Source organism: Danio aesculapii, chromosome 16 (assembly GCF_903798145.1).
Source record: "Danio aesculapii chromosome 16, fDanAes4.1, whole genome shotgun sequence".
NCBI classification, from domain to species: Eukaryota; Metazoa; Chordata; class Actinopteri; order Cypriniformes; family Danionidae; genus Danio; species Danio aesculapii.
In genome coordinates this window covers 32,408,972-32,461,453 of record NC_079450.1, presented here as the reverse complement: position 1 = coordinate 32,461,453, position 52,482 = coordinate 32,408,972, and the positions used below count along the sequence as shown (strand labels likewise).

Genomic DNA, 52,482 nt, shown 5'->3' with positions numbered 1-52,482 from the left:
TTTTACACATCTTTCGAGTGCCTTGGACTGATTTTTGCTGTTTCTGCCTAATGTCAATTGGTACATTATTCCAATGGTGGTGGATGAGGAGATTCCCCCCTACATGTGTAAAGCGCTTTGAGAGAAAATATACATTTTTAATCAACATGATAAAACAATAGTATCTGGATGCAGACTTGCACATGCACACTTGGACACAGAGACATTCAATCTCATCAGTTTGACAATCCAAGTAAATGTCTCCATCTTGTGGTCGCCCTCATTGTTACACTGATGCTTTTGTCATAAAGATTGAACTTTATCTTAGTGAGATTTTTAAGAGTGAATGAATTTAATCAATTTAGAACATTCATATGTTTTATCCATTTGAATTTCAGGTCACTCGCTGTATTTGCGCACTTGTTTAAACCAAACAGAATCCCAACTTGGTTTTAAAGAACATTCTCTGCACAGTTGCCTAAAAACTAGTTAAACTTTGTAGGGAGGGTCACATTTTCCACATATTTCTCTCAGTCATTATAAAAGATTTTGCAATACATTTTTAAAACAGCTTTAAACACTGAATAACTTTAATAAACCTTACAGACACCTTGATAAACAAACAACTAATGACACATCAGCTGTTCATTAGGTGAAAATGAAAACAACAAGAACTCAAATACTATTAAAGGCAGAAGAGAATCCACCAGTCAGGGACGAACACCTCCTCAGGACACAACAATTAGGTGTACATTTTGGTCCTGTTTTATATTATACACCATTAACCCAGTCCATGGTTCTCAACTGATTTGACCATTGGCATTTTTATATGGTTATTAAGATATGATCAAATTCCTATATCAATTTAAAGAATTGCATTAATACTGATGAATAAACTATATAAGGTTAGTATATTAAACAGCAGCCCCAAACTAGTTTTTGCCAATAGAGTAAAATTAGTACATTATTTATGAGACAAAAAAATAAATAAATAAATAAAATACTACCCAGTGACGGCAACATAGTACTAATTACTCAACATGACGAAACTATAGAAATTGTTCCTGATTAAAAGAATCTAAAAAACATAATACCTGCATGCAAACCATTCCCACATAGATTATTATTAGTCCTTTTTAGTAATTTCTTGACTTACTAACTGACAGTGTAACTGCAAAGTTGCATCCAAGCATATAATGTTCCTCTAACAGTCTTAATATGGTTCTAATTTGGGACACTCTACCAGAAACATACATTTTCACTTACAATTAATGTGACATTTTAAGCTTGTCGTCCTCAAGAAATTATACAAAACATGCATAAAATCATAAAATTTTGTGATAGAACGCATCCTTGATCACTGTCAGCTTCTCCTCCATTATGGAATAAAATCACTGTCATAAAATTTTCTTGCGTAAATAAAATTCAGGCATCCGTAATTATAAAATCGTAAAGGAAAACGGAGCTTACTCGTAATTTTACGAGGGTACAATTTCGAAATCTGCGATTAGAACAGACACAGATACGACATTTTCTTTGTCTGTTTGTATACGACTGATAAATTTACGATGGGTGTACTTTACACACACAAATTACAGTTTTTTTTAAAGAAAGCAGTCAAAAGACATATTATTTTATTTATTTTTAAATATCTTTTTTTGGGTGCACAAGATTAAGCAGAACGAAAAGAAGGCTTATGATTTATATGAACTAGGATAACGTTTTTCTCTCACGCTTGAATCACAGATCTGACAGATTATAACAGTTTCAAAAGTTGTGTGTCACAAATACATGGGAAGTGGCAGGAAGAACAGCCGAGGTTACAGTCTGTATGCACATAATTCGCGGTTATCACAGGTAATCCATAATAGACACAGTGGAGAAAACTCACACAGGCACGCTCGTGTCAGGATCCACAAGTATCACTTTAACAGCCAAGAGGAAAGTAAAGGTTACCTCACAAACACCCCAGCAGGTCAAATGTCCAAAGTGAGAGAGAGAGAGAGGTAAAGATGGAGTTTTACAGCATTTCTCCATAGAAGTGAAATAGCGGCTCGTGTGTTGTGCCGCCTTCATTGTCAATGAAAGACTGTCCAGCAAACTCACTAGCAGTTGAATTGTGCACAATTATCTACCTTTTAAGTAGTAAGAGCGTTATTTACTCGCCCTCACCTCCTTCACCATAGTATTCTCCTGCAACATTGTGCATAGGAGATAAATGATGTCAGTACGTAATAACCGGTTATGATTATTACTGAACCGATATCAATAATTTTGACACCCCTAGCAACGAGCAATGATGCAGCACATAAAAAATCTATTGGACTAAAAGTATTAAACTCATTGAAAATATGTACTGAAGTAAAAGTGGAAGTAGGAGAAAACACAATACTCCAGTAGAGTACAGATACAGCCTTTTAGTACTTAATTACAGTAGTGAAGTAGTTCTACTTCGTTACTATACATCTCTGCTGATAACAACTTAAACTTGCTATTTCTGAAGTTTAAGCTTTTAGCATATTAAAACTATTAAAGCTGTAGGTTCAGTTGAGCCGAGGACAAGGACAATGACAGGGTTTGTACGTTTGTAAAGTGTTTTTTTTTTTTTTTAATAAAGAACAAAAATCTGAAAACCAAATGAACGACATATTCATTTGCAGAACTCACAGAAATCAACCATAAGTCCATTTTAGAAATTGTTGAGATGAAATGCTTTTATTCACTGTATTTATGTTTTTATTTCAGGGAAAGATGATGTACATTTCTAGTAGAATGCCCCATTTGGTTATTATTATTATTATTTTTGATAATAAAAATAAGAACATTCTGGGAAGGTTTTCAAGCAAAATCCTTCCCAGAACATTGCAGGTTTTTTGTAACAACTTAAAGAGAATCTAAAGGAGAATGTAGTAGTAATGTTCTCGAAAGTCTTTTAAAAGATCAATTCAAAACATTTTTATTGCATATAGGCATCGTTCAGAAGACCCAGTGAGCCTTAAATATGGTTTCCATTATTGGTAGACTAGTTCTTAACATGCCGATGTGTGTTCAGGTATCCTATACATTTTTTCCTTCTTATTTGATTGATACTTTTAGTATTGGTATTTGCTAAGGTTTGATCATTTTCTTTTTGTTGTAACAATATAAAGACAACCTAAATGAGAATACAGAAACATTCCACTTGAAGCTACGTTGTATATGAATAAAATAATAATAATTAAAAAAAACTTATTCACTAACCAACTAGGATGGTGATAACAGACTAAACTTTTAAACAGCGTGTTTAGACAACGTTAGCATCTACACCATTGTATTTATTTACGTTATTTTATAAAATATTAAATTTACTGCTCTAACGTTACATCTTCATTAATTCCAACAACCATTTACACGTTACAGTGATTTCTACCTAAGTTATTGTCGTCTTGTTTCGTTGTGGATTCATCTTGTTCTGTTTTAGATATGCTTCCGCACTACATGTCCCATGCTGCACTGCTTTGTTATTACGTGACAGAAGTAACTTTCAAGGCACGCAAATGCAGCAGTGTCTCGTGATGGGGGCGGCTTGGCGTCAGTTTTTCCCGTCTGGAGTCTGACGCACTCCGCCAGCCAATAAGCTCATGTAGCACTTCGGCGCCCGTGCCCGCTGTGGAGGCAGGATTTCTTTAAATAAAAATGGCAGATGTTGTCGAAGGAGACGGCACTCGCTCCGCTACCCCTTCCGCGCTTCATTCGGCGGCTCGCAACGGATCCGGCATGAGCGCGGGGACCTGCGCCGGGGGCCTCGTCGCGACCACGGTCACCTCCGGGCCGCGGCTGGTCCGCATCGTCAAGTCGGACTCGGGCTACGGATTCAACGTCCGCGGGCAAGTCAGCGAAGGAGGGCAACTGAGGAGCATCAACGGCGAACTTTACGCCCCGTTGCAGCACGTTAGCGCCGTGTTACCTGGCGGCGCAGCAGACCGAGCCGGGATCTCAAAGGGCGATCGTATTCTTGAAGTGTAAGTTTATATATAACGTAAATAATCTGTGTAGACGCGCTGTCCACATCCACCATCACCCCGTGTTAGACAGACAGGGTCCAAATGTGTTCCCGAACACCTTAAGTGAAAGCCAACATTGTTTCTGAGACGCTGGAATGCTTCTGGAAAGAGAAATATCGCTGTAATCCAGTACAACTGCTAACGTGGCTAATAAGTGGGTTGATGTATATTGGAGTGAGCAGCTGAAAGTTAGCCAGCCATGTCACTGCAGCACTATATTTCATCTCCTCTGTCTTTAAACATGCAGTGTGTACAAAATACATTGTTTTTATGAGGCATACAAATGTGTTATGTGCATACAAACCCTCTCTGAAAACGTCCAGGCTCTACACCTTTCTAATGTAGCATCCTAAATGCTTTACATTTAGCCAAATATCATCACAGTCACCTGCTTCCAGACAGAATTGGGTTTGTTTGTTTTCAGTGCAGTCCTCCAACATTCATATCCTATATATGACTTATTTCCATTCAATTGAATGGGAAGAGATGCGCTGAAAGTGAATGTTAGCTCTCATGTCTTTTATTATTATGTTTCTCCAAGGAAAGTAAGTCATATGGGTTTGAAACAACATGAGGGCGAGTAAATGATGACACACATTTGGTTTCAGCCTTTGCGCACTGTGTCTCTGCCTGTCATATGCATCGGTGTATGTCTCTGCGTGAATGGCTGCTTCATTTCCACCAGATAAAGGAGGTTTGTGTTTGGACGCGTTTGTCTTCATTGTAGATTCAGGTCACATACAGCACCGTGAACAGACAAGCTCTCTCATTCCTTCTCATCTCGCTGTAGCTGACTGTGCAGTGTTCGGAGCGACACTGGGTCAAAATCTGCAAGAACTAAACCACACTGGACAATTAGACAAGGCGAAGCTTTTATTCGCACAGTCATTTTAGTGACTGGCACATGCTTATATCCGTGGTGAACTCAAACATTTGCAGCACGATTATGTAACGACAGTCTTGTTGTCTCTGGACTACATTAGAGGATGTATATTAGGTGGAACGTCTGGTTTGTTCTGTTTGGTTGCGATTTATTGTTTGTTGATGCTGTTGAGTCTCGATTCTGCACTGGAATGGTTCCGGATGCATGTTAATATGCACAAGGCACCTCATTGATGCTGGCATTGGTTGTCATGGTGACAAGTGGTTTCCGTGGCGGTGAAGGCGACAGAGCTCAGCATCAGTTAGTGTAAACTCAGGACAGAGACGGGGGCAAAGCACTGCTCATTAACTCTTTCTGTCTTTGGTTTACGAATGTTTTAATATCGTATTTAAAATGCACATTTGAAACAAAATATTCTGACGAAACTGGAAAGATTTTGCAAAGCATCCACAGAAACAAGAATTTTTACATTTAATATCAGCAGAGCAGTGTGTGTTTCTTTCATATACCATTTTCACACTTTCTAGACTTAATTTCAATGGTTAAAATGCACGTAATTAACCAAAGGCAGGTCCAATAAGTATTTTCATAAATGCTTTCATCATTATGACTCTGAGAAGTACATTCTACTGTACAATAATAATATACTTTGTCAAGTTCTTTAGTTTAAACTTTGATTAAACTTTTTGTTATTTGAATCCTCTTTAGTAGTTATTTTTTGTTGTTCTTCTAAGTCACTCTTTGAGAAAAGTTAAGGTGTGAGTGCAGTTTGCATTGTAGAGCACAATGTTAAAGCATCGTCAGGTCAAGTTATGTTTACCACAGACTTTCTTTATATGAAACCGAAGGATGTGATGAGTAAAGCTGTGGTCACGCTAGAGTTTGTTTGTGCGAAATTCTGCGCTGCGAAAAGGGGCGGGATTAAACAAGATGATTTAGACATTTTAAAAAAAGCGAGCGATTGCTCAACATTTTTAATTTCTGTCCAGAGAGGTCGTGTTTTAATCCTCGATTGGTCTCACGCAGTCAAGTGATGCGATTTCGCAGGTCAGAGTTCACCAAGCTTGAACTTGAACGACACGCGAAACTTGACGCATGACCTTGCGTTTCCGGTCTGACGCATTCACGTGCGTATGAATAGAAGTCTATGGGAGGAAAAGCCCAGTGTGACCGCAGCTTAATGCCTCAATTTTTTAAATGTCTTTACTGAGGGGGTCACGTTATAATGTTCTATTGGTCTCACTTATTGATCACGATGTGAATTCACAGGTCAGATTTTACCAGTTGAAATTTCTTTGCACAGGCTTGTATATCTGCTTTGATGCATTCGGATTTGTATGAATGGAAGTAGGGCTGTATGATTTGGAGAAAATAGCCAATTGTGTTTTTTTTTTTTGTCAGATATTGCGATTTTGATGTGTGATTTCATTTTGTAGTCAAGCTTTAGGTCAATAACCTGTATCGTAGCATCTTAGTGCTAAAATGCAGTGAGTGTTAGTTAAAAAAAGGAACTGAAAAGATATTAACTTAAACATTTATTCAAAATTATTTTTAAATATTTAGAAATGAAACGCAATGAGCAAACAGTAAACACAAATAAAATGACCTTACATTTATGTAAACAAGTTGAACTCAAATTAGGGAGATAGTGTAGCTTATTATAAAAGCAAAAAATAATAATAACTATAAAAAACACAGAACACTCCGCAAACTAACATGGCTGAAACAACTCTGAAATTGTACTTTGCTGTTGCTTGCTATTAGATTGAGTGTCACTGGCAATACTTCGTTGACTTTAGACACTCAATTGTGCTCATACAGTTGGCTAGTAAGACTATCACACATAGATGGCAGTCATGCATTTGCTCAGGGCAGTGGAAATTAAATAATACAAATATATTTCATATTGCAGACTCTTGCGATTAGCTAATCGCAACGTTTTTAATTGCGATTGCGATTCAATTTCGATTAATTGCACATCCCTAAATGAAAGTCAATGAAACAAACTGTGACTGTGGCTTTATTTCTGGGTTTGGATGCCATCCCTGCAGTGCTGTATATACACTACCTGACTATAGGCATGGGCCAATATAAGATTTTGACGCTATGATAACCTTGAATAAAAATACCACGGTTTCATGGTATTGTGCTCTAAAATATATTCTTTTGAAATGTCTGGGTAAAAAAACAACTTTTTTTTCCACTTTGAAAACAATATATTTTATTTTTTGAAATATTTCTAATATTTTGGAGCAGTAAACATGCAGGCTAAATAATTCAAATGATCATTGACTTCTGCTGTCTTCATTAGTGACAAAAACACAGATTTCTTTACTATTTAAAACAGCATCTTTTGATATTTTTTTTTGCTGGAGATACTGTTGTCGTCCTAAAAAACAAACAAAAAAATGTAAATTAAAAATCTTACACATACCTTAGAAATGGTATTACAGAAAATTTTGGTGGTTTTAAAACCTTGACTTTTCCAAACCACGTTTACCTCAAAAACGGTTATCACCGGCCCTCCAGGACCGAGCTTGGACATGCCTGTACTACACAAATCTAATGTGTTCTGAACTGTGGTTCCTGCTAAACCATAATAGCATCTCAACATTGGACATCCTGTGATGTGACTAAAGTGAATGCACACACTGCGATATTGATACTGGAATATTACTGCGTTGATGTTATAAACATGCACATTTAAAGTTGAATGTCATGTCAAATAGGGCTGCATAATATTGGAAAAATCTTTATTTTGAAATAATATTTAATATTTTGGTTTTCTGCGATTATATATTGGAATATGAATAAATTGCACAGGATTTGGAAATAATTCAGAGTTTTACATTGTTTGGGATGATTTTGTAGGGAAGGGCACCTGCATAAAATGTAAAAAAAAATATATATATATATATATCGAAAAGGTAAAACTGCATTGAAAACAATAAGGAAAGTTTATATAGCGCATCACATACACAATGGTTATTCAAAGTGCTTTACATATACAAGAATAAAAGAAACAAGATAAAAATGATTGGAGCAAAGATAAAAAAAAGTAATAATCAGAGCATTATGGTTTTTGGTTGAGTCTAACAGGATTGAGGTGCAGAATTTCAATAATCAAATGTAAAATAACATGGTGTAGTGTTCTTTGTGCAAATAACTCAAATAATCTTAAATAGTGTTCATTTTTGAATTTTGTGTGTGCAAATGGTTTAAATTCACTTGCGATGTGACTATAGCAGATTTGCACATTGCTATATCAATGCTGAAATGATATACAGTATTGTTCAGCTTTCAGATGTGGAAGCGCATTTGGACTGAGGCAGTTTGGGATCAGTTCATCCTGCTTTCCTGTATTTCATGAAGTGTCAAAGTGAAGAGGAACGTAGGCTGGGTTGGAGACAGTTGAAATGCTTCCATGGGAAACAAATAAAATGTTTCACGTACTTTTATTCACAGTAAAGGGAAAGAGTGAGGATGCGGTTGATTCAGCCTTTCTGAGAGTATCTGATCGAGAGCATCTTTGAGTGTCTGTGAGAAACACAAGATTGCATGTTAATGCACTGATGATTGCGGCCGAGTAATTCTTGAACACTTTGTTTGTACCATTGATCTTACTGCATTGTATTTGCTGGAAACTCCTTTTTTTGGACAGCATGTTTGCTTTTGAGGTCATTCTCAGGTTATCAGGGTAGAAGACTTTTGATTAAGCTCTTCTCAGAGAACTTTGGCAGTAATGAAACCTGATTTTTAGCAGAACTGATAAATAAAAAAAGAAGATAAATTGTGTGTAATATATATTCATTCATTCATTTTTTTCAGCTGAGTCCTTTATTAATCAGGGGTTGCCACAGTGGATTGAACTGCCAACTTATCCAAACTTATATGTTTTAGACAGTGGATGGCTTTCCAGCTGCAACCCAACACTGGGAAACACCCATACACTCTTGCATTCACACACACACACACACACACACACAAACGCACACACACACACACACACACACACACACACACACACACACACACACACACACACACACACTAAGGCCAGTTTAGCTTATTCAATTCACCTATTCCACATATATACATACACACATTTTATAAATTTTTTGTTATTATCCATCTCTGCTAAAAAGCAGGTTCCATTACTGCCCAGCTGTTATGAGAACTCGAGACTCACACGCACAAATGTATTTAAATGGGAAGAAAAAGTATTTCTGACTCGGCTAAGAATATTTTGGTGATAAAACATTTTTATAGAATGCATGTTTTAAATGATATTAGAGACATTTTTGATTCAGAATATCTTTTAAGAAAAACGTGTGGAAAGGTGTCTTCTGGAGGACTTTTAGAATTGTATCATTGATCAAACTGACACCATTTGAATCAGGTTTGTTGTTAATTTATTTTTTATTTTTACATTTTTATGATTGTAAACAATATATTAAGTATTTAGTATAACTGTTGCCATGAATATAGCCAATACTGCTGATATGGCAGTAAAATATATGTGTATATATAAGGTGCAGTGGGTAGCACGATCGCTTCACAGCAAGAAGTTCGCTGGTTTTAGCCTCGGCTGGGTCAGTTGGCAATTCTGTGTGGAGTTTGCATGTTCTCCCCGTGTTCATGTGGGTTTCCTCCGGGTGCTCCGGTTTCCCCCACAAGTCCAAAGACATGTGGTATAGGTGAATTGGGCAGGCTAAATTGTCTGTAGTGTATGTGTGTGGATGAGTTTGTATGGATATTTCCCAGTGATGGGTTGTGGCTGGAAGGGCATCCGCTGCATAAAATACAGGATAAGTTGGCGGTTCATTCCGCTGTGGCGACTCCAGAATAATAAAGGGACTAAGCTGAAAAGAAAATGAATGAATGAATGAAAAAAAAAAAAATTATTTATTTATTTATATATATATATATATATATATATATATATATATATATATATATATATATATATATATATATATATATATATATATATATATATTAATTAATTAATTAATTAAAAAGTTCTCATGAGAAGATGGAGAAGGTCTTAATCAAAGTTTAATCACTCATTACTTTTCATTATTACAAATACTTGTAACATTGTTTTGGCAGTCAAGAGTTAACTTTTTTTTCATTAATGTTGAACAACAGTTGTACTGCTTAATTTTTTTTCTGTACATTTTCATTTTGTTAACAATGCAAGTGCATTAGCATTTTTTTTCTGAATACGTTCTTTTTGTTATTTTATATTTAATTTTTTTATGTTTATATATGTTCTTTGTTTTATATTAGTTTTAATGAGTAATGTTTTTAGGGGGAAAAACAAGTTGGAAATTATAGCTAATTATCTAACTCCATATTCATTCATAATTTAGTTTTTTGAATGAAAAGGACATTTGATACAAATGTGTATAATAGTTTATAACTCTTCTGCTTTCAAGGTTACATTCCCAAAGTTTTCTTTTAAAAAGGGTACAAAACAAACATTTCAGGGGAATCACAGCACAAGAGTAAAAGAGTAGGCAGTTCTGTCAACTCTCCTGAAACTCTTGTGCTGGCAGCTTGCCGTCTTCATTATTGAGCTCTGAAAAGATTAGAGCAGGAAAAAAGAGATCCAGGAACCTCACCTTAATAGTAGTTCAGGATTAGGAGACATCTGATCTGAACCTAACTCTCTGAAAGTTCCCGGAAAGCCAGGATTTCTAGCATTAACCATTTAACATCACGTTCATAGGTGTTGGCTGAGAGCACAAGCTTAATTCTGTAACCAGATCCTTCTTTTGGTCCACAGAAATGGGGTGAATGTGGAAGGGGCCACTCATAAGCAGGTGGTGGATCTCATTCGAGCGGGAGAGAAGGAGTTGGTCCTGGCCGTCCTGTCGGTTCCGCAGCCAGAAACAGACAGTCTTGATCCTGGAGACGATGGCTCATCACAGTCCTGCTATGACTACAGCGACAAGCAGGCCGTGCCTATCTCTGTGCCCACTTACAAACACGTGGAGCAGAGTGGGGAGAAGTTTGTTGTGAGTGCTGTGCCTTCTTATACCACAATTAAGTCTGATATTTTCCCCTGATAATTTTAAGATTATTTTTAAACTCATTGTGTTTGTCAGGTCTACAACGTGTACATGGCAGGCAGGCAGTTATGCTCGAAGCGCTATCGGGAGTTTGCCATCTTGCATCAGAATCTGAAGAGGGAATTTGCCAACTTTGCGTTTCCTAAGCTGCCAGGGAAATGGCCTTTCTCCCTGTCTGAGCAACAGCTAGACGCTCGCAGACGAGGCCTGGAGGAATACTTGGAGAAAGGTAAGAGAAGATGGCACAGGAAGGGGATGTAAGATGAAAATCTGGAATATAATTGATAACTAATGTTTCCAACATGTTTATCCCACCAGTATGCTCTGTTCGGGTAATCGGGGAGAGCGACATCATGCAGGAGTTTCTGTCGGAGTCTGATGAGGTAAGCCATTTTGTGTATTGTAAAAATAACCTTAATTTCAACTGTGACAACTGTTGAAGCAGTTTTAATTTACCAGAACGTCATGTTAAGCTGCTTTGACACAATCTAAATTGGTGCAGCATTAAAAAAGATGCTTAGGTGAAACTGTTCTGGGTTATTAATAAAGTTCAAGTGACAAAAATGATACCTGTGGCTCTTGGTGATACATTGATGTCTTATGAAGTCAGTCTTTTTTTTGTTTTAAATTAACATTGTTTACAAATTTATTAGCTTTAGGGGCCAGGACACACCAAGCCAAAGAAAACAACTGACACTAGCGATACCCAACAGTGTTGTTGGATTACATTGGATAGCATCTGGACCAAAAAGCTGTGCGTGAACACACCAAATGGACAAAGGCTGACTGAAATGAGAGCCACTGTAAAAGGAGTCTGTAAAATAGCAGTCTGTTTTCTCATTTCGCAAAGGGAAACCAGACATCAAACACACACAGACAACACGTACACAAAGTAGCTTTTAGTACTATTGTCACAGTAATTGTCCCTCACCAAAGAGGGATAAGCTCGTCCAAATATGTCTGATAATTTAATAATCCACATTGTTTGCAAATATTTAACGGGCACCTATTGTACCCCTTTTACAAGATGTAAGATAAGCTTATGGTTTCTCCAGAATATGTCTGTAAAGTTTCAGCTCAAAACACCCATCAGATAATTTATTTTAGCCTCAGAATCTGCTAATGTTGATGTCTGAATACACTTTAGCTGTTTTTGTAGCCTGTGGCTTTAAATATAAATGAGCTGCTTCTCCCCACCCACTGTTCCCACATGCGTGTCTTCTTATGTGTTATGTCAGATAAACAGCACAGTGACAGACAGACTCGGATAAAGCTAAAATACAGCTCATTATTCCAAAATACCAAGCAAGTTTATTTGATGTATTTGTGGTGGAGTCTATTCAAGCCTTTCTGAAACGATGAGTCTCACACAAATGCTGTTTGCAGTACACACACTCACACATATTAGCGTTTACTGACACCATGCAGCTGTGGTGATTATAGCAGTTAAGAATTACATAGCATTTTACTGTCTTTATGACGAACATGCTCAAAGTTATATAAATGTTTCAAAATTATACAAATTATAAAAATGACGTAGTTTAAACATATTTGAATCCCAGCTAATTTGCAAAAATCATGTTCTGTAGGCTTGTGCATAGATGTTATTATAGAAACATGGCGCCTGTCAATCAATTTGGTGGCCGGGGAAACCGCACCCCTACATCATGTTGCGGTGGGCCTCAAAATCACTTGGATTTGGGTCCTGTTTTAACATCAGGAATTAAAAAAAAAAGAGACTGGGTTTATATTACTCCAATATGACAGTGGACACACTATACATGCAGACAGTTCTGTCCAAACAGCTTCCAGAAGTTGATTTTTATCATAGGTGTCCTTTTAAGAAATGTCGCAAAATTACTGCTGGCCTCTTTGTGACTCTACTTGGCTTGAATTGTTTACTTGTTTGTGCTCTGATTCGTTGCTGAATAACCAGTCAGAGTGCTCTCTTCGGCCCAACACCAATTCCACACATTAAATCAGGAATGATTGCCAATGAGCTCCGACGTTAACCTGATGAGAGACAAAGTGTGGAACACACCGCATGAAATAGCTAGATAGACGAAGCCCAACAGCCAACCATCGGCCTTTGTGTGTCCTGGCCCTAATCTGCACCCTTTGCAAAAACTACGCTGACAACAGTCTGTAGCACTACCTTCATGGATATAGCAGATGCTGTTTGTTTGGATGCTGAAACCAATTTAAAAAACAAATATTGTGAGCTCACAGGCAGTTTTGTGCCGGCATTATCAGTGTACTAAAAGAGCTTGCTGCTAAATGGAATGTTTACAGATGGAGGTGTCTAAATGACCTTCCTGTGTCTGAATATTTCTACTTGCATTTAAGCAGTAGGTGATAAACAGTACGTGAGCCCAGAAGGATATCAGAATTCATAGCATTTGTAAAACAAGTAATCGAAAGTTCTCAGATGACCTACAACTTTCAGTGATATTCTCACGATCACTCACTAGTCCATCAGGCCACAGCAGAGGACTTATGAATGGCAGTGAAGCAGCTGATGTGGTAGGACAGTGACAACAGGGCATGTAGTATGTGCGGATTCTATGCAAACTTTTTATTTTCCGTTAAATGTTTGCGAAGCTAATTTCAATCCTATACCTTCAAAATAGTAAGTATAGGGTTGTCATGGTGACAACTTTCCAATTTGGATGATTCAATAGCATGATTTATATGGTATTACCACCAAACATCCCCTCATATAAAGTTTGCACTCTGCATAAACCGCTATGGTGTCAAATTTATTATGCATCATATTGTAAATGACACATTTCATAAAACATTTGTTTTTAACCTATTATTAAATCCCGGACAAAACGATTGAACAGAAATTAAATATCATTATTTGATTAGCCTACATACATTTTAGATTTTCATTTTAAGTTTGTTTCAATATATTATTATTATTATTATAAATTAGTAATATAGTAATAGGCCTAGTATTTGTGTTTATATAAATAAATGAATAAATAAATAAATAGCATAGCCATTAAAGTTTATTGCTACTCTATAACACAACATACTAATCTACATAAAACACACAAACGCACATATACACAAGCAGTTTGAGGAGAGTTATGACGGAGAAAGAGTAAGGATTCAACTTCTAGCATTTGCTAAGTTCTTAGCATTGTAACCTGAGAGAAACCATACAAGCAGAGAATTTGGCTATTCTTTACTACTTCAATATAATTCATTCCAGTTTCGGTAATGGATATTGTTTGTGTTACTTGCGTTCTGATGGAATTTTGGTTTGCTCGACTGGTCCAACGGGAAATCCCGGTGAAACTGATTGGTCAGCGTAGCAACACCAATGACGTGCTGGAATTCCCTCATCGGTGAAGAGGGGATTCCTTACTTTCAGGGAAGCTTGGAGTTGGTTGCTAGGTATACGGATGATGGACGAGGTGGCATTGTAGGTGAAGTTCTTCCTGGGGTTTCTGTAGTTATGAGTTCTGATGAGTTGATTCGATGGCTTGTTGTTGAAGCGGTTGCACAAGCAGATTGGGGGTCGAGCCAGCTGCGTGTCTCGTGTGCACATGAACGGTTAGCGCTCGTGTGAACAGATGCGCAGTTGTACAAATCTACATTTGTTAACAGACAGTTTGGGCTACTTATCAGAATAATGGGAATTGTCGGCCCAACAATATTTATATAAAACATTTTTTTTAGCCTTACCCAGAATATAAAAATACATTTAGATCATTTACTTTTATTGTTACTAACGGAATGCGAAGATACTTTCAACCAGTGCAACAAAAAATATTTCTTAAAACAATCACCTACTGCACCTTTAATCTCTGATTTTTTTAAATAAATTAAAAATAACTGTCTAGCCACCTTTTTAAAATATATTCTTATTAAATGAGAAATGCAATGAATAGTATATAAATTTTTACTTATTTTAATATCTTTTTCAATTGAAATGACTTTGTCTACACATCTTGTAGTACATGAAACTGATAGGTGGCGATTGTGCTTTTGCCAGATTTCCTTTACTAGATAGAGAGCGTAAAATCGGTCGAAACATCGTTTTTTGTTTTTAAATTACTTTCACAGCTGTATTTGACAGATTCTGCAAAGACTTTAGCTACTCCTAACTATCAGCTAGTACCAGCCTCAGTTGTCCTTTTTGAGGTTGCTCCATGATTTGCTTGTGCTTGTTGGGCAGCTGTGCTTCAATGGCTGGATGATGGCGAGATGAGACCTCAGATCTGATGTATTGCTGTGTGTCACAGAGACCTTTCTGCTGCAAAATTTGCATATTGGCTCATCTAAATTGGCTTTTTGCTCGGTTGAAAGACGAAATATTGCCAAACTAATGATGTAACTTTTGGTTTTGGGACAAGAGAGTCTATTGTTGCTTCAAAAACCGGATACAAACAGTTGGCAGGGGGGTAAAATCACATTCAAAACACTCTCGCATGCATTATTAATTTAACATTCAGTGTACAATTATTAAGTGTGAAAAAGAAATGCATAGCATGAGAAAAAATAATTATCACAGGACAAGTTGCTTTCATTTTTTTTGGTGGTTGGAGTTTAAAAAGTGCAGTATTCCAAAATCGCTACTGCCTTGAGTATGTCCCTACTTTACATTACAGCTGAATGGATTTGGTGTGTTTTGGTTTTCCTCATTTGGTAAATAAAATGGATAAATGGGATGAAACGGCACCCTTGGGCAATAGAGAGTTAAAGAAAAATATGTTGATTGAATCACAACAATGACTGAAATGGTTACCTGCTGTAGCCCCCCAAATATGTAATCACTAAGCAACAGTAGAGACTATGGCTAAATAAGGTATTTAGTCAATTGCTGAAGTTACAGAAATCATGGTTGTTTTTAGACTTTGTCACCCTAAACAAGATTACTCAAGATAACTGTGTGTGCATGTGTGTGTGTGTGTGTGTGTGTGTGTGTATTAGCCAACAGTCAATTTTTTTTCCAAAATTGACCAGAAACACTAGAAGGTTTTAAACCACTTCACTATATACACCAAAATTGACAGAACTGAAAATAAAGTATCCTACTTGTAGGGTGTCAACGTTTAAATGAGCTCTTAGGGAAATAAAGATTAGTTTAAAGGGAACTTCAAAATAATCAACTCTTTAGATTCAAACAAATGAATCGTACAGCAGTCGTTCGAACCAACAGTTGACTCCAACTACAGATATGGCTATCCAAAATATTGTTAAGACCCTTTTAAGTTGGGTGTTTATGTTTAAGCAGGGTAACAAGATCTAAGTTTAAGAGTTTGAGAGTGTGTAACGATGTAAAAACCTTGGATTAATAAGACCTAACCAAGCGAACCAAAAGTCATCATTTTAACCCTTCTTTGGTTTCTTTAGGGTTACATATAATTTATACCAGTATAGTCTGGAAGTGTTACTTGCATTCCTTTTGCGATGTGAAGAACTCCCTCTGTTGAGTTCTCTGCTGGTGGGTTCTTTTGTACTTGTGAGGCTTGGAGTGGAGTCTGGAGTTTCAAGTTTGAGGCTGCAAAAAGCTGTAGTCGTACTGACTTCTGGTTTTGTGGGGACACTAAACTTAAATAGACTTTAGACGGAAAGAAAAGGAAGAAAAGTAACAGAGATAGGAACGTTTGGCTGTGGTGATATCCCATCTTTCCAAGGTCTGAATGATTAGAACTAGGCTAATGCGCGCAGCACCGTCAAGTGCGCGAAAGCAGAGGTAGCTAGTGCCCGAGGGAGCGAGTGCCAGAGAGAGCGAGTGCATGTGATGCCTAGATTGCTCGGAGAGAGGCCTCAGTCGTATCTCCGCAGTCTGCCACCGATGGCTGATCTCGCTTCTCCATGGCATTTTGACACAAAAATACGCATCCACATTTAGGGGTGCCAGAGGGGGGGCCAAGCTTGTTGACACAGGGACTGGTGGAAGAGTGCTCTTTTAATGGAATTTGATACCGCACGTTAAATGGAAAGAAAAAACCCCTCCACATTTCACGACGCAGGTGTCTGTGGCCCTTTTAAGGTCATCAAAATCACTGTTTACATGGTAGTCTAGACTCTAAATCAGAGTATTGTGTTAATCATATTAAAAAAGGAGCATTAGTGTCCACGTACGTACTCATTAAGAGTGCCAGCTGATGTCAGAGACAGTGCATTCCTCTGCCTTTGAGCCCTCAAATGTGTCATGAAGCTTGAGGTGTTTCCCCCTTACATGCAACTTTTGTAAAGCATCTGCTTCACGTTGCTGTGTCAGAATCCTTGCTTGTAAAATATGCTTTAAAAATTTTATGAACGCGATCATGAGTGTTAATCTGAAGATAGTCGCTCTCGCTCACCGAATGCGCTGTACTGCGTGTGTCTGTTCCCTAAGCAACAAGAACAAATGCCTGACATCGCCTGTCCGTATTCCTCAAAGTTCCTCAAAGAATTAAATGCTTAGAGATAGTGTGACAACGTGTACCTAGTATGATGCTTCTTACGTCCTTGTCGCAGCACCAGTGGCACCGAAATAGGCACCGAAAGTCATATGCTGATTTGATCCGGTACATACCGGTTACAAAGGGACCGGTGCTATAATGGCACCGAGTTTCGGTACCCAACCCTACTTAACAATATAATTTAGAGAAGTGGTCACCAACTCTGTTCATGAAGAGCTACCTTCCTGCAGAATTCAGTTCCAACCCTGGTCAAACACACCTGAACCAATTAATTAGGACTGAAGCAGCACTTGATAATTACAGACAGGTGTGTTTGATATGGATTGCAACTGAAACTGCAGGAAGGTAGCTCTCCAGGAACAGGGTTGGTGAGCCCTGGTTTAGAGTATAAATTTATACTGTTAATACAATACATTTTACACATGATTGATTAAAATCATAGATGAAAGATAAAAGGAAGAGAAAGGTTTTCAACATTTATTTATCTCACATATGACAAAACAAGATGTAATCTCATGCTTGTGCATGATTAATGCATTGTAAAACATTTACAGTTTCAAGTGTATTACAGGAGCCTTGTAGTTAAATTAAAAGTCTGCTAACATCATTTTGACGATAATCTGTTGGTTTTTAATAAACGAGTTTCAGAGATTATTTACTCCTATCTGGATGAAAAGTTAGCGTTAACCATTTGTTCTGGAGTTAACTTGGATGTTGACTGGGTTGTGTTGTGATACCGTTGATACACTAAATTGATACACTGTGTGAAGTGATGCACTGAAGAGCAACAAAGGTGATCCGTCATCCTTGTAGACTCTGTAGTGACGTCATGCCCCCCAGGGCTTCTGCCTCCTGCAGATTTGGGCTATTTGGTGTTGATTCGGTGTTGTGATCCAAGGGACTCGTAGTGTTGACTCTTTTACCAAATGTCTGCATTAAGCTACTACTGCAGTTTATCAGTTCACAATAGTTAATACTGGCTACATTATGATGTAGCATCCATTAACAATGAGTTGTAATTACTATAATATACAGTTGAGGTCAGAATTATTATTATTTTTTTCTTTAAATAATTTCCAAATGATGTTTAACATAGCAAGGAAATTTTCACAGTATGTCTGATAATATTTTTTCTTCTGGAGAAAGTCTTATTTATTTTATTTCGGCCAGAATAAAAGCAGTTTTTAATTTTTTTAAAAACCATTTTAAGGTCAAAATTTCTAGCCCCTTTAAGTAATGTTTTTTTTTTTCGATAGTCGACAGAACAAACCGTCATTATACAATAACTTGCCTAATTACCCTAACTTGCCTAGTTAACCTTATTAACCTAGTTAAGCCTTTAAATGTCACTTTAAGCTGTATAGAAGTGCCTTGAAAAATATCTAGTCAAATATTATTTAATGTCATCATGTCAAAGATAAAATAAATCAGTTATTAGAAATGAGTTATTAAAAATATTATTTTAATAAATGTGTTGAAAAAAATCTCTCTGTTAAACAGAAATTGGGGAGAAAAATAAACAGGGGGGCTAATAATTCTGACCTCCACTGTGTAATAAACATTTGCTATAGTGCGGTTCTAAAAACACTATGGTATCTGAGGGTTGTCCCTCTTAAAACATGATTAAAAACCACCCTGCATATTGTAAATAGCAATGTGTTATACTTTAAATAATTGTGTAAGGAATAAAACAACACAAACAAGGTAAGATGTTTTTAACATTGATAAACATCTTGAAACGCCTCCTTTATGTTTGTCTTATGACAACAGATTGAATAGTTGTACAACTCAAGGACTTGACAGAAATCATTTAAGAGAAGAGCTGCTTCTGGAATTTAATGATGTTTTACTGTGACCAAAAAACTTATATCATAAGTGTTAGTAGATGAGCTGTTCTTCTGCAGTAGACGGTAACAGTACAGCATCATGAAACATCTCACATGTTCAATAGCAGAATGCCATTGCTGTTCCATCAGCAGCTGCTAGCTCAAAGTCCCTATTGACTACAGCCTCATTAATCACATGACCACTCTGTCTGAACATGCAGGGTTTGTTCTCTGGGGCTGCGAGGCCAGGACTGATTTTAAGCATCTTAGGATGATAAAAATGTTTCATGTCCCAATTTTATTCCATTCCGTTTATTCTATAACTGACTAACAAATGGATCTCTACAGTGGTGATGTTTTTTTTAGTATGCCAGCACAGAAATCAGCATCACCCCACTTTCAATATTTCATTAGTTTTAAAATAATTTCAGAATATAAGCCCTGTCTTCCACACTTCGTTTAACATGATGATGTACTACACTATTGAAAACGATTTGTCACAAATTTTGAAGCCTAAATGCATTGTATTGGATTTAGGGCTGCGCGATATTGGAAAAATCTGACATGCGATATTTTGTTGTGCTGCAATATGAATATAATTTCACCAAATAATAATAATTATAATTGAATTAATTTAATGATTGAATAGTTCAGATGATTTGAATAACTATATTTGGAAAGATTTCATTTATTTAGATTGAATGAGATTATCAAATTTTTTTCAACGCAGTGCATCTGCCTAAATTATAATAAATTACAAGCAAAAAGTTTGGTTATGTTTTAAGGTTTTCAACAGCATTCAAGTGCAGAAAATAAACAATCGAACATCAGATATTGTATAAATAATGTAAAAAATTATAATATTTAATAATATTCTTTAATCTAAATTGCAAGAACACCGAGCCCTGAAATATATGATGAATTCCATGAAGTTATATATATTTATGATAAAAAGGCAGCATTTGTGGTCATGTTGTTATTTGTGCACACATTTGCATGTTTGGTCTTGTGGTTGTGAGTGTGTTTCTGTACCTTGTCGGCACACAGTGTACAAGTGGCCTACAGCGCTGCTCTGTCTGTCTGTTTGGACTGTATTTTTAGGTCTCTGCCTCTCTCAATTTTCCTAGAACTATAATGGCGTTTCGGATGTGGAGCTAAGGATAGCCATGCCAGACAAAACTACAGTTACGGTCCGAGTGCGAAAGAATTGCACAACAGACCAAGTCTACCAGGTACCAGGTTTACAACATTACACTTTACAGCAAATGCTTCAGTTTCCAAATCCACACATTTCATTCTTCCTCACGGTTTCTTTTCTCAGGCGGTAGTAACAAAGATTGGGATGGACAGCATTACTGCAAGTTATTTTGCTCTGTTTGAAGTCATTAACCACACTTTTGGTAAGAGTTCATCTTTATGTTTTGTCCTGTTATACAGTTTTACCAGAAGTATTTGCACTATTTTGGTAGTCATTATTACTCACCCTGTTTTGTTGCAATGCGGTGTAGGATATCAGTGTTTATAGTATTCGTAAAACAATACTACACAAATTTGCACATCAGAGTATTCAAACATGATACAAATTCATATTTTAATACATAGATTAGCTTTGAATATGATTTACAAGCAATTGTGCGTTTGTGGACACAAGATATTGTTTTTTTGTGTATACAATCTCTTTTTTTTAAGGGTACCATTTTAAAAACATTTTCTGTTTTAATATTTTCAAATATAATTTAGTCCTGAGACATTGCTTCATTCTTTATTTTCGAAAAAAATTTAATTCTAATGCGTATCCATAAATATTGGGACATCGACACAATTCTAACATTTTGGCTCTATAGACCAACACAATGGATTTGAAATTAAATGAACCTGTCAGCTTTAATCTGAGGGTATTTACATCTAAATCAGGTGAACGGTTTAGAAATTACAACAATTTGCATATGTGCCTCCCACTTGTTACGGGACCAAAAGTAATGGTACAATTGGATTATCAGCTGTTCCATGGCCAGGTGTGTGTTATCCCCTCATTATCTCAATTACAACAAGCAGATTAAAGGTCCAGAGTTGATTTCAAGTGATTTCAAGTACAGACCAAAAGTTTGGACACAGCTTCTCATTCAAAGAGTTTTCTTTATTTTCATGACTATGAAAATTGTAGATTCACACTGAAGGCATCAAAACTATGAATTAACATATGTGGAATTATATACATAACAAAAAAGTGTGAAACAACTGAAAATATGCCATATTATAGGTTCTTCAAAGTAGCCACTTTTTGCTTTGATTACTGCTTTGCACACTCTTGGCATTCTCTTGATGAGCTTCAAGAGGTAGTCTCCTGAAATGGTCTTTCAACAGTCTTGAAGGAGTTCCCAGAGATGCTTAGCACTTGTTGGCCCTTTTGCCTTCACTCTGCGGTCCAGCTCACCGCAAACCATCTCGATTGGGTTCAGGTCCGTTGACTGTGGAGGCCAGGTCATCTCATCACTCTCCTTCTTGGTCAAATAGCCCTTACACAGCCTGGAGGTGTGTTTGGGGTCATTGTCCTGTTGAAAAATAAATGATGGTCCAACTAAATGCAAACCGAATGGAATAGCATGCCGCAAGATGCTGTGGTAGCCTTGCTGGTTCAGTATGCCTTCAGTTTTGTATAAATCCCCAACAGTGTCACCAGCCAAGCCCCCCCAAACCATTACACCTCCTCCTCCATGCTTCACGGTGGGAACCAGGCATGTAGAGTCCATCCGTTCACCTTTTCTGCGTCGCACAAAGACACGGTGGTTGGAACCAAGGATCACAAATTTAGACTCATCAGACCAAAGCACAGATTTCCACTGGTCTATTGTCCATTCCTTGTGTTCTTTAGCCCAAACAAGTCTCTGCTGCTTTTTGCCTGACCTTAGCAGTGGTTTCCTAGCAGATATTCTACCATGAAGGCCTGATTCATACAGTCTCCTCTTAACAGTTGTTCTAGAGATGTGTCTGCTGCTAGAACTCTGTGTGGCATTGACCTGGTCTCTAATCTAAGCTGCTGTTGACCTACGATTTCTGAGGCTGATGACTCGGATGAACTTATCCTCCACAGCAGAGGTGACTCTTGGTCATCCTTTCCTGTGGGCGGTTTTTGTGATTGCACTTGGTGACACTTTCAAAGTTTTCCCAATTTTTCGGACTGACTGACCTTCATTTCTTAAAGTAATGACCACTCGTTTTTCTTTACTTGGCTGCTTTTTTCTTGCCGTAATACAAATTCTAACAGTCTGTTCAGTAGGACTATCAGCTGTGGATCCACCTGACTTCTGCACAACACAACTGCTGGTCCCAACCCCATTTATAGGGCAAGGAATCCCACTTATTAAACCTGACAGGGTACACATGTGAAGTGAAAACCATTTCAGGTGACTACCTCTTGAAGCTCATCAAGAGAAGGCGAAGAGTGTGCAAAGCAGTAATCAAAGCAAAAGGTGGCTACTTTTGAAGAACCTAGAATATGGCATATTTTTAGTTGTTTCACACTTTTTCACACCCAATCCCTCTTTATCCAAATATAAAACATACATTTATTTTTGTATTGAAATGACACAAGGGATAGATCTGTGTTACAAAATAATAAAGTTTTGAACTTTCTTTTATAATTCTTCAAATACTCTTGACTCTTGGTCTTTCAGCACGCAAACTGGCTCCAAACGAGTTTCCCCATAAGCTGTATGTGCAGAACTACACGTCTGCTGTCCCAGGCACCTGTCTAACACTCCGCAAGTGGCTTTTCACCACAGAAGAAGAGATTCTGCTCAACGACAATGAGCTGGCCATAAACTACTGCTTTCATCAGGTCTGTCTTTATGTGTGTGTGTGTGTGTGTGTGTATGCGTTTAAGCAAATGTAGGTTTGTGAGTGTGCATTTTTAGTTTATGCTGATGTTTTAGGGCTGCAGAATATATCGCTTCAGCATCGATATCGCAATGTACACATCAACAATAGTTACATCGTAGCAGGCACAATAGTTTGTCATTGCAAAGTTTATTCATAATGTAGTGAAAGTTGATCATTGGCTTGTTTTTAGACCTGTGATGATGATTAAGTATTCAAGTAGGATCGCGATTTGAAACGTTTCAATTAGCTAATCGCAAGATACTGCATAATATATATATATATATTATTTGATTTTTTTCTACCCAGAGCAAATGCGTGACCAATAGCCAATTGAGTGAGCACACTTTCGTTCTGCCCGATCAGAATTGCGCAACCAAACTATGCAGAACGCCCACAATAAAGCGAACGAATGGGATGATGGCATATGCTGCTTCAGAAGCAATAATAGACTAATTAATATCAAAGAAAAACAGCTCGTCACTAATATGGGAGTATCTTTGTTTCAAAGTCACAGTCACCAAACAAAACCAGGTAATTTGTAAGAGCTGCCGCAGAATTGTTGCCACAGCATGAGGAAATTCAAACACACCTAAAAAAGCACCACAGATGGCTATATGAGGAACGTCTTGCTAAAAAGTCAACTAAAAGTATTGCCTGTGACACTTAATGTAGTAGCAAGCTACAGCAAGCACAATTTCACAGTTGTTTGCTAAAGTTAATATCTTTTAAGTTCCTTTTTTTTAACTAACACTCACTGAATTTTAGCAGTAAGAAGCTACAATACAGATTATTGAGCTGAAGTTTATCAACAAAAAATAAATTGCAAATCAAATCAAAATCACAACATCTGTCAAAAAAAAAATTGCGATTGGATATTTTCCTCAAATCGCACAACCCTTATTTCAAGAGACTTAAAAACACCAGAAATTCTAATGTTTACAGCTTTAAATTACAAAGAATATTTACATTTTTTTATTATTATTATTATTATTATTATTATTATTGTATAAATACACTATACAGTGATATTTTGCATTTAATTATTAAAGTTTTGTGCCTGAATACTATACAACTTCTTGGAAAATCAGAAAAGCACTGTTTATTTCAATTGCATTTTTGCTCTTTTGTATTTATCTATGCTTGTAATTTGGTTAGTATGTGTTGTGAAGAATAATCGTAAAAATAGCAATTCTTCCCTATTGAGCTATTTAAGTTATCTAGTAAAATTGTATTTATAGCAAAATATATTGCAGAAAAACAATATATTGCAATATTATTATTATTTTTTTAAGATATCGTGCAGCCTTAGTATGTTTACACTCGTCTTCTCTGTCAGGCTTTGGATGATGTGAAAAAGGGATTCATCAAAGTGGGAGAGAAATCCTACCAACTCCAAAAGCTCACTGAACAGAGGAAAATGACCATGGTGAGTCTTCAGACAATGCAGATGTACAGTTAGTGGAAGTAGTTTATAGTCATTTCCATTATATTACATTTCTATTGATTTAACGCTTACTATACAGTATATTATGAGCAATTCCATGCGAGTGCCACTCTTGCTATAAAGTTGATCAAAATAGCGAAAGATACCGTTCTATGTTATTTGTGTAGGCTTGTATTTTACAGTTCTGTAAAACTATTCAAAAATGTCTCGTTATCAAACTTTTTTATTTGATTTACCAAAATCAGTGGCGATTTCACATTACATCCATAACTGAGAGATGTCTCATCCATAACAAAGCTTTTTCCTCATGGATGCAAAATAAAATCAATAAGTTTCTTCTATTGAATACAGATTGATATTTTACTGATCGCTTAACTCTGGTTAGTTGTTTTGAAAAATATAAATCCTGTTAACATAAACAATCTCTGTGAATTTATGTGTCAAGTTTTTAGTGCAGATCTCACATTTATAACACTGGAATTGCTCATATGCATATTTACATTTGATTGGACAATATAATATTTTTATTCAGCATATGCTCATTAAATTAAACATGATTATTAACATTTTATTTGAATAATGCAGTTATAATATTTAATTAATAAACCATATTTGGTTATATTCTGCAACACTGATGATAAATTATTCAAATTTGTGCAGCAAATTAGCATATTAGAAACAATTTAATAGATCAAGACAGGCGTAATGTATTCAGCATTCAGAAATATTCAGCTTTGCCTTCACAAGAATACATTGTTTTATAATACATTTTGATAGAGAACCAATATATTAAGTTCCGTTAATATTAGCATAATTAATGTTTTTGTTTTGTACTTTGAGCATGAGAAAAACATTTTACCCAACTTCCTAAAACAGATGTGTATTAATTAATCAAATGCATTGGTAACCATCATAACATGTCATGTTGTATCATATGAGCATAATTGTAATCTTAAAGAGCCCCTATTGTGAATTATATAGGTCATATTTTGGTTTTGGGGGTCTCCAACAACAGGCTGATATGCATGCAAGGTCATAAAACACTTTCATTGTCTTATAATATGCATTTATTTTTACTTACTTTATCCCAACAACACCCATAAGATTTGTTCAGTGATTCATTTGTTCCCAAATCCCTCCTTAGCGCGATGCTAATCTGCACTGATTGGTTCGATAACCCAGTCTGTTGCGATTGGTCGACTGCGTTCAGCGCAAGACAGAGAGAAATGGCCTCCACGTCTTATCAACAATTTTGAAGTAGTCAGAGTGCAGAGTGTATGTGTGAGCCCAATGCAGGGGTGCATTAAAGCACTGTAGTTTAACATCAGTATATTGCTCTATTCTTAACCATAGCTAAAAACAGCAGCACACATTCAGTATTAATCCACACAGTGAACTTGACCACCGCACATGTGTAGGAACAGCTGACGGTGACCATAGCAATGACAAACGGCAGACGATCGCAAGCTCATAAACGCATATAAATCGGTAAAGATATCGGCACATGCTGCGTATTCAACATGGTTTAAGACGCAAATATAAAGAGTTAACCAGATACAGTACAAGCCGCGTTGAGCTGTTACAAGTAACAAAACACAATTAAATAAACATTTTGCAAGTTAGAGGAGGCAACCATTTTAATCGTCCTTACTTACACTTGTGAAATGGAGAAAGAAACTGATTCATGAACTGTGTACTGTAAAGTTCCTCTCAAGCTCTGACAAAGTCCCATACATCAATAGTCTTTTCTGGTCCTACAAACGGCTGACGAATCCCCCGTTGCAGGGTAGATTATTGCATTAATCACCAGAATGTTCACTCATTAATGTTCACTCATCTTCAGTCATGATCAGTCACACACCCGCACTCTGCTAGCCTTTTAATGGAAAGGCTCGTTCACGTTTTACCGGATCCAGCAGTTCATATTTGGTATTGTTGGTAATATTTGTCATATTTGGTAACAATCCAGACGAACAACGAATCATTTAAACGACTCTGAGTCAAATCTTTTATTAAAGAATCAATATTTTTAAACAAGGCGCACTTTCAGATTTAAACATTAGCTGGATGTTTTCATTCACTTAGAGTTGTGCTGCACACTGCACGGAAGCTCGTTTTCAAAAATCCATAATAGGGGCTCTTTAATGCATCCCAAACTGAAAAGTGACAAAATCACAATGCAAGTTCTTCCTGTGCCTTCTGCCTCTGCAGTATTTAAGTATTCTGAGGACCTGTGAAGGCTACAATGAGATCACTTTTCCACACTGCTCCTGTGACTCTCGCAGGAAAGGTCATGTGATCACAGCGATAAGCATCCACCACTTTAAACTTCACGCCTGCACAGAAGACGGCACTCTAGAGGTAAACGTGTGCTTGGAAGGAGTGAAAGTAAACTGTTGAATTCACAAAACAATTGATCTTAGCACTCCAAAATGGCAGTAATGGTTTTTAGCTAAGAGTTTTCTCTTAAAGCTAGTCACAAAGCTGCTGAGACAAACTTTTACTTAGGAATAGGGCAAAGCCTTAAGCTAGGGTGGACTTTGTTGCTGTGGATGATGTCATAATGCTTATTAACTATGATTGGCTGAAGTCTTTGATTTTGGTGTGAACATGACATTAGAGCAGAAGAGTCTTAAATTTAGGACTGATACGCCTATAATTTTTTACGATTTTTTTGTTATTAATGGCCCAGGTCAGCCTTTTATATTTCTTTATCATTTGTTATTCAGAATCAGGTGATTGCGTTCGATTGGTCCGAGATGCAGAGATGGGACACGGATGAAGAGGGAATGGCTTTTTGTTTTGAGTATGCAAGAGGAGAGAAGAAGCCACGTTGGGTCAAAATCTTCACTCCATATGTAAGTGCTGTATGTCCAGTCAGTGTAATTTTGCATCGTGCATTTATTTTTGTCAGGTTGTTATTATTGCTACCATATTTTCTCATGCCTTTTCATACATTTAATAAGCCAGGTAAGGTACGTTTTATTAGGTCAAAGTAGCGTTGCTGTGTAGTGTAATTCAAATACAATCAGTGTAGTGTGTAGTGTAATTCAAATACAATCAGTTAAACAGACTTTGGCATTCATTTAGTTGCTCAAGTATAAAACGAGACAAAAAGCCGTTTACTCGCACGCGCCTGTCAGAATCGGCAGGCTAGTGCAGAAGCTCCATTGAATATACTGGGGTAAAATAAATGCTCATATTATAAAGACATGGCGGGGAAAATTTTTTATTTAATGCAGTGCTTCTTGTGCAATCTGAGACCCACTTTATATCGGATATCACTCAGCCAGTGAAGATCGCTGATTTTTAAAGAAAACAGACCTTAAACTCACCATATTTGCATTGGCATACACTTCACCGGAAACAATAAACGCAGGTTCACTTTAAACTTGATTTGTTGTAAGCATCACGTCTGAATGAATTTATTTTCAATATAGTAGTGGCACACAAAAAATTAGACAGATACACTCGTCTCTCACATTCAACATGAATTCACATGTGGCATTTAAAAAAACTACTGTGTACTAATTATTTGAAACTGTGTGTACATATATCATACTTGCATTGTGCTTGTATTTAGCAATATCTGCAATTACACTTTATTGTAAAATACACTTTATTTTAAAATACTTAGTGCATTTACTATTATTATTTATAGGACATGAGTTACAACACAATAAAATTCTGTTAGTTAACGTAATTACTAACATGAACAAACAAGGAACAGTACATTTATTACAGTATTTATTCATATTAAAATAGTTAATGAAAATACAGTCATCCATTGTTTGTTTGTTTGACTTTGATGCTATTTTTTTTTTTTTTTAAGAATTTTGTAAAACAACAAAAAAAACTGATTTCTGATGAATGATTTTCAGTGTGTAGGAGCTGAAATATGAACAAACAAAAATGTATTTAAGGTATAAAAATGTGAAATCAATCTTTAAGAACAACTTGAGTTTGAGAACATGAACATGAGTTACTTTCCTCAGGCCATCTACCTCATGAACAGTTAATTTAGTTGCAGTTTGTGCAATACTTTCCTCATACGCACTTGTACTCAGCACCTTATAACTTGTATATTTATAACAAATCTGTACATACAGTTCAACATCTAGAGCTTTTGTCTAATTGCATCTCTGTTGAATGTTTGTCGTTTTTTTTCTCATTTTTTTTCTTGTTGTCTCTTGTCACTTTATGTAGACTGGAAGTTTCTGTTGCCAAAACAAATTCCTTGTGTGTGTAAAGCACACTTGGCAATAAAACTGATTCTGATTGTTTGACACACAAAGCTGTGGTAGGACTCTTATCGAATAATACATCAACTAAAGGAAATAGGAAAAAATACTTTAAAAATTGTAGATAAATTATCTAAACGTTTGATGATGATAAAAAAGATTAAATTATATATATTTGCATGATTCAGCCAAACACACAAGCGTTCTTTTTTTGGCAGCATTTAAATGTAGTTCAAAACTAGCCTAGAACACCATCTGCTGTAAAAGAAAAAAGAAAAACTAGCCTGCTAAATAAAATAACTATCTGCTGTTAAAAACTAAGCTTAGAATCTATTCAATAAAGAATATTGATGCAATTTGGAAGTTTTTCTCATAGTCGATGCAGAATAGTTTCACATCATTCATTATCGATAATTATTGAATATTTTTACAACCCATTTAGGAATATTAGGATTTTTTATTTAACCTCCTTATTTTAATGTACCAACATAACTATGGCAAATAGTTTTAGTTGTAAAAAACAAACAAAAATATCCCGTCTCTTATGTTTTATAATAAAATAAACATAAGTGTTAAGAGATAATACGAGACTCTTCACCTTGATAAATAAAATGTTACAAAGTGTGTGCAATGGTAAAGCGGAAATGCTGAACAATTAAAGCAAACTTAAAGATAGATCAACATCTGTAGGATGTAAATAATAATAATACAGTAATCCTCTAACAAATTATGATAATCAAATATGGGCTTTCAAGTAAAGGAACCAACCATCATTATTCAAATACATATTGAACATTACAAATTGTGAAGTTAAATGACTTTATTAACCCCCATGCTAATACATCTTTCAGGTGGGGTGCTAGTGGCTGGGATGCACAAGAAAAGAAACCAAATCGCCACTCTGGCAACACCCTTACATCCTTTTTTATTTACAGTCTCCTCACTGCTGCTTGTCACAGCACTGTGTTGTTATTCTGACCTGAGTTTTTGATTACGCAACCCAACCAGAGTCCCATACACATATCCCATCTAAAAGCATGTGAAAACTGTGTAGCGATTCCTGCACCATTCTCAATGTGCTTTGCACTTGCGCTCCCCTGGAATCTGTGGTAACTAGGTGACCATCAACCGTTTTTTCAGAGGATGACAAGTGGACAAACCATTACTGCAGTTCCAATACAAGCTTTATTTATGGAGAAAATCAAACGGCAGTGCAGTGTTTGGGTGGTAATTTGGGTGCAGTGCAATGTTGAGATAATTAGTCTACCATTACTACTGAAATGTGTATATTCCATACAAAGTGTGAAGCAGATTGGTTAGTTCTAGTTAAATTAATAGCAGTGCGCTTTTGGCATTCAACTACGTGTGCCTGGAAAATGTGAGCGCGCCAGGTGGGCCACTTGCACACCATGTAATGTAAATGTAATGTGTGTATTCATATAGCAAATTTATTGTGTTTGGCCATGCACACAAAGCTGTTCACAATCATGAAGGGGGGCCTCTCTACACCACCACCAGTGTGCAGCATCCACATGGATGATGCGACTGCAGCCACAGGACAACGGTGCCAGTGCAATAGAGCCAATTCGGTAGATGGCGATGATTGAGAGGCCGTGATGGTTAAGGGCCAAGAGGAAATTTAGCCAGGACACCAGAGTTACACTCCTACTCTTACGAGAAGTGCCATGGGATGACCACAAAGAGTCAGGACCTCGGTTTATTGTCTCATCCGAAAGACGTTACCCACTGACAGTATAGTGTCCCCTTCACTATACTGGGGCATTACGGCTCACACAGACCGCAGGTTGAGCGTCCCCTGCTGGCCTTTCTAACACCACTTCCAACAGCAACCTCGTTTTCCCATGTGGTCTCTCATCCAGGTACTGACCATGCTCTGCCCTGCTTGGCTCAAGTGAGTAACCAGTCTTGGGCTGCAGGGTGATATGGCTGTGGCGCTATGCTCCTTATTTGGCACGCAAGTCATGCCCCTCGATTAGAAAGAACCATAATCATATTGGCATTCCTTCCAAGGCACACGTTCAGCAACTACTTTTAAATAAACCTATAGCGCTTCAAACCTAACTTTATTTCCGTTATTGACAATGGGGTTTGGTCAATATATACCAAAACCGTTTTATCAGCCCAGATCTAATCTAAAAACATACAAGCAAGTGTGTTACAATGCATTTTCAACCATATTTCCTAGCCCTAATTTTATTTCATCATTGTCCTGTAAACACACTCAATCTGCTGATTCGCGTGCACTGAAGATGTCTTTTCATTCCTAGTTCAACTACATGCACGAGTGCTTCGAGAGAGTCTTCTGCGAGCTCAAATGGAGAAAAGAGGTGAGCACTTCAGTTCTATTAAGCATCAGCTTGCTCTTCTGCATTATTACATGATTGCTTTATTTTCCAGGTTGAAGAGGAGGCCACAGACAAGGACAACAAGAACTGCAGTAAAGATGGTATGTGCGGTAAGGTAAGGCTCTGCCTGCCTCCGTCTCCAATCACAAACATTAATGCCAGCCCATAATGTGTGGTCTTAAAAAAGCCGTCTCTGTTTGACAGAATATCTTCCAGCTGTTGAGACACAGAAGGGATGGAGGCACATGAACGAAGAGATCATCTCCTCCTCCTGATTTTCTCAAGTACATGCACACCAACACTAAACGCAGAGACATTTCAGGAAAACATTTCAGCCCCTTACACTTACACACACACACACATACTGAAATATGAAGCAGGATATGTCAACCACAGTGCAACCATGAACATAAGAAACTACAAGAGACTTTTATAGACTTGCGCCGTTGTTTGATTTCATTGGACTTGACAGGAAAAGCGATTGACGTGGACATCACCTGTCATGTGACTGGTCTTCAGATGCAGCAAACTGAGGAGCCGCCCAGACATGTGCGCCTCTCAGAATGTATCCATTTACAAAAACAAATGAACATGCGAAGATGAAAAAAAAGCAAAAACCATTGCTACATTTTCCACTCGGACAATCAGAGTGAGAGAGGGAAAGAGAAAAGGAGCCAGTAGAAACGAGATCAATACTTTCCATGCTTTTCCCCACACTAGTTTGTCTCTTACCTCACTATTGCCACTGTGTTGGTGGTAGGTTTGTACAGATTTTTCAGCCCTTTGGCTGAACTGAGGTTTTTAATTTAATTTTGGTTTCGTTTATTTTATTATTTTTTTTGGGATGATCTCATCCTTCTCTTATTCTCCAAAGCAGTATTTGATTATATTAGCAACCGCCAGGCCCAGATGCAGTTTCTGCATAAAACTTAATGGACATTTATTTGTCCATGTGTAATGTGTGGGTCAATAACATGACACTCCTTTTTTATTATTATTTATTTTCAATATGGTAAAAATGCAATGTTCATGTGGACAGACATTTAATACAGCTCTTTATGATGAAGAAAAATGAAATCCGACATTATTATTCTGCCTTTATGTACTATTAAAAATCATAATATCCTTTTAAAATATGAAGTCGTGATTATGATGCTCGTCATATTCAAGATCTTTGCTGTCAGAATGTATAAAGTTCAGCATTGATTGACGGCTATATTAACACTAACCCCATTGGACAGTCAATGTGCTGATCATTCTGGAATTTTTATTGAATATGTGATCATTTCAATGTTTATGAAACCACAAATATGCTTTAAGTGCACTACATTTTGATAAGACAGGATGTAGCCATCTTGTCATTCTTGAATAAAGAAAAATGTTGGTTCAGCAGTCGTTCGCTGAACTGTAAATGGTGAATGTTGGGCTTCAGAATTATCTCCCAGTTGACAAATATCATTTCAGAGGCTGTCCTTGACCTATATACATATTCATATATGTGTACATGTGTATATTATATAGAAACTGGGGGAATAAATACAATAAATTAACCGCACTTTTGTCATTACAGAATTTTCTAGAACCACATATACTTTAATAAACAGTTATTGTGAAGGAAAAAATGCTAATCTTTTGTTGTTGTTGTTTTTTTTTACTATATAATTTCCATAATTGAAAGGAATTTAAGTCATCCTGTGGTCCCACAGTGGCCTAGGCACTGTCACAAATTTGACCAAAGCCATCTGAAACCAATATGAAAAAATTCTTCCCTCGTGGAGATTCTTGCATGTCATTGACCCAAAAGAGAGAACTTTTAAGCCGTAACAAAATGGTCAGTTTCAGTTATTGTGTGTGGGTCTGGCTTTGTGTGTGTGTGTGTGTGTGTGTGTTGGAGTTTGCTCAAATCATTTCTGATTGAGTTGTATTAACAGTGTTATAAATGTGAAGCACCGATTTGGAAAGCCACCAGTGTTAGTTTTTTTCAGTTAATGTTTTTGACTTTAAGGATGTCATGCCTTCATCCAGCAGCAGGGGGCTCTGAACGCACATCAGTTTTTTTTCTTTACCATCTTTCTTATTGTTGCGCAGGCGCATACAAAGCTGTCACTCCAGAGCTGTCTGGATATGTTTTGCACTTTTTAAAATGGGGTGTGTGTGTGTGTGTGTGAGAGAGACAGCATGTTGTTTCTGTCCTGTATTTTTCCATAACATTTATGTCATTCACTCATACTTCAGAGAAATATTCCAGGTTCAATACAAATTGCCCAAACATTCAGAGTGAGACTCTGAAACTCAAATGATTTTTGTTGCTTGTTTAAAATACTTGTATAAAATTCGCTGAAACAACACAACTCCTAAGTTTGTTGGGATAACTTAAGCGTTTTTACAAATTTAAGTGGATTGAACAAAATAATCAATTTGTGTTAAGACAGCAATGTCAGAATTGTGTGGAGCCCTGCATTTTTTACAGTACATCATGTTCATTACTGTACCATAAAGAAAAAAAAGAACTGGTCGAGTCTGTAAACCTTAAAATACTGGCATTTATTAAGTCTCTTAGTGTTTTTGAGAAACCAGTGTAGCTTATTTAAGTTGAAATGTATTTATTTTTTTCACTTTAGTTTTTGTTTTGTTTTTTATAATGTCTAGTTCTTATTAATTGAAAAATTGACGTTTTAATTGTCATTTAAATCAGGGTAAACTACATGTTAATAAGAAATATGTCTTAAAAATATGTGATCTGCAACTACACTGAAAAAAATTATTCAAAGATGATTCCTTGGATTTACTCAATTTTTTTTTACGTTAAGTGGTTGTAAACAATTTATTTGGGCTGAATTTAAACAAACAAATTAAGTTGAACATTATTACATTTAATATGTTTGTTTAAATTCAACACAAATAAATAGTTTGCAACAGTTTTGCATGCAACACTTTTTTCAGTGTAGTTGAAATAAAAAAAATTGTGAAACTATGATTATTATCATTATTTGTATTGTTACTATTATTAAAGTTTTAGGTTGTGTAATTTTTTTTTTTTATTGTTTAGAAAATTTATTTAGTAAAGCACGTTGAACTAAATGAAAATCAGAAACATGACAAATAATGATAATGTGATTTTTTTTTTTTTTTTTTTTTTTTTTTTTTTTTTTTTTTTTTTTTTTTCCAAATAGTTTGTTTTGCTAGGAAAATATCTAAATGCTTTCAGTAAGAAATTCTGATTTATGTTTAAATAATTAGTTTGAATTAATATCCATGATTTTCTACATAAATTATATATATATTTATATATATAAATTAATAATATATATAAATAAATGATAATAAATTATACATATCTATACATATCTATATATATATATATATATATATATATATATATATATAAGCATAAGAATGCTTTAAGTAGTGTTGAACCTGGAATATTCCTCTAACATACAGTGCGTGAGTGATTATGATCAGTGGATTTGTGTTGTGTTGGATTAGCACAGCTGTCTTATATAAGAGTTCTGCTGGTTATCAGGAGCTTTCACAGATTCCTGCAAAGCCTCTCATAAGCATATGCTTCAAATCTTTCTCGTTTTCTTCTCAAGCGGCTTCTCTGAGACTTTAAGATGAGACTTTCAGCTTCCCTCTCCCTCTCTCATTCTCTCCGTTCCTTTGCTCTGGTCCTCTTTCTATATTGACTGAAATTTAATTTATTTGAATATGGAATTCAACACAAATATCTGTGTACAGTATTTTCAGCAGCGCCGTGCATTTTTTGGGGTACCTTTTCAAAAAATAAGGCACAAAGTGACTCTGAGGTGTAGAATAAACTGATGAAAAGTACACGTACTTTGAATAAAACAAGAGAAAAAAGTATCTGGAGGGGATTTTGCAAAGGAAATCTCAAGCTGACTTGATTTAATGTAAAAGCAAAATGTTTGGTAATGTTTGGTCATAGCATTATAATAAAATGTAACATATTCTTTTAAATAAATTGATTTATTGACTCAAGCGTTGTGTCTGAGTGACCTTATTGACATTTGTGGTCTGCCCGTGAGATTCGGACCATTTTACCACACCTGACTCTATAGTTTTGTACTATTTTACTAATTTACGAATTGGATTTTTAAAATACTATTAACTAAAAGTCCTATTGTTATTATATTAACAGTTTTGCTCTTAAAATTAAGCTATATAGAGAAGAATGTCACTAGTACACTGCTAAACTGCCTAAATTTAAACTAAAATAAATAAATAAACTAAAATATATATTTAAATAAATATAAATAAAAGTATCAAATGCATTACATATAATTAATTATTTCATTAGTAGCAGCAGAAGCAGTAACCTATTAGTATTATTAAACTAATGGAACTAAAACTGAAGGAAGACATTTTAATTACATTCAACTACAAGGCAGTCTCTGCAACTTGATAATCATGCTATTTTTCAATCATTGCTAGCATTGATAACATCGTATCATAAGTTCATTGTTTTATTTTTTAACTTGTATGTGGCACGCCGAGTGCTAACATGCAGCTCTTGATTGAGCTTTTCTGCACCAGTGTCACGATACATCAGAGGTGCAGGGGAATAATTCAAGTACATGAAAAAGATGTGGGCGCGAGGTGCCAACGCAGAAATAATTGATCAGTCGTCTGAATAGTGAATGGGATCAGTAACAGTAGTGTTGCTGTCTGTGGGTCGAGTCGCTGACCTTCACCCCAGAGATTTTATCAGCCACTTAACAATTAAAGAACAAATGGGGCCTGAAACCTGAGGCGGTTAGAGTCACTTCAGCGGACGGTTGGCACTGCCAGCTTAATTCAGGAAGTTCAGGACGCTGATACGAGTCTGTCGAGCAGTCATACGGTCTGTCATGTACACCTCACCTGACAAAATCAGACAAAACAAGATGGCCGTGTGCTGTCTGGACACAAGTAAACCGGTGAGAAAATGATTGCTGCCTTCAATATTTTAGATGAATCAATGAACTTTTCTAATCATCTCAAATTAAATTAAATTGACTTCAAATATTAAGTAAAGCTTTGTATTTAAAAAGTTAAAAGTGTAGGCCTATAGCTGTTACTCGTTCTAAACGACTGAATGCAGGTATTATGTTTTGCATAAAGATCTAATTCATCTATGAATATATGTAGCCTACAACGTCATGTGTAAAACATTGTTATTTCAATGCACTAAAGTGAGGTCTAATAATATGTTTTAATTTAAATAAATAGACCACAAATCTTAAAATCCTGTTTATTTGAGTTAGGTTTTTTTCTATAGCTATCAACTGTTTTTCAAGAGCTTACCCATACTTCTGATACTTTTTCCTCTACTCTTAACTCAGGCTCACACCTACAAAACAATTGGCCAAATGGATAATTTTCTTCTCAAAAATACATTTTGTTAATTGTACAACTGACTGTTTATTTCAAAATAGAGAACATCCTTCTCTGCACACACTAACTTTAGCAAAACACTGGAAATCTGACTCAAAATGAAAATATTCAAAGAAAAAAAAAATCTGATTAAAATCAGCTGTCAATGATTCAATTGTTTGTTTATTATTAGCTGAGATATATATTTTGATATGGATATTATCTTTGAACTGGTATTATTGCAGAAGCAGAGGTTTTTATACTTTTTCTAAGGTTTGGAATATTGTTTTTGCCGCTGTGGGATGTTGTATGTTACATTCGTCAATACTACAAAAACAATCCATCATTTTGTAGGGAGGTATAGGATGTCTGTTAAGAAAATGTAAGCATTGTGGAAATGTGTTCACTGACTGCAGATTGTTGAAAACGACATGAGATGTGTGAATGTTATGACCACAAAAGACCAATACTGTGCTAATTGTGTTTAGAGTTTTAAAAATACGACAACTGGTTGGACAAATGCTTGTTAGAGACTGAAACAAAGTAGGTTTGTATTTGCTAACATGTTATTTGCATCATTCTTTGTACAGATTGTCTTAATATTTTTATTTATTTATTGTAAAAATAGCTTTATATTACTTTTTTTTTTTACACTTTTAACGAATTCTAATGAATTATTTATTGGAAAAATATGTTTAACATTATAATATTATTAAGTCAAGATGTGTTTGTCCAAATATAGTTTTGTCTACTTTATAAAAACACACACCTTTTCAGCTTCATTAGTATTATTATTTTGGTAACACTTTACAATAACACTCATGAACAATGATGTGTTAATATGGAAGCTAAACATTATAATGAACTAATGATGAGTTAATGCGTGCTCTAATCATGAGCTAACTTTAACATGAGTCACAAGAATTCATGTGTAAATAACAGCTACCTTAATTGCTTGCTCGTTCAAGATTGTTTGTTAATTAATATATTAATTACACATTAATGTATGCTTAATTTGACCATCATGAACTCATGATATATTAATGGATAATTATATTGTGACTTTACGTGGAGGGGCACAGTATCATTAACCCATTCTTAACTACTCATGAACTCCTTATGCACATCAGTCTAGTGCGTTTACACTGAATAACAATAATAGAGTGTTCAGTCAACATCAACATGAACAGTTTAAATACAGGAGTTCATGAGGAGTTAAGGATGAGTTAATGATAATGTGTCCCTCAAGTAAAGTCATGACATAATTATACATTAACAGCTCATGAGTTCATGTTGGTTACATTTAGCTTAAAATTAAATCCTAATTTATACATTCATTAACAACATGTCCTAACAATTAAGGTAGCCGTTATTCACATATGAACTCATGTGACTTATGTTATAGTTAGAGTTAGTTCATGATTAGTACGCGCCTTAATTTATCATTAATTCATAATAAAGTAATGTTTAATTTACATAATAATACATCGTTATTCATGTACTGTTATTGCAAAGTGTCACCAATATATGTTTATTTATCTATCTATCAATATTAATTATTTTAAATAATATTTTATGAATGTTTTACGTATTTATTACGTATTTAAACTGTTCTGGCACCACACTAATTTTCCACAGAGCCCCTAGCACTTTCTCCCCTAAAATGGCTTGAAAAAGACTTGTTCTGAGTCTGTTGCTCGCTTGTTTTGGGAATGTCCCTTTGTTAAATCATTCTGGTCGGATGTGAATTCTCTAATTGTCCAAAAGGTTTATGGTGATTTTTTTCTTTAAGCTATAGACATGTTGTTTTGGGGTTTTATGTTAAAAGAAAAACAATTCCTTAATTCAACTTTTTGTATTAACCTCTATTTATTTATTAGAAAGTTTTTTTTATACACAAATGCAAATATACTCAATGTAAGCCATTTTTTGATTTTTTAAAGGAGAATTGGAACTGTACTTAAAAACCATCATGGAGTCTCATAACAAGAAAGCAATTAAAACTTATAAAACGTGCTTTATTTAATCTTCTACATTTGTTTTATTTTTTTCTTTCTTGTTGTCTTTCTTTTGCTTTACCTTTATTATATTTCTTAAAAATTTTTACATTTCTCTTGTTGCAGAAAGTAATATTTGTATTGCTTGTACTATACTTCTATTCGTTTGTATTTCTATCTTTTGTTATTGCCTGTTGTTATTGCAATATAAATAAATATATTTACACTCATTGACTTTTACTAGATATAGTTTACAGCAAATGCTATTTACAAAATACATATACCAAATAGCTCACATGAAACAACGCTCTAAACAAAGAGAAGTCTGTTTCTTTTCAGTACTGACCTATCGTGCTTCCAGGATCACATTGCGGTTTCTTGCGACGTCGCCCACGTCATCAGAGAGCGTCAAAACAGCGTCGCAGCTCCGCGCCACACTTCATTGTCATTCAGCAGCGTTGTGTTTTCTATCTGCATGTGGCCTCTGGCAGGGACGAGGCAGGATTGTGCTCGTCAGTTGCGTATGTAAGTATATTTACGCTACATTACCGTCCACAGTTGCAAGTTATTAACAATATTTATGCAGAACTGGATTTGTACGAAGTGAGAGAAAGACGCTTGAAAGCTGCTCGTTCCCGTTTTGTTTACCATTGGCGTCGCATCAGCGCTCGCTCCCCCATCTCTAGTCTTGTGTCTATTTATCCTGTTGAATGTTTACAAGTGCACTACAGAGTGGATAATGATTTGTTGCGGACTGTGATTGTTTATTTTTCTTGAGGTATGTCGAATTAAATTAGTGCTGACGTTAGTCAACCTCCAGTGTCCTTGCTATCCACATTGTTTTTGTTAATTGAAATGGGCTCAAGATGATTATGCTAGTGGTTGGTTTATTAAGAACAAAAAAGCACCATAATAATACCATAGTCTTTGGGTTTTTACTTTCTTGTTAATGCATGTTTTTATTATCATGTTTTTACTTGAACAGTAACAAAAATACTAACGTTACGTTGACATCTAATGCTGCTTAACGGATATTTTACCGATTTGTGTGATGAATCCAATGTAATGTATCTTTAATCGATGACTAAATACATACATTTATAACAGTAAAGCTACAAGTACCATTTTATCGTCTAATGATAATTTTTACCATAATTTTACTGAATAGTGTGTATATAGTCTTAATATAGGCTCAATCAAAGGTCACTGACCAAACGCATATATTGTTTTTTGTTTTAAATATTAAATGATTCAGAATTTAACTGAACGATTAAAAAATGACACATTTCACGTCGTTTTAAAGTCTTGTTTTGCCTTCACAAACTTATCATCACTACATAGACTGATTAAAGTTACCATTCCTAAACCTATAACTGTACCCTTAACCCGTGAATTTACCTTACCTAAAATGGAGCCTGCTTGTTTATAGAAATACACTGAATGAATACATTAAATACACATAAAGAATAAAGTTCATCCGTGTAATTGACATTATTGGTTCAATAATTCGTGCCAGAGCCTCCTTTATATAGCACATAATGTGCAATGAGGGAGAAATAATGAAGATGTCACTTCTATGAATAATAGATTAAACCGAGCATTAAAGAATAATGATACACATCTACTCTTGGCGACGAAAACAGCCATGATGGCTATACGATGATGTGTCTTTTAAAGCTCTGAGCTAAAAAGTTGCAACTTTGAGCGACTGAGTGGATAAACTGGGTTATGAAGCGCCCGAGGGAGACGTTTGTCCGTAAGTGACCCGTATTCTCTCGGACTTTTTCTTTTGGAGGAGTGAAGTCGAGGCGCGCGCGTCCTCGGATCCGTTTCACCGTCGCGCGCTTTTGAAGATGTTGTTTTGCCTCTTCAGGCTTCGGTAGGAGGTTATAAACTGCAGTGCAGTTTCATGTCGGTCACGGTACTGTAACCTCATGTATTATGCATCTGGGAGGGTCGCAGGTGGAGGTTTGCTTTCAGTCTGCTGGCTGGTGAAATGTGAAACGAAACCAATAGTTCAGCGGCTATGATAAAATGAGTAGTGCGATGCAATATTAATATATCTTGCTGTCAACTGATATTCAGCAATATGCATACAGTAGCCCCGTGTTATTTTTATTGACTTATTTTCATAAATTTGAGTACTTATTTGACAGTGGGGTGACTTTGAAATTATCTGCGTTTTAATCCAGTCTATTAGGATGAGAAGTAATTGAATGGTGTAATTACTGTTTGTAAAGCTGTAATATGTGGTTTATTCATTCCGGACACAGCGCCCCCTCCTGCCAGCGTGTGTAAACGCGTCTTGTGAGTGAGTGTCAGACAGAAATTGAAGAGTTTGGAGGAGAATGGAAAGCGAAACCTAAAGCGATTGTGACTAGTTCGCGACATTACGCGTGTTCTCGTTTAAATTCACGGCTGACATCATTTGCCCACTCGCTTTCCAAACAAAGTAATTGTAGACACGTTTTAGAGTTTGTGAAGCTAAACTTGTTCCAAATGCAACCGGAGACTGTTGAAGTGTGATTTTTCTACTTCATTTTCACTCTTCACGCGGAACAGTGTTTAGTCGGTGCACGAGACCGGGCCTCAGCTGCTTAATCTGTCAATTTCAGCTCTTTTACCCTCTGTTGTTTTTGCGGTACGTATAACTTAGTATGATCTATCGTGCAAGGTTTATCTTCTAATTATTTTTTTACTAGTATTGGGTATGTTTTAAGTTATGCTTTAAACTTGAAGCAGTGCTGTAATCCGAATTCAAACTTTAAATCAGTGATGCGTGATAATAAAGAGGTTAGATGGCTGTGTGTTGTCATAAACATCCTATTTTTTGATATACTAAATTTGTTCCCACACTAAAACTAAACTAAATGTATCAGATAATTTTTAAATGATAACTTTCAGACCAACTTCAAAGCTATATAAATGAATAATCGTAAAATCCTATGTTTCTGATATAGGCAGTTGTATTTCCAATTGTTATTAGTATTATTATTATTATTACTATTATCATTAGTATGTGAATGTAGTCTATTTAAAATAATTTTCAAATTCATTGTTTCATTAGTGTAGAGAAATCAAGAAGATTCTTAATAGTTGTTGATATAACATTGTAACATGTAACCGTTCCTGTTTAACCATAGTCATTTTACATTTTTTCAATTGTAAAATATTAGGCTACAAAATTCTTTAAAAAAATATTTCAGCTCATCGTTTTCAAAGCATGTTTTTATTTGAATAACTAATCGGCTAAACTTTCAATTCCCTGGAAAAGCTTTTCACCCTAGTTTATCCTTTTTGTTTGATGTGTTTGTTGCTCACTTTTTGGATAGTGTGATTAAGTGGTAACATAAGAGTCCCAGTGAGTGCCATGTAAGGTCCTTGCTACCTGTGTGACATGGAATTATCTTCTGATGCCATCTGTATGTTACTACAGTATCCCTCCGTTTCTCAGACAAGATTTAAGACTAATCCCAGACTAAAATTTAAGTCTTTGCTGTTTCAACCACCGAACTTGCACTGGCTGAACTTAAAATGTAATAGTGCTTTTTTTGTCTCATGATGGACACCAGTGATGTTTTTTAAAAAAAAAACTCATTTATTAAAATTAATTTGCCTTGGATGTTAAACCAAGACCTTGGCTTGGTTTGAGTCCTGTCTGTCATAGCAGCCATATATTTTGTTAGAAATGTTCACTATATTGTCAAAAGACAACAAAACTTCAAATACCTTAAGTGTCATTTCTACATGAAACATGGAATGTGATGGAGCAGAATGGAGTTTCCCCACTCACTATGATTTATTTGGAGACTGAAATGTTATATCTGACATTAGTTGTAAAGTAGCATCAGGGTCACATTAATTCACTGTAAATTGAATGGTCTCTTGTCTATGATAGTACTACTCAATGGGAGACAGTAAGGTCAGGTTGTGACTTTAGATGCTTTTCCAGTGCAAGGTGCAGTGAACTGCCATGCCGATCTGTACCGTACCGTACAGAGAAAAAGCGACTTTAAAATATTACTTCGGAATGTAATTGTGCACTGGTACTAACAAAAACTAGATTGCTGAAAATGTGGTTAGAAATGTAGCAGATTGTCTTTTGTGTTATGGGGTAAGCTTGCTATGTTTCTTCGCTATTGCTGCCTGAATCCATTAAATAAACAAATGTGTTGGCTGGATACATCCCATTGTCTTGAAGTTTTGTGTAGACTGTAGAATTTACAGTGATTTACATCAGTGCTTACACTAAGCTGTTGAATTCTGCATTTTGTGAATTAGTGTTAGGTTCTCTAACTTTCATTCTACCTCCCTATGATTTGCCAAAAACAGCTTTACTCTCTCTCTTGTTTTGTGTGTGCTTACAAATTCTATAGTTAGGCCCACTTGCATTTGGAGAGAATGTCCTTGAAAGTGCTTCTTCTAATACCCATGACCACTTTCCCTCACCAGAAGTATCTGCAAATTAATCGCTAAGCCTGAAAGAAATTGGTTGTCACAATAAGCATGAATAATTAATCTGTGAGCCTTTTATAAAGTCCTAGAATTACAGCCTACTGTGTTTTCAAGAAATGTGCAGACAGGATTTGTCTATCCAGTAAAAAAAAACTTGCATCTCAAAAATGTGCATTTCTTCATAGATTTTTTTTCTGTTTTTCTCTCTGCAGACAAACCTGTCTTTGATACTGTTGTGACATTGCAACCAGACAGCTGAGACTCATCCTAATACGTGCACAACTTCACTAAGCCTAACGCTACACCCTCCTCAGCCCCCACCCCTGCGCTATGAGCAGAGGTAGAGGAGGGAATTACAAAGATAGCCAGCGATTCTCCCTCCCTTTTAGAAAGGGACAGCCTCAGTATTATTCTTCTACAACCGCTGGTCAACCACGGGGCCCTCGTGTCCCAAGCCCCAGCTCTTCATCTGGCAGCTCTCCACATCCTTCCTTTTACTCCTCCTACTCAAGTGGTCCTGGTGTACCTCCACGTGATCATCGTTTTCCCCCTCATCACTCTGATCCATCCCTGTGGGCATCCCCCCAGCACGGCAGTGATCAGATCTCTGACTCAAATGGTGTAAGCTTCCGACAAAACCAGGTGCAGTTCCTCAGGGGGCAGAGTGCACAGGCTCCTCAGTTCAAAGCACCCCAACAGCGAGGCTCCCAAAGCTCTAACCAAGAGGAAGAGGTCTCAACTGAGCCTATTCAGTACCGGGCAGGTTATCGTGACTTTAAAACAAACAGTTACAATTTTGGAAGAAGAGACTGCTACGGCAGAGGACAGGATAACTGGCAGGGGGAGCAGAACTTTGGACCTAAAAGAAGGTCAGGGTGGAATCACCCTCACCAGAAGGGGCAATATTATTCAAATCAGCACAATAAGCACTTCTGGAATGCACAGGCTAATGATTTATCCTCCGGCATCCATAATCTAAGTTTTGGTGATCGTGTTAAAAGGTTAGACACCTCTGACATCTTGTCCTGCAGTAACCCTTCTTCTAAGGTTTCCAGTTCTCCTAGTTCATTCAGAGAGTCTCTGTATTTGACCCCTGAGATCCACCAACAGGTCTGTGCTTTTTTGACGTCACTCAGGCCAGACGAGACTATTCAGGCAAAGGTCTTGGGCAAAAAGCTTGGTCTCCCCAAGAAGATTGTTAATAAGGTTTTGTATGACCTTTTGAAGTCAAACCAAGTAGTGAAACAAGGAGAGACCCCTCCTCTGTGGAGACTCCGTGTAGAGGAGGGCCGTGAACCTATCAAAGAGAAAGACCAAGCGCAGTCTTCAAAAGATTTGGACAAACAGACAGTACAGAGTCCATTCATAAACCAGAAAGTTGGTTGGGATTTCACTAGCACCAGTACTCCCTCTCCATCAAAGATTCTCATTGAGGCTGACAGCGATACCAGTGACGAATCAGAGGACTCTGAAGGTGACGATACCTGTGAAAAGTTGCTTGCGGACCAGGATAAAAAGACTCTTTCACCTACAGTGCAGTCTGTAACATTGTCAACAATGGCTGATTCTAAAGATAGCAAAGAGAAGATCCTACAGTACCTCTATGAAGCGGGTACGGGAAGTGCACTTGTGATTGCCAAGAATCTTGGCCTGCGAAGTGCCAAGCAGGTCAATCCCACACTCTATGCCTTGGAGAAACAAGGTGATGTAAACCGCAACACTGAAGTTAATCCACCTACCTGGGAGCTAAGTGCACACCGACAGGAAAAGATGGACCGCCAACGAAAAGCTGCTGCAACAGCAAACCAGGATGTAAACAGTGCTGCGACTTTAAGCTTGGAAGATGAAGCGATTGCAAATGTAGCTCTGGTCAACTTTGAGCCAATGGAAGGAGCTGGAAATCCATTGGTTGAGATGTTAGACAATGACAATGTTTTTGGTAACACAGATGTTGATATTCCTGGCTTAGAACCGGTATCCAAAGCAAGTGACCTTTCCTCCTCTACCCATCACAACTTCCAGCCTATGCCCAATCAGTTTTCCTATTATCAGGAGACTGCAAGTAATGGAGGAGAGCAGTCACAGTGGGCATCTGATGATATTCCAGAGTTCCTGAACACAATTCGTTCTGAGGTCGCAGTTTCCTTGGCTGCACCCCCTCCGCCGGCCCAAAGCATGGAGTCCAACAGATTGCAGAAACTGAAGGAGGCCCGCAGTAAGAACCCAGTTAGCGGGCTGATGGAGTTTGCACAGCATCTTGGATACACTTGTGAATTCCTACTTTTAGACCAGTCTGGACCCTCACATGACCCCAGGTTAGTTGATTGAAAAGTTTGTTTATAGATGTAGAGCAGTTTGTCTGTTTTAAAGTGGTGTTTCACACTGGCTTTTTTTAAAAAAGTGTTTCAACAAGGCAGATACGCACCTGTGAATAGTGTTGGAATTTGTTGAATAGCCAAGAATTTTATTTTAAAGGTCCCATGAAATTAAATAAATTTTTTATTGTTGTTAGTTTCAGTCTGTTTCAGATATCTATTAGCTAGTGTGCTCCAAAACAATGACAAAATTCGCGTTTAGAAAATATAAAACTTATATAAACATCAAAAGCTTTCAATTCGTCACTTCCACCTAAATCGATCATAGTTTTTTTCAAGTCACCTTATTCTTCAGTTTTTCTTCAAAACCAATCAAACGCTCTGTAGTGTGTGACATGTCCTGCCCCTTCAAGATGCTTCTTATTTACTTTTCATTTGATGCGCTTGATCTCAACTATTCTCATTGACAGAGCTGTGACAAAGCTATTGGCTGTTTTCGTAAAAGGGGGTGAGCTACCTTATGTCCCACCCTCTCTTCATTTTTTCAGAGGAGATTGCGTCAAACATTGAATAAAAATTGACTTTTTAAAGCACTTCACAGGACCTTTGTGTTAAACAGTTAGCGAAATTAGATTGTATGGTTAGAAATTAGTAGAAATACACCAACTGTGTTATTTAACCTTTTTTTCGTATCCAGGTTTCGAATGCAGGTCATGTTAGATGGTCGCAGGTTTCCAGCAGCTGAGGGTTCGAACAAAAAAGTGGCAAAAAAAGATGCTGCTGCCATCACCCTGAAAATTCTTTGGAAGGAGTTGGATGGAGGAGGTGGAGAGGAAGAGGAAGAACCAAACATTGAGGGAGCTGGGTCAACCACCGATCTGGCGGATGATATGGTAGTATCTTTATTTTCTTTTTCTATGTGGAGGTTGCATGAAACTATGACTAATCTCAGTTCTGATATTCTATAAAAAATGCAAAGGACCAGCATTTACTTAAATATAATATTTATTCTATTTAATATAAAACGTTTCTCCTTTGTCTTATTTTTAAAGGGTGGCACGGATACTCCACCTCAGGCTCTCTCTCGGTCACTACCTGGAGGAAAGAATCCTGTTTCTGTTCTGATGGAGCACAGTCAGCGCAGTGGGCACCCCATTCAGTTTATCAAACAGGGCAGGAAGGGCCCTCTCATGATCCACGGTAAAACGCGTTCAACAGCAAAGGTTCACCCAAGAAATGAAAATTCTGTTATCATTTGCTAAATATTCACTTGTTCCAAACCAGTCTGAGTTACTTTCTTGTGTTGAATACAAAAGAAGATATTTTGAGGAAAGCTGAAAGCCTGTAACCATTAACTTCCATAGTATTTGTTTTCTTACTATGGTTTCAATGGTTACTGGTTTTAGCTTTCTTCAGAATATCATCTTTTGATTTCAACAGAAGAAATGGGTTAGTAAATAGTAAATACATTTTTATTTTTGGATGAACTACCCTTTTAAGTAGCATTCCTTTAATCTTGCTAGAGAAAAGCACATGCTTCTATTGCAGATCTTTCTGCCTTCCAGGCTGTTCTGTCTCCTTGTCGCACGCTCAATGCAACTATGCATCTATGCTCCTCTTATTTCTTCCTTTTTTAAAGGTCCTCAACTCTCCTTTTTCTTCCCTTTATTCTTTGTTGCTGTTAGTAAACCTGTGGAGGTTTACTTTTGTCATTGTGGTAGCACTGTTCTTGTTTATCCCTTTCCTTTTTTCATTTCCCTTTGTTCTTACTATCTGAGCTTTTCTGTGTCTTTAAGTCTTTACCCCTACAGTGTGACTTTGCTAGCTGTGAAACACAATGCTTGCTTTGTCTAATCATGGCACAAATGGTTGTTTTTATCTCCATCTTTCTTTTTTTGTCTTGTCTTTATCTTTTTGTACAATTTCTCCATAGTTTGCTTATTATACACTTATTTGTTGCTCTTTAGCATCTTTAGCAAAGTCTGTATACCTTCTGTTGGCAATTTAATTTGCATCATTTACATAAAGTAATCTAGACAAGGTTTAAGATATGGCCTAATGTAATTATAAAACTTAATATTCAATTAAACAAATAGTCTGCATGCATGCTTTTGTTTTCAGTCATCTTAAGGCACTTCACATAATTCCAGGAGCTACAGAATTGTCAGAAATTAGTTTACTGCTACTGACTACTCGCAGAAGCTCAGAGAAGTTATCCCCATAATGTTTTTCTTTTCCTCACCAAATGAACTTTCTTCAGATGCATGTTTTTTGTGAGAATAAAAATGAATTGTTTATGTTGCAGTGCAAACCCAAAGTAATACCTCTTCCCACATTTATGATAAAAATGGCTTGTTAAATCCCAGCTATATCATATTTCATTGTTGTGCAGCTCTGAATGTTTCCAAAACCTCATTTAATTACCTGTGTCACCCTTTAATTACCAACATAAACACTGATCGATCAGTGAAACTGAATATCTGTTGAGAGGTTTTACATTTGGGCTGAGCAGTAACTTACAATTGTTCAGAGAGAATGCATTATTGCAGGTTTGAGATGTGAGAATGGCAGATTTAAAATAAAATTTGTAAATGGGTAAACTTCGTTACTTATTGAAGAGATTAAACATTTGGTTGGACTTGGTTCAGGAAATCCTCCACAATCTCTCATGTGCCAGTAGATACACTGTGTTAACTGGCCTTGATATAAATGAAGCACTGCCTACCAAATGAGCTTTAACAGACAAAAATGTGTATATTTTTGGCCAGTGTTGGGGGAAACGCATCACAATGACGCAAGTTACGTAATGATATTTCTTTTCTATGCAGTGAGTAAAGTAACGCATTATTTAAAAAAAATAAGTAATAATAATTGAGTTACTTTATACAAAAATGTAACGTGAGTTACTTTTTAGTTTAATTCGCTTTTAAAAAAATAAATTTCTGTATTAAAATAAACATTGAATCCCGCACTCAATGAGAGAATTTTCTCCCTGTAGAAACAGAAACCAAGATGGCAGAGCCTTACATTTCTGCACTGGAAGTATTCTCATTATTTTAAATGCACGCTAGAAAAGTAAAAGGGGATTGTCTCAATGCCCATTTTACTTCACTAAGAAGACAAAAAGTACAAAAGCATCAAACATGTTGCTTTAACCTTTCCTTAATCTGTAAATTTGGCATGTAGTGCTCTGGGCGACACATTCATATTTATTAAATAACGAAGAATCATCTAAATGTAATAACTGCCAGACTGCTCTTACCATCAAACATATTTTGTTGGAATGTAGAAGTTTAAATTCCATTAGACAAAATTTTTATAAGGAGAGTACTTTGATGGACATTTTAAAAGATACCACCAGGAAGAGTTTACATTTTTTTAAAATCAAAAATAGAACTGAAAAAACCATATTTAAACTTTAAATAAATTTTTTTGTAAATTTTATCTATTTATATTTTATATATTTGTCTAAGTAACTTTTTTAATATAATACGAATTGGTTTTTATCATGTAATATTTTAATGTATATCCATTTGGCCACGAAATAGCCATAAGGGCTGATGTGGCAATAAATATGTAATAAATAAATAGTGCTCTGGGCTCAGGAAGTTCTCAAAAGATAACATTATCCTAAATATTATTTTTGATTGGTTTTTCTTGAGGGAAATAAAGGTTTTACAGCGTGTTGTTAATTGCAGAACTTCTCTATTTAAAAAAAAAAAAGAAAAAAAGGGTAAGTAAAAGTAACGCAAATGTAACTTGATGCATTACCTTCCATAAAAAGTAACTAAGTAACGCAGCTAGTTACTTTTTTGGGGAGTAACTCAATATTGTAATGCATTACTTTCAAAAGCAACTTTCCCCAACACTGTTTTTGGCAATAGTATCATAAAAGCATAAACATCTTTCAATTTCTTTCTTCCAGAAATAATGTTAATATTCTGTTTTGATGTTCAAGGTTTTCACTTGCCTTTTCAATCTTTTCTTCACCTCCTGTGTTAGGTTTATGTTCCGCGTGAAGGTTGGGGAGCGTCTCTTCCAAGAAGCGTCAGCACCTAGTAAGAAAGCAGCGAGGCAGCTGGCAGCAGAGGAGGCTGTGAAAGAGCTATGGGAGACGGACTACTGCATCTTAACAAGGTGAAGAGAGCTTTAGAGACAGTACAAGGTGGAAAGGGGACTTTTTGATAGACACAGAAAAAGAATTTAGTATGTTTTTTCAGCTTAAATCAGACTTCGTCTTCCCATACATGCACTGTCATATGCAGTTTGCGTTTGTTCTGGTTCCGTTTCTCTTAGACTGTAAAATTAATGGTTCACTATAGCCACCATGTGGACAAACAAGTGCAAAAACAATTTACAATTCACTTGCTAGCTGCTTGTACATTGTGGTTAAAAAAATAGGGCCGCATACGAGCAATTTCAACTGCGTTGATGTTGAAATTTGCATCAACACTCTGAGGCTGAAATAGGCTGGATTTTCTTGAATTAGTGTTAACCTTGTCTGTGTCTGATTAAACGTGCTTAATCGGTGCTTGTCTGATCATGGATCTCAGAAGTGAGATTCTCTGTTAATTGTTCGCATATGTCAGCATCTGTCAGTATAGTGTGAATGGGGCATTAAGCCCAGGAAACACCAAGCCAACGTCAAAGAACTAGTGGCGACAGAAACACAGACTGTCAGCTGACTGAAACGAGAATGTAAATTTTGCATCTGTGTGTGAGAGGGTGGTTGTGGTCCTGTATTGTCATTACAAGAAGGGAAATAGAAACTAGTTCTGCACACATACAAAGCATTCTTTGTATACGTTTTCGCAGTACTTCTCACTCACCACAGAGTTATTTGCAAAGTATATATTGCAAATATTTAAGAAATTAAACAAAATGACAGCCAGCTTTGTGTTTTCTTTCGACTCTAGGGGTAAATTACTTTAGTTGTCACTTCAGTTTGTGTTCTCTTGCTCTGATTTGTAGCTGAACAGTCAATCAGAGCACCGCTTCACCAACGAACAACAGATTCTACATGCTGAATCAGGCAAAATCTCTTAAACATGAGCCAGATGAGAGGTGATGCGGAACATGCCAAACAAACTAGCCTGACAGATGCCCTCATATGGCCTAATGGCCGACTGTTGTCTTGGTGTGCCCTGGTCTTGAGCCAACATTTAACGACTAAGTTGACAATAACATATTGTTGAAAAATATTTGATCATGTATAAATAAAAAATTGTTGACATTTTATAATTATACATCCATTTAATAGTTTCTTGACTCAATATGGCCTAACAAGACTGCCTGAAATAATGCAGTTTGACTAGTGGTGCACTGTAGCACAAGACTGTAATTCAGCACTGTTAGATGCAAATCCTCTAAAGATAATGTAAGCATGGTGTTTATTAAAAATATTTGGGCTCAAGCAGCCCAAGCCTCTAGAGTGTAGGAAGGGTGTTACAAACTACAAACATATGGTGTCACTTGAAGCCCCAATATACTAACAGCGAAGTGCTTTTTCTGTTCATCTAGAGTAAGAGCTCCTAGAGTTACCCATGCTACTGAGAGCGGTACTTAAATAAAAACTCTTTGCTTTCAGTAACTAAATATTCATACTCAATGGTGCGAAGAAAATGACAGCTAGGAATTCACCAGATCATAGCGATGTGAACATGTTCATTTCAGCATTTAATATATTAAGTAGTTAAACAAAGGATCATTTCTGACAGTTGAATCACTTCAGATTTGTGCTGCTGGTCATGAGGGTTTGAAATGTGAGTTTTAGGAAGAGGTGAAAATGTTGGCAAGTATGGAAGGTTTTTCCATCACATGAAAATTGTTAATAAATAGATTTATAATATATAATAAATAATATTAATTTGACTTTATATTGCACAATTTATAAATGATTATTTGGGGGGAAATAAGATATTTTCTTTATAATAATTTTTACAGTTAAGGTTTTTAAAATGAAACCAGTTGTTATTATAATCAGCTTTTTTATTTATTGACATTCAGGAACTCAGGAAAAAATTGTATCAAGATTATATTTATCAGCATACTCAGTATATTAGTGGATATGCAGTGCTCAGCATAATTGAGTATGCCCCATTTTGAAAATGAATATTTTTCTCCATTTCTCAGTGAATGTAGGCAATATATTTTGGTGCATTTAAACAAAACAGATTTATTAAACGGACATATTTATTCAAATAATATTTTAGTCACCAGGCAAATTTAGAAATTGAAAGATACAATTAAATTGAAACAAAATATTACCAAAGAAATCACTACCTACAAAATTTCAACTAAAATATTCTCTCTCTCTCTCTTTTTTTAATAATTTTTTTAAAAATTGTATTTAACATTTTTCTATAACACATAAATTTGGCTGTAGTTTTTTGGACCGTTATCGTAAGTTATTTGTTAGATCATTTCCAGATTTGGCTGCACGAATATAATATTGTATAGCTTCCTATTAAAAATCTGAATTTAAAAGATAGATTAGATGGGTGTACTTGTATATGCTGAGCACTGTATATCAGTGTATGCTAATCAGGGCTGCATAGTATTTATGTATGTTAATATTTAATTTTTCTGTGATTCATATTGTAATATTTGTGATTTAATCTTAACAGATGAAATGCATCGCTCTATTAAAATAATTTAATAAATTTAGGACAATTTGAATGATATAAGGATGATTTGTAGTGGAGCGCATCTGCATTATATAAACAACCAAATCACTAGCAATTATACAAAAGTTACAGAGTTTTTTTCTGGGAGTCTTACAGCATTCCGCTACACAAATTGAATAATTAAATGTAAAATAAATAATGCTGGATAATCTCGATCGCATATATACAGCACATAAATACAAGTAATGTTTCTGGAAGTTACTAAAAATGTTAATTTCCTGTGCCTGAATGCTTTAAAATGCATACAGTCACAGTACACACTTATGCAAATGATGCAAATTTTTGGTAACTTTATGGATAAACTTTGCAATTACTCCACAGTCATGTGTGTGTTTAACTCCTACTCTAAACTCCAACTATAATCCTGATTTGATATTGCAGATCCTGCGGTGTGTCTTGCAGATGTGCACATTGCGATATTGCTGAAACATATGTTGTTTAGCCCTAATACCTATATGATTATCAGAATAATCACTTATTTCATGGCAAAGCA

General features: G+C 36.1%; 2 protein-coding genes across 3 annotated transcripts in view; both read left to right on the top strand.

Annotated features, from left to right (window-relative positions):
• Positions 1-3,535: 3,535 nt before the first annotated feature.
• snx27b (sorting nexin 27b) lies at positions 3,536-32,791 on the top strand. 2 transcript variants are annotated; one of them, XM_056475527.1, is made up of 13 exons: positions 3,536-3,980; positions 10,697-10,928; positions 11,019-11,211; positions 11,301-11,365; positions 20,361-20,465; positions 20,555-20,633; positions 22,908-23,071; positions 24,449-24,538; positions 26,768-26,917; positions 27,286-27,414; positions 31,086-31,145; positions 31,216-31,264; positions 31,368-32,791. In XM_056475527.1, the coding sequence occupies exons 1-13, from the start codon at positions 3,655-3,657 to the stop codon at positions 31,436-31,438; spliced, it is 1,713 nt and encodes a 570-aa protein (XP_056331502.1). In that variant the 5' UTR covers positions 3,536-3,654; the 3' UTR covers positions 31,439-32,791. The 2 variants fall into 2 exon arrangements, with proteins under 2 accessions (XP_056331502.1, XP_056331503.1); XM_056475528.1 differs by having other exon boundaries at positions 31,216-31,278.
• A 6,172-nt stretch (positions 32,792-38,963) lies between these two features.
• Positions 38,964-52,482, top strand: part of adar (adenosine deaminase RNA specific) — a 22,878-nt gene continuing 9,359 nt past the window's right edge. Inside the window, 8 exon segments of the mRNA XM_056474817.1 lie at positions 38,964-39,058; positions 43,201-45,303; positions 46,001-46,196; positions 46,356-46,467; positions 46,470-46,503; positions 49,306-49,406; positions 49,409-49,440; positions 49,626-49,632. Coding sequence (XP_056330792.1) covers positions 43,319-45,303; positions 46,001-46,196; positions 46,356-46,467; positions 46,470-46,503; positions 49,306-49,406; positions 49,409-49,440; positions 49,626-49,632 — 2,467 coding nt within the window. The 5' untranslated portion in view covers positions 38,964-39,058; positions 43,201-43,318.

Coding starts and splice junctions, on each gene's coding strand:
- snx27b (XM_056475527.1), top strand. CDS start 3,655: ATGGCAGATGTTGTCGAAGGAGACGGCACTCGCTCCGCTACCCCTTCC. Junction 27,415..31,085: donor TCAAAATCTTCACTCCATAT/GTAAGTGCTGTA, acceptor TTTCATTCCTAG/TTCAACTACATGCACGAGTG. Junction 31,265..31,367: donor CAAGAACTGCAGTAAAGATG/GTATGTGCGGTA, acceptor TCTGTTTGACAG/AATATCTTCCAGCTGTTGAG.